Below are 72,089 nucleotides of genomic sequence, written 5' to 3'. Positions count from 1 at the left end.
AAAAGTCAGTTTACCAGATGGATGAGTCCTTTGGGTGGTGATGAATAATGGGTTTCTGTAAGGCTTGGCTGTAGTCACATGGGAGGCAGTGATGTCAGCCGTTTCCAGGTTCCTTCCAAACACGTATGCAGCGTGACCCCCCTTTAGAAGAAAGACACGCCCGCTGGCTTGCATGGGTTTTTTGACTGCTAGCCGGCTCCTCCCCTCCCGGCCTCTGGGAGTGGTCCACCACTCCTCTTCTGGGCTGACAACCAATGACCCACAAAGCCTATTAGGGCTCATAGCTCCAGACCAGAAGGTCACAGGGAGATGGTTCTGGGACCATTGGACCCGCCTGGGTTACGGCTACAAGTAGAGTCCAAACCTAGTACCATTATTTGGTTTCTGTGGGGAGATATGTATATCTTCCCTCCCTGGCATCCTATTACCAAACCAAGAGCAGGAGACTGGCCGTCTTGGCCACAGGATCGCAAATATATATCTGGTTTATGCCTCTGATGGACGGGCGATTCATAATTCCTTATGAATCGCCGGTTCCATGATGTCTGATCATTTGATTGAAATGGTGAATGGCTTAGATTCCCTGCAAAGAGGTTTTCCTGTACCATTAGCTGGGTTCCTGGCTGGCTGGAGTAGGTGCTATGTGTAAGCGAGTGGCTTGTTTGAAGCCAGGACCCCCTGCGGTGCTCCTCCCTCTGCTATCAGACAGCAGATGGCTGGTGTGAGAACATGGCTGACATTAAATAATAATCCCTATTCCTCACAGAGGGGTTCGGAATGGAGAATATAAGTTTATAAATCCAATAACTTCCCTGCCCTTTACAAATTATGTTTTTAACATGGACAACCCCTTTAAGAGGAACTGTCATCTGTTGGGGGGGTTTTTTGTCAGTCCCCAGCGTTTTTTTTTCAATCGGGCCCTCCATTCTACCACATTGCCCCGCACAACCACGACCGCGCCGAGTGGTCGCACCCTTTAAATCTGCATTACATGTCAAGTTATATATGTATATTGTTGTGGAATATTTTTCACAGCCTGTGGATGACGTTTGGGAAAGTCTCATCCACTTCGCTGCTGCTGTAAACGCTGTGGACTTTCCACACACAATTCCACTTTGGAAAATCCATAGCATTTATACTACGCATGGCCGTACCTTTATGGCTCATGCACACGACTGTTGGCTGTTTTGTGGTCTGCAAAACACAGATACCGGCTGTGTGCTTTCCGCATTTTGCTGAACGGAACATCCGGCCCGTAATAGAGCATTACTATCCTTGTCCGTAATGCGGACAATAATAGGACATGTTCTATTTTTTTGCAGCATGGCCATGCGGACATACCGACATGGAATGCACACAGAGTCATTTCTGTTTTTTTTTGCGGCCCCATTGAAGTGAATGGTTATGCACATGGGCCTAAAAAAAAAAACGCAATGGACACGGAAAAAAATACGTTCATGTGCATGAGCCCCTAGGCTGCCTTCACAGACGTCACATTTTTATGTTTCAAAAATATTTATTGGTGATTTTGTAAACCAATACACAACTATACCAAAGAATACAATAAAGAGTGATCTGTCGAATATTCCATACACTTCAAATTGAGGTAGTAAATCACTGCAAGGTCAACAGATCAAAAAACTGCTATATAATAAATACAACATAGAACAGAAAATATTATCGGCAGCCTAGAGGCCCCCACAGCAAAATAGGGATATGGAGAAAAGAGAGAGAAAAAAGAAAAGAAAACCACTTCTCTCCCAATTATAAGGACAAAGAGTTTGCTAGATTAGGGGACGTAGCAGAATTCATTCATGGATTCCATATTTTAGAGAGGGTCGCATTACGCTTCATTCAATTCGTTTAATTCCCTGGATAACTGCTGAGATGGATAAATAGGGGGGCCTCCATCTGGAAGCAACATGTATTCGAGTGGCCATCAGGATACATTGTAAAAGTTTATATCCGCATTAGTAAATGCTGGAGGTTTAAAGGGGTTGTCTGAGTTATTTTTTGTTCTTTGTATATTTCTAACTAGGCTGATGTAAGGACTTTACAATTCACTTACTTTATCTCCAGTTGCTGCTTTCTCAAATTTCATTGAGGGTCACATGACCTGTGATGTCAGCTTCTCTCCCTGCTCTGATGAGGTTTTGTGCACAAGCCTGAGAGACCTGATCTGTGTCTGTACACGTCACTGTGCAGGCTGCTGCCCTCTGCTCTCTCCCTGGATTTTTTAGAAAAAAACTTTAACACCTTCAGCAGCACAGATTCAGGGATGAAGGCTTTACTGAGTAGCTGCAGGCAGTGAGGAGACAAATGCTGGGCACAGGAGCTGACAGAGGAGTTCTGCAGAACATTGCACCAGAACAGGTAGGGGGAAGATCCTGTGTGTATTAGCAGTGTCATTGTACAGCTAGGACTTGTAGTCCTACACATACAACATGCTGCTGAGTCTCCCAGCAGGCAGACAGGTCACTCAGGGCAGCACTTGTATTCACTCCCTTAGCAAAGCAGGGTAAGGGGCACAAATATTCATGAGGAAAACTTCAAATTGTTGTTATTGCAGGTAAACAAAGGACTAGAAGAGAACCAGGGAAATGAGGAAATATATATATATATTTTTTTGCCTAAAACTTGCTTAGCTTAGTTTTATATTGCTGCCCATCAGATTTACAGTGCTATATATACAGTATATATATATATTTTTTTTTATAACTCGTACAACCCCTTTAAGACCTAATAGATAAACAGGTGCTGACAGAGCAATATCCGTATGAAAGACCTCAAAGAGTCCCTTCTGAATGCTGGCCCAGAACTGACGAACTACTGGGCAGGTCCACCATATGTGAGGGATGTTACCAGTCTCTTGGCCCCCCTAAAACATAAAGGAGAGACCGGCAGATGTCTAATATGTAATCTAAAAGTACCATATATACCTTATGCTGTACTTTCAGCTATGTCTCCATCAACGTCACCGTACAACTTTCATGCCACTGTTCCAGACTGGGTGTGTCCCCAAACCTGATTCCCTGCCATACATAAAAGCTAGATTATATCAGAGAGGGTGGAATTGAGCATATAATAAATGAAAGACAGAGATCATGAGATGTGCATACTGGGAGTTGTAGTTTCACAACACCTGGAGTGTCGGAGGTTGCCTACCCCTGCTCTATACTGACAAAACCTCTCAAAAGAGGTAAATTCTACAATTTTATCTCTTGGAATCAAGGAGGTTAGAAAATGGAGTACCTGAGTTCAGTGGGGGCACGAGAAAGAAAAGTCACTGGAAGCGAGTTTAGACTCCGCAATTTTAGGGGTTTGTACTAAAAAACCAAAACTAATTTTCTCGGCTTTTTTTTTACACACATTTTTCCTACCATTTTTGTTTTATTATATACCTGCTGTTGCCCAGTTTTATATCTATATAAATATTTCTAATGCTGTTCTTACCTAGAAATACTCATTGTTGTCTTTGGCCCAATTAGTGTGGTAAAGAAAACATCCACCATTTTCTAAATCATGTATGTTTTTTCTTTAAAGGCCCCTCTACACATTTGTGTACTGTTGGCCAAACTCACCGTTCTCGGCTGGTTTAGCCAACAGTTTAAAGGGGTTGTCCAGGTTCGGAGCTGAATCCGGACATTTTCCCCATATTCACCCCTCTGGCCCCCCTAATTATGAGCATTGGAGCATTTCATGCTCCGATGCTCTCCTTTGCTCTGGGCTGAATCGCGCAGAGAAAAGGCATTTTTTGGGGATGTACTGAGCTCTTCATAGGGACTGGTAGGCAGAGGTTCCTGCCTAGCAGTGAGCCCGGTGACGTCACCGCCACTAATGGACAGGTTTTAGCGCTAGCCTAGCCTGTAAAACAGCTTTGGTAGTGCTAAAGCCCGCCTATAAGAGCCGATGACATCACCAGGAACATTGCTGGGTGGAAGCGTCCATCTAGCAGTGTGCCATTGTAAACAAAAAGCTCCGATGCTCATATTAGGGGGGACCAAATGGGTGAAGATGAGGATATGTCTGGGTTCAGCTCTGAACCTGGACAACCCCTTTAATGCGTGTGGGGAGCCCCCGGCAGATGATGAAAGAGAAGAGAAGGATCGGGTGAAATAAATATTTTTGACTAATCCTTTTGTACTCCCAGGGGATGACCCGCTTCCAGAAGTATCTGACAGGAGCTTTCTCACCCCCCACTAAATACATACACATATACGTTCAGCCAAGTGAAAAGTGTATATGTATGGGGAAGCTGAGAGGGGAGACAGGTAGCTGATCATTTGGCCAACAGCTATTGAATGTGTATGGCCACCCTAACACTTTGGTCATGCCTACAAAATTAGCAAAACCTGCTACTGCCACAGGTGCCCATTAACGGAGGAAAAATCTTTGCACTTATTTTGGAATTAATATATCAAAGAAAGGGCTGGGCACTCTCAATATCTGGAGTGAGTGGTACTTTATTCCATAAAATCTTAAATTTTATTTTATTTAATAAGTGACAAGTCTGGCCAGACTAAAACGTGATAAACAATACCTTAAACAATACTATAATAATACAATCATAAATTAAGAACAAGGTGCTCCTATAAAACTTGTTGGTTTTTGATCCAATATCCAGAATTTCACATAAAAAATAGTGAAAATAATCGCATAGTTTATAGCGACATTATATTCGAAATATTAAATATTCGAGATTTGCATCGACCTTAAATATTCGAGATTGCTCCGAAGTAGTCTATACAGTTTATATTCTGTTAGTAGACAAATCAAGATAATGTCTTGCAGTATATTCGAATAGGACTGATGTGTCGATTATGCCCCCATCGCAAATTCTTATTCCATCTCTAATAATATTGTCTACTCACGAAACAGATCTACGAAGGCGGATACAATGGACAGTCCGCGGCGTCCCACGTGGTGGTTTAGGTCAGATCTTCCGCTGCTGCTTATTCACGTGAGTATCGATTTTAACAGAGAATAATAGTAGGCGATTTTGCTGAAATATCGGGGGCGTCTCGACTGAAAATGTCCTTTGCCGTTCACTTTAGCAGATTGAATTTTCACTTACTGGCGCCAGTAGCTCCTTTGCATATTTCCGGTTCCACAGGCTTGTGCGGTCTATTCGCGATATTTTCTTTTCAGAATGTTCAAGGCTGTGAATGCTGGTGGTCTTTGTGTTGAATAGGAGGGTCCAATACCAAACGCGTTTCGAGGCTCTAGGTGGCCCCTTCCTCAGTGGTTGACCTCTCCTCCATAATGCATGTCCTTATATAGGGGAGTTTGAGACATGCAAAATGTAAAATGGATCTGGTTTTCCTCAAAAACTGTAATGGATTTGCCCTGGATCGAGCATTACTCATTTTTTTTATATCAATTCCATATTTTACTTTTTCTTCATAAATTTTCCATCATGCATATTCAACAAGTTCTCTAGATTATATTGCACCAAAAAACACAAAATATCCAAAAAACGCATATGCGGTATTAATGCGTTTTCATTGCGTTTTCCATAAAAACATAAATTTCACCATTATCAATACATAAATAACATATATAAATCACTAAAATATGTATAAAAATATATATGAACATGTAAAAATATATAAAATCTCATAGAATTATTACCTTCATGTCGATACATTGTGGGTCTTATAATCTTATCCTATACGACGGTGAGGAGATATCACCGTTGAAATCTACTGTTAATTTCGAATGAGGTTTTTTTTGTTTTTTTTTTAAAGTTTTTATTTAAAACTGTTTACAACTTAAGACTTTTAAAATTGACCAAAATGGCTTCTTTGCTGGTTTGGAGCTTGGGTATTATTTTCATATTTTCTATATTTGTCAAAGATAGAATGTCGTATAATCAAGGTGTGTGCCACCGGCCAAGAGAGGACCGGCCACCTTTAATTATGGTGCGGTCCCAAATCGCCCGGTGGCACCCACCCCAGCTCCTCCTTACAGGAAGCCAAAGAGTTCAAATTCGGAGTTCAGCCCCATTGGCAGGAGTGTGTCAAATTAAAAAAAAATTTGTGTCTCCGCTCTCGACATCCTGCCAATGTGGTCCCCTCCTCTCCAATCCTTCTGTATCTTTTCAAGGGCCGCAAACTTGAGTCCTGAGGGATCCTGGTTGTGCACACTTTTAAAATGACTCGAAAGAGAGTGATTCTCAAAACCCTTTTTGATCTTAGAAATATGTTCCGCTATTCTTTTTTTCAATAGCCTCTTGGTTCTTCCAATATATTGTCGTCCACAAGGGCATTCAATGATATAAATTACGTCACTTGAGTCACAAGACAAAAATTCTTTGATCGTATGTTTGTGCCCATTTGAAGTAGATGTTATTACCATTGTTTTTTGGGGAAAAGTCGTGGACTTGCAATTGTTGCACTGTCCGCACCTGAAAAACCCTTTAATGTCTGCCCATTTTTGTATAGTTTGTGGTTTTTTCGTTCTAGATTTAATAGATGGGGCTACCTTGAGGCCTAGATTTGGGGCCTTCGTAAAAGAAATTAATGGGTTCTCTGGCATCATTGCCCCAATGATCTTATCCTTCTGGACCATGTGCCAGTGTTTTCTAATGATCTTTTAAATTTTCATATACTGTTCGTTATATGGTAGTATCATCCTAACTTGATCATCTATATTCTTTTTCTGAAGTACAGTAATGTCATCAAAAAAGGACTTCCTATCCATATTTCGGACCCTATCAAGGGTTTCATCCAGCATTTTCGAGGGATATTGTTTTTCTAAAAACAGTTTTTTCATATTCATCGCTTCCAATTCAAATTTTTGGTCCACTGTACAATTTCTTTTTATTCTTCTAAACTGTCCTTGAGGGATGTTTAGAAGCCATTTTGGAAGGTGACAGCTGCTATACAATATATAACTATTACACGCTGTTGGTTTAATAAAAGTGCTGCACTTTATTATATTTTCCTCAATTTGGATTTGTAAGTCGAAAAACTCAGGTTTGGTTTGGCTGGTCATGGAGGTGAACTTTAAGTTAAAATGATTAATATCACTTAAAAACTGGTCTAAATTTGATTGGCCTGATTGCCAAATAAAAAATACATCATCGATGTATCTCTGCCACAGCACCAGGTCTGTCCCCAGTTTGGGAGTTATGGTGGTTTCCTCCCAATTCGCCATAAAAAGATTTGCATAACTGGGGGCAAACCTGGTGCCCATGGCAGTACCCTTAGTTTGTAAATAAAACTGACCATTAAAATCAAAATAATTGTGTGTGAGAATAAAATCTATTCCTTCTATAATAAAATCCACTTGTGAATTGGGAAGAGTATTATCCTTTAAAAGTTCTTTTTTTATTGCATCTTTCCCCTGTTCATGATCGATTACTGTATATAATGACTGAACATCCAAGGTGCCCATTATCCAATTTGATTTAAAATCTAGATTTTCTATTATTTTGATAATTTGGGTCGTGACTTTTGTATATGACGGTATTAGTTTAACTTTGGGCTGAGATATATTGGGATAAATTCGCAGTTAGTGATCCAATGCCCGACACTATCGGTCTTCCTGGTGGGTTCTCTTTGTTTTTGTGAATTTTTGGCAAACAATAAAAAACTGGTGTTCTTGCTTGGTTATTCAGAATAAAAAGATGCTCATCATCTGTTAAAATGCCTTTTTCCAAACCTCTATTACATAATAAAATCTATTATTTTTGAAACATCTCAGTTGGGTTTCTTGTAATGGGTTTATATGTATTTGTATCTAATAATTGGCGTAGGCATTCTGCATCATATTTATCTTTATCTTGAATTACTATGGAGCCGCCTTTTTTTGGCTGGACGGATAATGATTTTATTTTCCTCTTGTAACTCTTTTACTGCCTTCACTTCACAATTAGTTAAATTACTTCTTCTAAATCTTGGATTTTCTTTTAATCCTCTTATATCATTCTCAACACATTTTTTGAAAGTGGTCAGTTTGGGACCCATCTCATTCCGTGGGTACTTTTTAGACTTTCTTTTCAAAGTGGTATGTATATATTCATCATTTGAAATTCCTTCTTCATTTCTTACGTTTCTAATGTGATATTTCTTGAGACACAATCGTCTTATATATTTCTCAACACCTATAAATGTTTCAAATTTGTTGAGTTTTTTCGTGGGGGCAAATTTTAGGCCTTTATTTAGTAAATTTTTTTGAGTGTTTGTGAGTTCAAGTGTGCTCAGGTTTAAAATGGAGTCACTGTCTACATTTGTCTTTTCTATCTGTGATAATCACGTGTTCTTCCTTCCCCCTCTTCTAATCTTCCTCCTCTTTCCCTGTTTCTCCTTATAGGTGATCGGTGTCTCTGAGTGTAGTGACTCTCCTGGTATGTGTCTAATTTTTGGGTCCTCTGTTGGTACCGTGATTTGTGTTCTTGTTGTGAGGTGTAGTGTTTGTTTCTCAAGTTGTATTTGTGATTCGGGGGGGAATTTGTATTGTGCGTGTGTGTCCTTAATTGAGGGGTCTTTTGTCGTGTTCGTGATCTGTGATGTGGTGGGGTTTGGTCTAAAAAATGCTCCCGTTCTTCTAGCGCCTCAAATCTATTATGGACCGGAATCTGAGCGATCACATCTCTCTGAGTAGGAGTATTGTTTAACTCCTCTCTATCATAATGAATATCTCTATTGGTTCTTGACTGATCGTTCCTGTCCATTGATTGGTTCTTATTTTTGTTTTTATTATTATTGTATCTCAATTTTTTTTTTTTTTATCCATTATATCATATTCTACTTTATCCAAGTTCTTACATAATCTCCCCTGCCACATATTGTACTCATCATTTTTGGGTAATTTGACAATAATGTCTTTTACTTCGTTAATTCTGCTGGATACTTCTTCCAGTATTACCTTTCTCCTTTTAATAATTAATTTGATGAGAGCTATGGATTGTTGATGTAATAATACCTCCCATTCACTATTGAATGAGGGTTCCCATAGATCTTGTGCTGTTTTTTTTTTTATCAATGTGAAACCTTTTGGAATTTTATCTAAAATGATATATTGTTCTAAAGTTTTAATTTCCCATCTTTGTTTAAAAGGACACTGACAGGGCCAAAAAGCATATTTAGGTATATATATGACAGTACAGGTCTTATAAAGTGTATTAGAATCATCTAAGTATCCCCCCTGTCCACCTTATAACTACAGTAAAATGAAGTTTTATAACCTGCTTGAATCGTGTTCAATCTGCCCAAGGGGCGGCGTTTCATCTCCACTTGCGCCCAGCCAGCCTCGCCCCAACTGCCGTTTGAAGCGCCGCCCAGCTCATCAATATTCACTTCGCTGGGCGGCTACTAATTTCCCCGACGCAAGATACGGCGCATGCCCAGTACAATACTATGGGCATCGTCCTCCGGCTCATCTTCAGCGCATGCGCCCGGCACCCTCACTGGCCGGGATCGCATCGCGCCTGCGAACAGTCTCATTCTCAGAGGCCGATGCAGCCTCTGCTTTATGCGCATGCGCCGGGCACAGATTTGGAGGTCGGCTGCACTAATTAACCCCTTTTGTGATGTAACAGAGCAGCACTCTGAAGCGCTGCTCTGAACTGTGCCCGGCGCATGCGCATAAAGCAGAGGCTGCATCGGCCTCTGAGAATGAGACTGTTCGCAGGCGCGATGCGATCCCGGCCAGTGAGGGTGCCGGGCGCATGCGCTGAAGATGAGCCGGAGGACGATGCCCATAGGATTGTACTGGGCATGCGCCGGATCTTGCGTCGGGGAAACTAGTAGCCGCCCAGGGAAGTGAATATTGATGAGCTGGGTGGCACTTCAAACGGCAGTTGTGGCGAGGCTGGCTGGGCGCAAGTGGAGATGAAATGCCGCCCCTTGGGCAGATTGAACACGATTCAAGCAGGTTATAAAACTTCATTTTACTGTATTTATAAGGTGGACAGGGGGGATACTTAAAGCGAACCTTTCACCTCATTTTCACTTTATAAACTAGCAACAGTACCTTATAGATTATCTTCAGTGTGTTCTTATACATGTTAGTGCCGCTTTCCTGCGCTGTTTATTCTTGAAAAAATCGTCTTACAAAGTTCACATTTCCTGCTCCAACAGTCACGCAACAAGTCAAGGGGGTATCCCTTCCCTCACCTCTGGCTGTACCTCCCCTGCCCTAACCCCGCCTCTATGCTCTGTAATTGACAGCCGGCTCAGTCGCCGGGACCGCGCTTGTGAATCCTGCGCATGCGCCGTCCTCCTCATTCGCCGCCCGTCTTTCTTGCAGACACAAGCGCGATCCTGTAACAGAATCGCGCATGCGCCGTACGCAATGCCTGCCTGTCTGCTCTCCCTCCCGTCCGCGCGCTCCCCTATCTACAGTAACGCCCATATAGGAAGTCCGCCTTCCACACCCCGCCCCCTTTCCTTCCCGATGCGCTCCACATTGGAACGCATCGGCACTACCTTCCCTGGTGCGCTCCACCCACCAGCTTACATGCTGGAACTAGCGCCTCCCAGTATACCCTGCCCTCTCATCAAACACGCCTCCTCTCCCTTGTCTGCCCAAACTCACCAGCACACAGCGGCCCCTCAAGAGTCCACACCTCCCCCTGCTTCAATCCACGGAACGCATAGTAACAATCCTATAATAGAGTTCTAATGTGGATGTGGAACGCATCACAGTCATTTCCTGTGGATTCACAAGCGCGGTCCCGGCGACTGAGCCGGCTGTCAATTACAGAGCATAGAGGCGGCATTAGGGCAGGGGAGGTACAGCCAGAGGTGAGGGAAGGGATACCCCCTTGACTTGTTGCGTGACTGTTGGAGCTGGAAATGTGAACTTTATAAGACGATTTTTTCAAGAATAAACATCGCAGGAAAGCGGCACTAACATGTATAAGAACACACTGAAGATAATCTATAAGGTACTGTTGCTAGTTTATAAAGTGAAAATGAGGTGAAAGGTTCGCTTTAAATGATTCTAATACACTTTATAAGACATGTACTGTCATATATATACCTAAATATGCTTTTTGGCCCTGTCAGTGTCCCTTTAAGTTCCCTGGTTAATAGTGATTCCAACTCTTTGAATGAGTCCCTTATAGAAACATCTCCATTTACCTCCATACCAATTTCTCCATCAAACATGAAGGATTCAATTTTCTGTCTCTTATTTTCCACATGACTCCAGATATATATTGTTTCTCAAGTTGTATTTGTGATTCGGGGGGGAATTTGTATTGTGCGTGTGTGTCCTTAATTGAGGGGTCTTTTGTCGTGTTCGTGATCTGTGATGTGGTGGGGTTTGGTCTAAAAAATGCTCCTGTTCTTCTAGCGCCTCAAATCTATTATGAACCGGAATCTATGCGATCATTTTCACGATTTTTTTATGTGAAATTCTGGATATTGGATCAAAAACCAACAATTTTATAGGAGCACCTTGTTCTTAATTTGTGATTGTATTATTATAGTATTTTTAAGGTATTGTTTATCACGTTTTAGTCTGGCCAGACTTGTCACTTATTTAATAGAATTTTTTTTTTTAGGAGTATAAATTTTAAGATTTTATGGAATAAAGTACCACTCACTCCAGATATTGAGAGTGCCCAGCCCTTTCTTTGATATATTGATTTAGCTTATAGATTGGGTGAATCTGTCGGCTGAGAGCACCCATCCGGGGAACCCCACGTAGCAGTGCGACCTAATTTAGATTTTTTTCAAATCCCACTTGCACATCACCCTTAAGGCCAGCACACTGCATGTAGGCTACCATGGATATCTGGAGTCATGTGGAAAATAAGAGACAGAAAATTGAATCCTTCATGTTTGATGGAGAAATTGGTATGGAGATAAAGGGAGATGTTTCCATAAGGGACTCATTCAAAGAGTTGGAATCACTATTAACCAGGGAACTTAAACAAAGATGGGAAATTAAAACTTTAGAACAATATATCATTTTAGATAAAATTCCAAAAGGTCTCACATTGATAAAAAAAAAAAACAGCACAAGATCTATGGGAACCCTCATTCAATAGTGAATGGGAGGTATTATTACATCAACAATCCATAGCTCTCATCAAATTAGGTAATACTGGAAGAAGTATCCAGCAGAATTAACGAAGTAAAAGACATTATTGTCATATATTTTTATACATATTTTAGTGATTTATATATGTTATTTATGTATTGATAATGGTGAAATTTATGTTTTTATGGAAAACGCAATGAAAACGCATTAATACCGCATATGCGTTTTTTGGATATTTTGCGTTTTTTGGTGCAATATAATCTAGAGAACTTGTTGAATATGCATGATGGAAAATTTATGAAGAAAAAGTAAAATATGGAATTGATATTAAAGAAATGAGTAATGCTCGATCCAGGGCAAATCCATTACAGTGTTTGAGGAAAACCAGATCCATTTTACATTTTGCATGTCTCAAACTCCCCTATATAAGGACATGCATTATGGAGGAGAGGTCAACCACTGAGGAAGGGGCCACCTAGAGCCTCGAAACGCGTTTGGTATTGGACCCTCCTATTCAACACAAAGACCACCAGCATTCACAGCCTTGAACATTCTGAAAATAAATTATTGCGAATAGACCGCACAAGCCTGTGGAACCGGAAATACGCAAAGGAGCTACTGGCGCCAGTAAGTGAAAATTCTATCTGCTAAAGTGAACGGCAAAGGACATTTTCAGTTGAGACGCCCCCGATAATTCAGCAAAATCGCCTACTATTATTCTCTGTTAAAATCGATACTCACGTGAATAAGCAGCAGCGGAAGATCTGACTTAAACCACCACGCGGGACGCCACGGACTGTCCATTGGATCCTACTATATCCAGTGTTTCATTAGTAGTATATCTTATAGGTAGGAACAAGGTCAGCGCGGGTTCTTTCTTCTTTTATGTCCATTGGATCCGCCTACATAGATCTGTTTCGTGAGTAGACAATATAATTAGAGATGGAATAAGAATTTGCGATGGGGGCATAATCGACACATCAGTCCTATTCGAATATACTGCAAGACATTATCTTGATTTGTCTACTAACAGACTATAAACTGTATAGACTAATTCGGAGCAATCTCGAATATTTAAGGTCGATGCAAATCTCGAATATTTAAGGTCGATGCAAATCTCGAATATTTAATATTTCGAATATAATGTCGCTAGAAACTATGCGATCATTTTCATGATTTTTTATGTGAAATTCTGGATATTGGATCAAAAACCAACAAGTTTTATAGGAGCACCTTGTTCTTAATTTATGATTGTATTATTATAGTATTGTTTAAGGTATTGTTTATCACGTTTTAGTCTGGTCAGACTTGTCACTTATTAAATTAAAAAAAAAAATTAGGAGTATAAATTTTAAGATTTTATGGAATAAAGTACCACTCACTCCAGATATTGAGAGTGCCCAGCCCTTTCTTTGATATACTGATTTAGCTTTTAGATTGGGTGAATCTGTCGGGTGAGAGCACCCATCCGGGGAACCCCACATAGCAGTGCGACCTAATTTTGATTATTTTGGAATTGCCCGTTGAATAGAGTCTGTTGGATCTTATATCGCCCCTGCATTTCAGCCTGCCTCTTATCTCCCTGCATTTCAGTCTGCCTCTCATCTCCCTGCATTTCAGCCTGCCTCTTAGCTCCCTGCATTTCAGCCTGCCTCTCTTCTCCCTGCATTTCAGTCTGCCTCTCATCTCCCTGCATTTCAGCCTGCCTCTTATCTCCCTGCATTTCAGTCTGCCTCTCATCTCCCTGCATTTCAGCCTGCCTCTCCCTGCATTTGCTGTCTAAAAGACAAACTTTGTTGCCCATAGCAACCAATCAGAACAGCGCTTTCATTTCTGCCCTGTGGGGATTCGCTCTGGTAGTTAGGACTAGCGGATGCAGTATAGAGGCAATGTACACAGTTCTTGAATCAAACAGCGGTGTTTATTCACACATTGGTGTATAACAAAATGTAGATAAGGTGTATCACAAAACGCAGGTGGCTTGGTGTTTGTTCACACACAAGGAAAGTCCATAAACAATAAAAGTCACATTTTCTCCTGGGTGTTAATACACAACCTGCTAGCCATTCAGTTCTCATCAAGTCCATAGGCGGCCTGTTCACCTTTAAAGGGGACTGAGTCCTTCAGCCTGGCTCAAACCTCAAATCCCAGCACAGCCCTCAGTTCACAGCACACAGACTCCTGAGCTACACTGTCAGAGGGAGGTAAATCCACACACCTGGCAGTGCTGGCTGGTTTTTATGCCTGGCAAAACCCGGCCTGGAACATGGGGAGTAGTCACCCACCCAGCACTTTGACTACTCCCAGTAAGAGCTGTCCCGGATCAGCCATGACAGCCATGCTAAATCTCAAGGGGTCAATTAGCAATAGCTGCTGCTGACACATAAAATACCGGCTCTTACTTCACCGAGGCCAGGAACCTCGATGATACATACCTTCCATCCACGATGATTCCAGGTACCTTCTTACAGCCCATATCAACCAATCACTGATCCTGAGTCAGTGGAAAAACGAGGGAGATATGCCCTCTTTTAGTCCGTGGGTTCATTTATCAAGACCGGCATTTATATTTCCTGCTCCAGCTGAGGGATGGGCTTAATTTAGGACAAGGCGCACACCTCATCATCAATTAAGTGCATCCTCTGCCAGTCTATGCGCCCAGAATGAATTATACACTAGCTCGTAGCTGACGTAGATTTCGGTCATCTTTTATGGCAGAAAAATTGGTGTAAATGAAGACATATGGCTCCGCCCACACCTCTTCACCTCAACTTTTCAGAAAGTGATGAGTGCGGCCTAGAGACGCCATTTGTGCCTCTATGTCGCAATTTTTGACTATGTCAGTATCTGGCACGGAGGGTAATAGTAAATGACCCCCAGTGGGTCTTACCACTAGTGTTTTCTCCATGACATTTTTCCCCTAGACAGAAGAAATGTAAAAAAATCTGAAAAACAGCCAAGAGCTCCAGCATGCGGCTTCCAGCCAGACCACACGCCAAGAAACGACGTCTCATCTTGGCGTCATGGGTGTAACTATAGCCATAGCACTTGCGGGGGGCCAATCAGGTGCAAGGACATTTTGTGGGGAATACAATATGGCGGCTTCTTGCTGTAATGTGGGTTTTCTGGGATATGGTGCTAATCTACATACTGTTAATTACTGCCACTTTTGCTGTTTTAGTTTTCTTACACTAGGTGGTCAGGGCCCCATCTTATTTGGGGCCCTATGAATGAGGCCTTATGCACACAATGGTATACGTTTTGCAGTCTGCAAAAAACGGATGCACAAAACATAGATCCCCGCTGTTTGCATCCCTTCATTTTCTTTACCCCTGTAGAAATGTCTTAAACTTGTCCTCAAAGCAGACAAGATTAGGACATGTTCTATCTCTTTGGTGGGCCGGCGGAACAGACAAACGTGGTGCCATGGAGGGAGGCGGAATCTGCGAGGATGCTTAGAGCAAAAATCAATGCTAAAAACGCTGGTGCAAAAAATGTGACAGAAAACACAAAAGTTCTGAAAAATACTATACTGGTAGATTTATTTTGTAAAGGAGAAACGGCTTAGTTGCCCATAGCAACCAGTAAGATTCCACCTTGCATTTGCTGAAGGAGCTCTGAAAAATAAAAGGTGGAATCTGATTGGTTGCTATGGGCAACTAAGCCAGTTCTTCTTTACACCAGTTTTGATAAATCTGAAAGCCACCACCTGGGTCATGCGCCAAAGGTGGAACTCATGGCAGTGGACAACCGGAGGGGGCATTAAGTTGGCACACTGTAGCTGAGTGCCCCTGTGACATCTACTGCCAGTGGGCACTGGGGGTCAATAAGAGCAGCCCCCTAGAAAACAGCGGTAACGGCGAGGACAATGGAGGAGGGCTCGGCTGACTGCACTGCCCTGGGAGGAGAGGCGGTGCTGGGCGGGATGGGGAGGCGGGCACGGCTGCAGCAGGGCCCAAGGAGGCCGAAGATTTGCCTGTAGACCAGGGGCTGCCGCTACGTAGTGGTGGGCATAGATGCCATGGCGCTGCGGGAGCTGAAGGTCTGCCTACTGGGGGTGAGTGTGAGGGGGACGGTGCCCATATGGAAATACATGCAAATACCCGGTACCCGCTCCCTGCCCCCCATGTAAGACATTACATCACGTCCTACATACATGTCTGCACTGCACCGTATGGCTGCTTCAGTGCAAGACTGCCCCCTGATACTGGCTGTGCCCCTTCTGCTGCCACCTGATACTGGCAGTGCCCCTTCTGCTGCCACCTGATACTGGCAGTGCCCCTTCTGCTGCCACCTGATACTGGCAGTGCCCCTTCTGCTGCCACCTGATACTGGCTGTGCCCCTTCTGCTGCCACCTGATACTGGCTGTGCCCTTTCTGCTGCCACCTGATACTGACAGTGCCCCTTCTGCGGCCACATGATACTGACAGTGCCCCTTCTGCTGCCACCTGATACTGGTTGTGTCCCTCCTGCTGCCACCTGATACTGGCTGTGCCCCTCCTGCTGCCACCTGATACTGGCTGTGCCCCTCCTGCTGCCACCTGATACTGGCTGTGCCCCTCCTGCTGCCACCTGATACTGGCTGTGCCCCTTTTGCTGCCACCTGATACTGGCTGTGCCCCTTTTGCTGCCACCTGATACTGGTTGTGTCCCTCCTGCTGCCACCTGATACTGGTTGTGTCCCTCCTGCTGCCACCTGATACTGGCTGTGCCCCTCCTGCTGCCACCTGATACTGGCTGTGCCCCTCCTGCTGCCACCTGATACTGGCTGTGCCCCTTTTGCTGCCACCTGATACTGGCTGTGCCCCTTTTGCTGCCACCTGATACTGGCTGTGCCCATTGTGCTGCCACCTGATACTGGTTGTGTCCCTCCTGCTGCCACCTGATACTGGCTGTGCCCCTCCTGCTGCCACCTGATACTGGCTGTGCCCCTCCTGCTGCCACCTGATACTGGCTGTGCTCATTGTGCTACCATCTGATACTCTAAGGACATCCTTTGGTTGGCTTTTATACTGTGATGATCTATGGAAAGTGCCCACCTGCCACCTTTCCACATTGTGGCCCCTGAAGACCCCCTGATGTATACTGTAGTGTTACATACAGAAGACTTCTGCCGCAGGTTCTGTATAATCGGCACCTTGTGACTCCATATGGAGGTTATTTGCACAGATGACACTGCAGGTTGTCAGCTGACGTGTGTCAGACTGTGTTCACATCTGCATTGGATACTCAGTCCAGACCCTCTTTTCCAGTGAAATGACGCACACCAAGATGGAAACGCAAAAGACCCCATTATGGGTCCAATGGGTTTGCTGTATTTCCGTTATGTTACAGATCCGTCAGAGTTTGAATTCCGTCTTTCTGCTCCTGTGACGGAACAGATAAATCAAATTCCTAATGCAGATATCAGTTACTATATATCTACTAATTATATGGTGTCGTACAGTGTGCTGGATAATTATACTGGACCCAAAATACTTTAAAGGGCATCTGTCAGAAGATTTGTACCTCTCAAGCTGGCTGACCAGTTACATGTGCGCTTGGCATCTGAAGGAATCCATGTTGGTCCCATGTTCATATGTGCTTGCATTACTGAGAGAAATGATGTTTAAATATATGCAAATGAGCCTCTAGGAGCAACGGGGGCGTTGCCATTACACCTAGAGGCTCTGCTCTCTCTACAACTCCCGCACCCTCTGCACTTTGATTGACAGGGCCCGGCAGTGAAAATGTCATCAATTCTCCTTGCCCTGTCAATCAAAGTGCAGAGGGTGCGGGACTTGTAGAGAGAGCAGGGCCTCTAGGTGTAATGGCAACGCCCCCATTGCTCCTGGAGGCTCATTTGCATATGTTAAAACATAATTTTTCTCAGCAATGGGGGCACATATGAACATGGGACCAGCACAGATGTCTTCAGCTGCCAAGCGCACATGTAACAGGTCAGCCAGTGTCATAGGGACAGATCTGCTGACAGATGCCCTATAAAGGGGTATTCCCACAACAGTTTTTTTATGGCATGTGTGAATGGTGCCTCCTCAGAATTGGGGGGCCTACAGTATGCATCAGCGCTATCTATTCAAGTCTGTAGGAGAAATAGAAACGCCCTTGTGTATGGTTACATTTGGTGTTATTTTCAGCCGTTTTCTAAGTAGAAATTGGAACAAAGCGGTGATAGATGAGCGGTGGCTACTGTTTCAGATACAGGATGTGTTGAAAAAAGTGGCACAGGGTCATCATGAATATGGCAGAATTCGTGCGATTGTGCATAGTTTTTTTTTAAAACTTTGATATTACCTGCGAGTTGCTGTCATGATGTCTCTGCGACTGATTGATATGAATAGTAGTCGTTTTCTGAAGGTTTCCATCAGAACAATCCGCTCTGCTGCATGCTTCCCTATGGCCTCCCGTAGCGATGCCTTCTTCAGACTTCCCATTGATGAGTCGGAATGTCTCATTATTATGGCGCTTGAGTCTTACTCACAGTACCCCCTGAGGCTGCACGCACGCGACATCCAATACACATTTCAATGGGGCGCAAAAGATGCAGACGGCACACCATGTGCCGTCTGCATCCGTATGTCCTTTTCGCAGCCCCCTTAAAAAAATAGAACATGTCCTGTTCGTGTCCATTTTGCGGACAAGAATAGGCATTTCTAACGTACCAATATGCAAAATGCAGAACGCACACAAAAAGTATCAGTGGTTTGCGGATTCACAATTTGTGGACTGCAAAAACAGATCCAGCCGTGTGCATGAGACCTTATTATAGATAGTGTAATGCAGCCTGCGTCCATCCCACTGTCATAGACGATGTCTGGACAAAAAAAAATGGGGTCATTTATCAAACTGGTGTAAAGTAGAACTGGCTTAGTTGCCCATAGCACCAATCAGATTCTATCTTTTTTGACAGTTTCTTTGGAAAATTAAAGGAGGAATCTGTGTCACAGACGTTCCTGCGACAGGTGGCAGGAGATCTGTGAGACTGGCAACACGTGGTTTGATCTGACATGTTTTCCGTTTGGATCAAATGACGTCTGTGTTGTTTCTGGTGCCTGCCATACCTTCTTTCCCCAGGTGTGGCTATTAGGTTCATTTAACCTTCTCTATTTATAGTTGCTTCTCCCACAATGCTGTGCGGTTTATAGCTTCTGTTTGGACCTTTGGATAGATTGTGGTTGGATCTCGGATGAGTTCCTGGTGCTTCCATTACTCCTTTGAAGTTAAGTCTTTCCGTTCACTTTTGTATTTGTTTGGGTTCTGTATGTTGCACTTCCCTATTGTTTGTATTAGGCCTGAAGGAGACTCCTGTTCGTCCTTCCTTTTGGTGGAACAGGTAGTCTCGTCCCTGCCATTAGTACCAGAGTCCTATAGGGCTAGGTAGGACTCTAGGTATTCCTGCGTATGAACTCACCTACCTTTGGGCTCTGTTCATACTGGTAGTCAGTCAGGATTTTGGTTAGGGTTTTCAATAGGAGGAGTCCATCTTCCCTCCCTAGTTCTCAGGCCTGATGCCCTGTTTCCCTCTTCCCTCCTATGCTCGGTGTGGTGTTTCCCTCCCACACCGAAGCGTGACAATCTGGTTGCTATGGGCAACTAAGCCAGTTCTACTTTACACAAGTTTGATAAATGACCTCAAACATTTTTACCTACACTGAAAAGTATAATTGATTTCCAAAAAGCCGAAATGACAACCCCTCCTGTCCTGTGCTCTGACAATTCAGCTCTGTCGTAGGATACAGTGTGTAAATATCATCCATCATTGACTTTTAATTCTCTGCCTTTTCTGCAGGATACAGGAGTTGGCAAATCAAGCATTGTTTGGCGGTTTGTAGAAGACAGCTTTGACCCTAACATTAATCCCACTATCGGGTAAGAGTTGGTTGAGAATGGATGACTGAGAGCCGATTGCTTTAACCACCTCCGGACCGCTGTACGCACAGACGCGTCCTGGAGGTGGTTGATTCATTCCTCCTGGACGCGCCGGCGCGTCATCTCGCGAGACGCGAGATTTCCTGTGAACGCGCGCACACAGGCGCGCGCGCTCACAGGAACGGAAGGTAAGAGAGTTGATCTCCAGCCTGCCAGCGGCGATCGTTCGCTGGCAGGCTGGAGATGTGTTTTTTTTTAACCCTAACAGGTATATTAGACGCTGTTTTGATAACAGCGTCTAATATACCTGCTACCTGGTCCTCTGGTGGTCCCCTTTGTTTGGATCGACCACCAGAGGACACAGGTAGCTCAGTAAAGTCCCACCAAGCACCACTACACTACACTACACCCCCCCCCCGTCACTTATTAACCCCTTATTAGCCCCTGATCACCCCATATAGACTCCCTGATCACCCCCCTGTCATTGATTACCCCCCTGTCATTGATCAACCCCCTGTAAAGCTCCATTCAGACGTCCGCATGATTTTTACGGATCCACTGATAGATGGATCGGATCCGCAAAACGCATCCGGACGTCTGAATGAAGCCTTACAGGGGCGTGATCAATGACTGTGGTTATCACCCCATATAGACTCCCTGATCACCCCCCTGTCATTGATTACACCCCTGTCATTGATTACCCCCCTGTAAAGCTCCATTCAGACGTCCGCATGATTTTTACGGATCCACTGATAGATGGATCCGATCCGCAAAACGCATCCGGACGTCTGAATGAAGCTTTACAGGGGCATGATCAATGACTGTGGTGATCACCCCATATAGACTCCCTGATCACCCCCCTGTAAAGCTCCATTCAGATGTCCGCATGATTTTTACGGATGCACTGATAGATGGATCCGATCCGCAAAACGCATCCGGACGTCTGAATGAAGCTTTACAGGGGCATGATCAATGACTGTGGTGATCACCCCATATAGACTCCCTGATCACCCCCCTGTAAAGCTCCATTCAGATGTCCGCATGATTTTTACGGATGCACTGATAGATGGATCCGATCCGCAAAACGCATCCGGACGTCTGAATGAAGCTTTACAGGGGCATGATCAATGACTGTGGTGATCACCCCATATAGACTCCCTGATCACCCCCCTGTAAAGCTCCATTCAGATGTCCGCATGATTTTTACGGATGCACTGATAGATGGATCCGATCCGCAAAACGCATCCGGACGTCTGAATGAAGCCTTACAGGGGCATGATCAATGACTGTGGTGATCACCCCATATAGACTCCCTGATCACCCCCCTGTAAAGCTCCATTCAGATGTCCGCATGATTTTTACGGATGCACTGATAGATGGATCCGATCCGCAAAACGCATCCGGACGTCTGAATGAAGCCTTACAGGGGCGTGATCAATGACTGTGGTTATCACCCCATATAGACTCCCTGATCACCCCCCTGTCATTGATTACCCCCCTGTCATTGATTACCCCCCTGTAAAGCTCCATTCAGACGTCCGCATGATTTTTACGGATCCACTGATAGATGGATCGGATCCGCAAAACGCATCCGGACGTCTGAATGAAGCCTTACAGGGGCATGATCAATGACTGTGGTGATCACCCCATATAGACTCCCTGATCACCCCCCTGTCATTGATTACCCCCCTGTAAAGCTCCATTCAGATGTCCGCATGATTTTTACGGATGCACTGATAGATGGATCGGATCCGCAAAACGCATACGGACGTCTGAATGAAGCCTTACAGGGGCGTGATCAATGACTGTGGTTATCACCCCATATAGACTCCCTGATCACCCCCCTGTCATTGATTACACCCCTGTCATTGATCACCCCCCTGTAAAGCTCCATTCAGATGTCCGCATGATTTTTACGGATGCACTGATAGATGGATCGGATCCGCAAAACGCATACGGACGTCTGAATGAAGCCTTACAGGGGCGTGATCAATGACTGTGGTTATCACCCCATATAGACTCCCTGATCACCCCCCTGTCATTGATTACACCCCTGTCATTGATCACCCCCCTGTAAAGCTCCATTCAGATGTCCGCATGATTTTTACGGATGCACTGATAGATGGATCGGATCCGCAAAACGCATCCGGACGTCTGAATGAAGCCTTACAGGGGCATGATCAATGACTGTGGTGATCACCCCATATAGACTCCCTGATCACCCCCCTGTCATTGATTACCCCCCTGTCATTGATTACCCCCCTGTAAAGCTCCATTCAGACGTCCGCATGATTTTTACGGATCCACTGATAGATGGATCGGATCCGCAAAACGCATCCGGACGTCTGAATGAAGCCTTACAGGGGCATGATCAATGACTGTGGTGATCACCCCATATAGACTCCCTGATCACCCCCCTGTCATTGATTACCCCCCTGTAAAGCTCCATTCAGATGTCCGCATGATTTTTACGGATGCACTGATAGATGGATCGGATCCGCAAAACGCATACGGACGTCTGAATGAAGCCTTACACGGGCGTGATCAATGACTGTGGTTATCACCCCATATAGACTCCCTGATCACCCCCCCTGTCATTGATCACCCCCCTGTCATTGATCACCCTCTGTAAGGCTCCATTCAGACATTTTTTTGGCCCAAGTTAGCGGAATTTTTATTTATTTTTCTTACAAAGTCTCATATTCCACTAACTTGTGTCAAAAAATAAAATCTCACATGAACTCACCATACCCCTCACGGAATCCAAATGCGTAAAATTTTTTAGACATGTATATTCCAGACTTCTTCTCACGCTTTAGGGCCCCTAGAATGCCAGGGCAGTATAAATACCCCACATGTGACCCCATTTCGGAAAGAAGACACCCCCAGGTATTCCGTGAGGGGCATATTGAGTCCATGAAAGATTGAAATTTTTGTCCCAAGTTAGCGGAACGGGAGACTTTGTGAGAAAAAAATAAAAAATATCAATTTCCGCTAACTTGTGCCAAAAAAAAAAAATTTCTATGAACTCGCCATGCCCCTCATTGAATACCTTGGGGTGTCTTCTTTCCAAAATGGGGTCACATGTGGGGTATTTATACTGCCCTGGCATTCTAGGGGCCCCAAAGCGTGAGAAGAAGTCTGGTATCCAAATGTCTAAAAATGCCCTCCTAAAAGGAATTTGGGCACCTTTGCGCATCTAGGCTGCAAAAAAGTGTCACACATCTGGTATCGCCGTACTCAGGAGAAGTTGGGGAATGTGTTTTGGGGTGTCATTTTACATATACCCATGCTGGGTGAGAGAAATATCTTGGTCAAATGCCAACTTTGTATAAAAAAATGGGAAAAGTTGTCTTTTGCCAAGATATTTCTCTCACCCAGCAAGGGTATATGTAAAATGACACCCCAAAACACATTCCCCAACTTCTCCTGAATACGGCGATACCAGATGTGTGACACTTTTTTGCAGCCTAGGTGGGCAAAGGGGCCCATATTCCAAAGAGCACCTTTAGGATTTCACAGGTCATTTACCTACCTAACACACATTAGGGCCCCTGGAAAATGCCAGGGCAGTATAACTACCACACAAGTGACCCCATTTTAGAAAGAAGACACCCCAAGGTATTCCGTGAGGGGCATGGCGAGTTCCTAGAATTTTTTATTTTTTGTCACAAGTTAGTGGAAAATGCTGATTTTTTTTTTTTTTTTTTTTTTCATACAAAGTCTCATATTCCACTAACTTGTGACAAAAAATAAAAACTTCCATGAACTCACTATGCCCATCAGCGAATACCTTGGGGTGTCTTCTTTCCAAAATGGGGTCACTTGTGGGGTAGTTATACTGCCCTGGCATTCTAGGGGCCCAAATGTGTGGTAAGGAGTTTGAAATCAAATTCTGTAAAAATTGACCTGTGAAATCCGAAAGGTGCTCTTTGGAATATGGGCCCCTTTGCCCACCTAGGCTGCAAAAAAGTGTCACACATCTGGTATTGCCGTACTCAGGAGAAGGTGGGGAATGTGTTTTGGGGTGTCATTTTACATATACCCATGCTGGGTGAGAGAAATATCTTGGCAAACGACAACTTTTCCCATTTTTTTATACAAAGTTGGCATTTGACCAAGATATTTATCTCACCCAGCATGGGTATATGTAAAATGACACCCCAAAACACATTCCTCAACTTCTCCTGAATACAGAGATACCAGATGTGTGACACTTTTTTGCAGCCTAGGTGGGCAAAGGGGCCCATATTCCAAAGAGCACCTTTAGGATTTCACAGGTCATTTACCTACCTAACACACATTAGGGCCCCTGGAAAATGCCAGGGCAGTATAACTACCACACAAGTGACCCCATTTTAGAAAGAAGACACCCCAAGGTATTCCGTGAGGGGCATGGCGAGTTCCTAGAATTTTTTATTTTTTGTCACAAGTTAGTGGAAAATGCTGATTTTTTTTTTTTTTTTTTTTTTCATACAAAGTCTCATATTCCACTAACTTGTGACAAAAAATAAAAACTTCCATGAACTCACTATGCCCATCAGCGAATACCTTGGGGTGTCTTCTTTCCAAAATGGGGTCACTTGTGGGGTAGTTATACTGCCCTGGCATTCTAGGGGCCCAAATGTGTGGTAAGGAGTTTGAAATCAAATTCTGTAAAAATTGACCTGTGAAATCCGAAAGGTGCTCTTTGGAATATGGGCCCCTTTGCCCACCTAGGCTGCAAAAAAGTGTCACACATCTGGTATTGCCGTACTCAGGAGAAGGTGGGGAATGTGTTTTGGGGTGTCATTTTACATATACCCATGCTGGGTGAGAGAAATATCTTGGCAAACGACAACTTTTCCCATTTTTTTATACAAAGTTGGCATTTGACCAAGATATTTATCTCACCCAGCATGGGTATATGTAAAATGACACCCCAAAACACATTCCTCAACTTCTCCTGAATACAGAGATACCAGATGTGTGACACTTTTTTGCAGCCTAGGTGGGCAAAGGGGCCCATATTCCAAAGAGCACCTTTCGGATTTCACAGGTCAATTTTTACAGAATTTGATTTCAAACTCCTTACCACACATTTGGGCCCCTAGAATGCCAGGGCAGTATAACTACCCCACAAGTGACCCCATTTTGGAAAGAAGAGACCCCAAGGTATTCGCTGATGGGCATAGTGAGTTCATGGAAGTTTTTATTTTTTGTCACAAGTTAGTGGAATATGAGACTTTGTATGAAAAAAAAAAAAAAAAAAAAAAATCATCATTTTCCACTAACTTGTGACAAAAAATAAAAAATTCTAGGAACTCGCCATGCCCCTCACGGAATACCTTGGGGTGTCTTCTTTCCAAAATGGGGTCACTTGTGGGGTAGATATACTGCCCTGGCATTCTAGGGGCCCAAATGTGTGGTAAGGAGTTTGAAATCAAATTCAGTAAAAAATGACGAGTGAAATCCGAAAGGTGCTCTTTGGAATATGGGCCCCTTTGCCCACCTAGGCTGCAAAAAAGTGTCACACATCTGGTATCTCCGTACTCAGGAGAAGGTGGGGAATGTGTTTTGGGGTGTCATTTTATATATACCCATGCTGGGTGAGAGAAATATCTTGGCAAAAGACAACTTTTCCCATTTTTTTATACAAAGTTGTCATTTGACCAAGATATTTATCTCACCCAGCATGGGTATATGTAAAAAGACACCCCAAAACACATTCCTCAACTTCTCCTGAGTACGGGGATACCAGATGTGTGACACTTTTTTGCAGCCTAGGTGGGCAAAGGGGCCCATATTCCAAAGAGCACCTTTCGGATTTCACAGGTCATTTTTTACTGAATTTGATTTCAAACTCCTTACCACACATTTGGGCCCCTAGAATGCCAGGGCAGTATAACTACCCCACAAGTGACCCCATTTTGGAAAGAAGAGACCCCAAGGTATTCGCTGATGGGCATAGTGAGTTCATGGAAGTTTTTATTTTTTGTCACAAGTTAGTGGAATATGAGACTTTGTAAGAAAAAAAAAAAAAAAAAAAAAAATCATCATTTTCCGCTAACTTGTGACAAAAAATAAAAAGTTCTATGAACTCACTGTGCCCATCAGCGAATACCTTAGGGTGTGTACTTTCAGAAATGGGGTCATTTGTGGGGTGTTTGTACTGTCTGGGCATTGTAGAACCTCAGGAAACATGACAGGTGCTCAGAAAGTCAGAGCTGCTTCAAAAAGCGGAAATTCACATTTTTGTACCATAGTTTGTAAACGCTATAACTTTTACCCAAACCATTTTTTTTCTACCCAAACATTTTTTTTTTATCAAAGACATGTAGAACTATAAATTTAGAGCAAAATTTCTATATGGATGTCGTTTTTTTTTGCAAAATTTTACAACTGAAAGTGAAAAATGTCATTTTTTTGCAAAAAAATCGTTAAATTTCGATTAATAACAAAAAAAGTAAAAATGTCAGCAGCAATGAAATACCACCAAATGAAAGCTCTATTAGTGAGAAGAAAAGGAGGTAAAATTCATTTGGGTGGTAAGTTGCATGACCGAGCAATAAACGGTGAAAGTAGTGTAGGTCAGAAGTGTAAAAAGTGGCCTGGTCTTTCAGGGTGTTTAAGCACTGGGGGCTGAGGTGGTTAAAGGGGCATCTGTCAGCAGATTTGTCCCTATGACACTGGCTGACCTGTTACATGTGCACTTGGCAGCTGCAGACATCTGTGTTGGCCCCATGTTTATATGTGCCCGCATTGCTGAGAAAAATGATGTTTTATTATATGCAAATAAGTCTCTAGGAGCAACAGGGGCGTTACTATTACTCCTAGAGGCTCTGCTCTCTCTGCAACTGCTACACCCTCTCCACTTTGATCGACAGGACCAGGCATGATTATGTTTCCACTGACTGGCCCTGTCAATCAAAGTGCAGAGAGAGCAGAGCCTCTAGCTGTAATGGCAACTCCCCCGATGCTCCTACAGTCTCATTTACATACATTAAAATATCATTATTCTTAGCAATGCGGCACATATGAACATGGGCCCAACACAGATGCCTTCAGCTGCCAAGTGCACATGTAACAGGTGAGCAAGGTTCATAACCACAAATCTGCTGACAGATGCTCTCTAACCACCTCCTTCTTCATCCTCCTTCTCTGGCTTAGATCTCGCCAGCGCACTGCTCTGCCCACTATGGGCAGTGGCACTGATGCTAACAGTGCGCATGCATGGCCCCAGCTGTGACCGGCGCTCATGTGAGATCTAAGCCAGAGGAGGATGAATAATGAGAGGAGGGCGGGCCAAAGGAATCCAAGGGGAGCGGTTATCTGGGCACATCAGAGAGGCGCCTGGGCACTTGCAAGCCCTAATTTGCATATCATTATAAAGTGTTTTTTTCCATTTGTGGACAAGTGAAAGAAATAATACAGGTATTATTTTTAGGGTGCATTCACACGACTGTAAGTGTTTTGCGGTCCGCAATATGCGAATCCACAAAACACGGATACCGGCTGTGTGCGTTTCGCATTTTGCGGACCGTACATTGTCGGCACTATATAGAAAATGCCTATTCTTGTCCGCAAGCGGACATGCTCCATATTTTTTGCGGGGCCGCGGAACGGAACAACAGATGAGGACAACACACGGTGTGCTGTCCGCAACTTTTGTGGCCCCATTGAAATTAATGGGTCCGCACCCGTTCAGCAAAATTGCGCAACGGATGCGGATCTATTTATATGATCGTGTGAATGCACCCTTATGTTGGGCAACTGTGCTAAATCATGATGAGTGGTGTAAAACGCTCAAAGTTGCCGACAGACTCCCTTTAACTGTTCTGCTTGAGCGGAAGTGGAGGGGGGGTAGGGTGCTGCTGATTTCTCCAGATTGGTAGCAGCTAGAAGCATGGGCCTGGTCTTGCTTGAAAGGTGGTGAAAATGACAGCATTGGTGCAAGCTAAACAGAAGATATCACTGTTAGAAATCGAGTTGGGAAAAATTGCGGGTAAAACCTGCTTTTACTTTCACTTTCAGCTGCATTCAAAGTTATGACTGCTAGGACACAAAGGGGGAAATATTATTGGTCCTTAAATTTAAAATTACTTATGTCACTATGGGGTTAAAAATGCAATTGTGTCCCCTGAGTTGTGCGCCAACAAGATTTTATGCAGACACATATTAAAATCTACAATAAATATGTGACATTTTTGGGAGGGTTTTTCCAATTTTAATGTGATTTTTAGGAGTATTCTGGTTGTAGTAAGTTATCCCCTATCCACAGCATAAGGGATAATTATTAGATCAGAGGGGGTCCTATTGTTGGGATGCCCATTGATCACAAAATGACCGAATGGCAAGTCGGACATGCACACTACTTTTCCATTCATCTCTATGGGAGTTCGGAAAATAGTCGAGCACTTTTCCCCGTTTTCGTGATCATGTGGATAGGGTATAACTTGCTACAACAGAATACCCCTTAAAGGAAAAGTGGACGGGGTTCTTAAGAGGTTAAAGTAATAACCCACCAAAAATGTTACTATAACTGGGACATTCATCAGAATATATTAACAGAGACAGTTGGGTTAAGAAATATATTTTTTCATGCTTTATAACTCAAAATAATATCTTTTTATCCCATTCCCTCCAGAGCATCCTTCATGACCAAGACTGTGCAGTACCAGAATGAACTGCATAAGTTTCTTATATGGGACACTGCTGGGCAGGAGCGGGTAAGTACTGCACTGTAAAGCACTGTTCTCTGCAGTAACCAATCCATTCACAGTTAGAACGTCATTTCTATTTCCCATTGTAAACAGTGGGTGATGTCACTTGTGTATAAATCTCCAGCAACTAAACTTCACTCATGAAATAATGAAATATAGCATATAAACCAGAGAAAGAAAATTGTGGATCTGTGTGTATATACACACACACCATATTTTTCGCCCTATGAGATGCACCTATGTTTTAGACACAGAAAATGAGAAAAAAATATTTTTCATCAGACCTCAGCTCAGAACCCTAATCAGACAACCAATGAGGCCTCTAATGTTTATATAAGACCCCCATTCAGACCTCAGATCAGAGCCCCATGTTAGGCTACTTTCCCATCTGTGTTTTCCCTTTTCACTATTAAGATCATAGGATCTCAATACCGGAGGGAAACTCTTCATTTTTGTCCCTATTCATTGTCAATGGGGACAAAACGAAACGGAATGCACCAGAATGTTCCGTTTCATTGCGTTCTCATGATGGACAGAAAAACCTCTGTAAGCAGTGTTTTTGAGTGCGTCATGGAATGCGGAGCAAAACAGATCGGACACAAAAGAAAACAGATTTGGCACCCATCAACAATGGTTTTAGTGCCGGATCCGTCGTGGGTATTTTAGAGATAATACAACCGGATCCGTTCATAACGGATGCAGCCAGTTGTATTATCCTAACGGAAGCGTTTTTGCTGATCCATGACGGATCCAGCAAAAACGCAAATGTGAAAGTAGCCTTAATAAAACCTCCTGCTCTGGACCCGCCGTTACTGTGATCCAACTCCTGCTTTTCCTGCGCTGTGACTCAACGCCCATGGCGTGAGGTAACAGAGTGCTCTGACATCCTCATGCTTTGCGCATGTCACAGCACAGCGTGCAACAGACAAAGGCCAGGAAGCGGTGAGTACAGAGCCAGCACAGGGAGCGCTGCATTCACTGCTCCCAGGTCCTCCTGTACCAATAAGGCTACTTTCACACTAGCGGCAGCCTTCCCAGGCAGGCTGTTCCGGCGGGTGAACAGCCTGCCGGATCCATGCTGGAACTAGTGCACCTGCCGGAGAAGGTTGCCGCTAGTGTGAAAGTAGCCTAAGCGCTTCCATTATTATTATTCGCCCCCTTAAGATGCACTGACATTTTCCTCCCTCTTTGGGGGAAAAAAGTATGTCTTATAGGGCGAAAAATATGGTATATATGTCTGTAAAGGAATATGTCAGCGCTATATAAGTAAATAAAAAAAATAAAAATATATATATATATATACACGATTTAATAACATACATATAACATATACATATAAACGTGCAAGGTATACGCCTGAAAAAGTGTTATTTGATGAGAGATGCAGTCCGGTCCCTTAAAATTACAGCAGAGGGGTCAATTATATTATAATATACAGGTCGAGTGCTCCATAGCCCTGTCCATCCTGTTGTGAAGAGAGCGATAGTCAGAGCAGGTCCGTGGTTCCAGGCGGCTGGGGGTCGCCCTTATCAGGGTGAGTGCTCTAACTACAGTCACGCTAGGGATTTCATTTACACATAGTTGAGGAATGAGGGCAAGTTACTCGAATGTGAGAGATAGGAATGTATGCTACAACTGAAATAGCAGAAGACCTCTCTGAGAGCAATTTGTGTAGGAGGACTCTGCTGAAAGCAGTGCTACATGAATTTATATACACAGTCAAGTCATATTATTATGACCACCCGGTAATATCCGGAGTAACCACAGTGTGCAGCACGGACAGCAGCCAGACGGGCTGGGGTGACACAGTAAGGTCCTGTTAGGTTGTCACAGGTATCTGGAGCCATGCTGACTGCAGTGCATCCAGGCTCAGACTGGCCCACAGGTGAATCCCTCAGTGGGCCTCTGAGCAAGGTGGGCTCCTAGTCTCACACGTGGCACATAACACAGTAGACTTGCTGCACTACATACATATATTCAATGTACAGCACCTTAACCAGCCTATGTTCATATAAAAACTTGTTAGATTATTTATTATATTTAAATGTATCTGTACGGTGGGCCCCCAAAATAAATTTTACTGGTGGGCCCTAGGCACCCCAGTCTGACACTGAGTTTATCCCACAGCTGCTGGAGGGTGTGTGGGGGAAGATCCATAGAGCGAATACGACGATCGAGGTGGTACCACAGATACTCAATTGGGTTTAAGTCTGGGGAATTAGTGGGCCAGGGTAGTACTTGGAAGTCTTGGTCATGTTCTTCCAACCAATGTCAGACATCCGTGTGACGTTGCATTGTCTTGCTGAAAGATCCCATCGACCCCAGGGAAGACAATCAGCATGTATGGGTGTATGTGATCTGCAAGGATGGACTCATACCCAAATTGGTTGAGAATGCCTCCACATGGATGAGTGAGCCCAGAGAATGCTCAAAAACATTTCCCTCGACCATAACACTGCCACCACCGGCTTGTGTTCTTCCAGCAATGGTGGCAAGGTGTTTGTTCTCTGATGTTTCTCACCTGACACACCTCATGCACCTTCAAAGCCGATATTCACCCCTCACATCAGTGGCACGTGGTGCTCCACAGTTTCCATGTCACGTATCCACAATGCTGCCATTTGTCCACTCGCCTAACACGTTGACCACAGCAGCAGAAGAACAGTTTACAAACTGCGCAGTTTCAGAAATGCCACCACCCTTGGCCCGAAAGTCAATAATCATCCTATTTTTCAACTCTGATAAATTGCCCCTTTTACCCATGACAATGATAAGGGATATGTGTGTAGACAGCCTATCACACACCTTATATACCCACCAAGCCAGCTCACCACACGTCACGTGTCGAAGGTAGGAAGTGGTCATAATAATGTGACTTAAAGAGGACCTTTCATTACGATAAAAAAATCTAAACTAAGTATACAGACATGGAGAGCGGCGCCCAGGGATCTCCCTGCACTTACTATTATCCCTGGGCGCCGCTCCGTTCTCCCGGTATAGGAGGAGCCTGCTCTAGTTCTCCTGTGCGTCTCTTTCTCCCCGGCTGTAGCGCTGGCCAATCGCAGCGCTCAGCTCATAGCCTGAGAAGGGAGAAGGAGACGCACAGGAGAACAAGGGCAGTCTCCGCCTACTATAACCAAGTCCCCGAACATACCGGAGGACATAACGGGAGAACGGAGCGGCGCCCAGGGATAATAGTGCAATGAGATCCCTGAGCGCCGCTGTACAGATCATGACACTTAGTTCACAATGTTTGGACCAATGAAAGGTCCTCTTTAAAGAGCATATTTTTTAACTACGACCTATGGGAATTATATGTATCTATCTATCTAATCTTGGACATAGCCTTGACATCCAAAATGAAAACCTCCATTCTACACTGCCAACTGCACTAGTGCATGATGCATGGCTTTAAAAGGGTTTTCCAAGATTTTTTTTTTACTCATGACCTATTCTGAGGATAGGTCATTAGTATCTACCGGTAATCAGTGGGGTCCAACACTCGGGACCCCCGCTGATCAGCTGTTTGAGGAGGCACCAGTGCTCCTGTGAGCGCTGCAGCCTTCTCTCTGCTCACTTAGCACAGCGCTGTACATTGTATAGCGGTTCTGCTAGGTATCGCACTCCGCCCCGATCACCTGAATGAGGTTGAGCTGCTCCTAGGCCACATGACCGATGAACATGTCCTTGGCCTAGGAAAAGCAGAGAGAAGGACGCAGTGCTCCCAGGAGCCCCACCGATCCAGAGGATAGGTAATCAGTAAACAATCTCGGAAAACCCGTGAGTTGCATGAGGTTTGGAGCTGCAAAGACACAAACCTGGCTACTGGCAATGGTTGGTACTGTAATAACATTTGGTCTTAATAATATATACCTCTCTATATGGTTGCAAGGATTTTGGGTAGATTTGTGATTATTTGGTTTATTCTGTTTTTGGGTGCAGTTTCGAGCCTTAGCGCCAATGTACTACAGGGGATCAGCCGCAGCCATCATAGTGTATGACATCACAAAAGAGGTAAGAAATCCTTGCGACTTGTACGGTGTTTCTGGTTGTTCAGCATTCAGGGTCACTGAAAATCTCTTGTCTGAGGGCTGACCTCAGGGGGAACAAGAATCCCACTGGATGAATTCCCTCTATCACTTATGTTTCCTTTGGGATAAGGGGCTCCAAATGTGTCTGGCAGCCACTTATCCCTAGGGCTCTACTTCAATGACATGCATATCTGGCCATTTGGGTTGAATAATTGTAAATTGGTCATTTGGCTGACTGTTATGCTGTGTCTCCGGGCATAGTGTAATCTCTCTCGACCATACAGCTGAGAGGGGCACACCATTCAGCGTGTAATGTGCACTCTCTTGCGCCACCCAATGGCTTGTTTAAAATGAGTGTATCACATATAAGTGGTCTTTGTGTGTGAGAGATCCTGTTTAAAAGGGGTTCTCTAGGCTACAGCTATTGATGACCTATCCTCAAGATAGATCATCAGTATCGGATTGGTGAGGGTCCCATGCCTGTTACCCCCACTATCAGCTGTTTGGGGCTGCTGCAGTGCCGTAAACTAATAGAAAGCTCTGTACACTGTGTAGTTTCTAGTGCCGACTTACTGAAGCTTAGCTCCCGTTCACTTGAATGGGAGCTCAGCTGCAGTACCCCGGCATGACCACTACACAGTGTATGGAGCTGTCTGCCTTCAGGTCCATACACTGTTAGTTTCCGATGCCGCAGCAGCCCTAAATAGCTGGTCGTGGGGGTGTCGGGAGTTGGACCTCCCTTGATGTGAAATTGATGACCTATCCTGCGGGGAATCTCTCTATGGTGGGATTCAGACGGCTGTATTAAAAGTCGTCCATGTTGTGGCTGAAACACACAAATGATTACAGTGGTCCCCAAGATACAATGGCCTCAAGATACAATATTTTCTGGGCCATCAGAATTTAAAACTAGACTCGACATACAATGCCTCAGACTGAGATGCAACCAATCAACATGGCCATTTCTCTGGTAAAACACATTTATTGTCTAGTAGCATCTCTGCGGCACTATATGTGCTGTACTGCCCCCTGTCTGCTCCTTTGGACAGGTGAGCGGCGACTTCATTTTATTTTTCTTGTACACTGTGTACTATGCTAGCTTCCGAAGAAGCACCTGCCCTCACCATAGAAAATGGCTTACAGTCTCTGTCTGTTTTACGTAAGGGCTTGTTTTATCTGTCTTGGTTATCTGCCTATTTTTCTTAAAACATCACTTTTTCTTTCTTACTTTGGTTGACATTTTTGGGCTTTGGAACTAATTACTGGTTTCCCATAGAGTTATGGACTCCAGTTACCATTGGTTTCCACTTACAATGGTCGTCCCGTAACCGATTAATATGGTAACTTACATGTCCGTGCAGGAAACGTAGCTGTTGACCCTACAAACACTTGTCTCCAATGGTTTCCTGGTCCATGTTCCATGAGAAATGAACCAAAGTAATGCTTCTCCGAATTCCTCCACATATGGTGCTTGGTTCATGTGCAAAAAAAGCTGTGTGAAGCTGTGTGAATCCGGCCTAAAATGTAGTTGTCACCGCCATTGTACCATCATTATGGATTTGCAATTTTTCATTTTACATTTTGCCAGAAAAAATAATAATCTGCCCAATATAACTGTATCTTTTCCAGGAGACTTTCTCAACATTAAAAAACTGGGTGAAAGAACTGCGTCAGCACGGACCCCCTAACATAGTGGTGGCAATAACTGGAAACAAGTGTGACCTGAATGATGCCAGGTAACTGAGTGAGGAATACAGGACAGAGTAATGGAAGTAATAATCTGTTAGATCAGTGCGAACATTTTCTAGAGAAGTGACGGCTGATATATTACTTAACTGGATGCTTGATTGGCTGAAAGCTATTCCTCCCTCCTCCCCCATACAAGCATGCATGTGTGTCCCGTGCTATGAACCGCAAATTGAATGGGTCCGCAATCCCTCCGTTCCGCAAAAAGATAGAGCATGTTCTATCTTTTTGCGGTGCGGAGGCACGGAATGGAACCCCAGAAAGCACTCCGTAGTGCTTCTGTAGTGTTCCGTTCTGTGCTTCCGTTACGCATCTCCGGATTTGCGGACCCATTGAAATGAATGGGTCCGCATCCGTGATGCGAAATGACAACGGAACAGTGCCTGTGTATTGCGGATCCGCAAATGCGGTCCGCAATACGGGAACGGGACACCAACGGTCGTGTGAACAAGCCCTAAGGGGGAGCTTTTCTAGTGAGAACAAAAGGATTGATCATGTTGGAATCCAACTGCCTAATCCTTCTCTCCCCTGACATCATTAAAGGGGTTGTTCGGTTTCAGAGCTGAACCCGGACATAACCCCTTCTTCACTCATTCGGCATGAATGAGTGGCGCATTGAAGCATTTCATGCACAGATGCTCCCCCTTCCCCTGCGCTGCAATGCACATGGCAAGGGCTATTTTGTTCACATTGTCACACTGCTAGGCAGAGGCTTCTGCCTAGCAGTGGTCACAGTGATGTCACCGGCACTAATGAGCGGTCTATAGCGATGCCCTGGCCTGTTTCACAGGCTTGGGCAGCGCTAAAGACTGCCCTTTGGTGCCGGTGACGTCACTGGGATCACTGCTAGGCGGAAGCCTCTGCCTAGCATACCCATGAAAATCCAGGAAAGTCACTGGAGGTAAAGAAAAAGCCCTTGGCCTGCGCGATGCTGCACATCATGCCGAATGAGTGAAGAAGGGGTTATGTCTGGGTTCAGCTGTGAACCCAGACAACCCCTTTAAATAACTGATATCAAACACAGTGATGTCTATGTCCATCTGTCTGTATCCAGTACCACAGCACAGCTCCATACAAATTAAGGGTATATTCACGCGATTTGCAGTCTGCAAATTGCAGAACTGCAAGACACGAATGCAGTCCGTGTGCATCCCACACTTTCTGCTGGCCTCAACTAAAAAATGCCTATTCTTGTCCGCAAAATAGACAAGAATAAGACATGTCATATAATTTGCGGCTCAGCGGTATGGATGACATCGATATGCTGTCCGTATTTTTTGCGGTCCTGTAGAAATTAATGGGTCCGCATGCAGGGGTGCACCACCAATGAGGCCAGGTGAGGCAATTGCCTCAGGCAGCACCAGGTAGGGGCAAGAGGGGGGCAGCGGAAGGGCCATGGGCAATGAGTGCTTTCATTGTGGCAAAGGGATTAGGTTAAGAAATTGGCATGAAGGGCGCTATTTCAGTTTTCGCCTCAGGCAGCAGAAAGGCTAGGTGCACCCCTGTCCACAAGCAATCCACAAAAAATGCGGATCGGGTGTGGACCGCAAATACAGTCGTGTGACTACACCCTAAACAACATGGAGATTGGCACTGTGTTGGATACATATCCTTAGAGTAAACCATGGCAGTGACCAAATGTATTTTTCCCAATTTTTTTATTTTTTTTTAGAGAAGTGCTGGAAAAAGATGCCAAGGATTACGCTGACTCCATTAATGCTGTGTTTGTGGAGACAAGTGCCAAGAATGCCATCAACATCAATGAGCTCTTCTTAGAAATTAGTAAGTAGCTAAGTGAGTAGGGCTCTCAGGATAGTTGTGAATATTCCTCTACATAGTGGTGCTATGCTGGGAATCTTCTTACCCGTATTTTCAGAGGTGGGCGTTCCCTGTGAAGCATGCCCTCTGTGCCAGTCTAGCCTGTGTGCCCTTGTCTCCTCCCCATCTGTCATTTTGACTATGCATGCTATGAATTCTGGGAGGAAAGTCAGCTCACAGGTCTAATCTGGGATATAAATCATGATGCCAAGCTGCTCTGACCACAGCTGTTTTTAAAGAGCTCATAAGTTGATTACAGAAAATCAGAGGAGTAATATACGATTGCAGGATCATATCATTTATTAGCAGTAACCGACAACAGCAGTTAAAAGGTTAATTGGTTTCTAAAAATATTTTTTAAAAATTAAATGAGCTGTAAAACTAAAAATAATTTGGCATGTGACCACTGATTGGCTGCAGTGGTCATGTCCCAGCCAATTGTAAATAAAGAAAGGGGGGACTGCTGGAGTGTCTACACTGGATCGGAGATGGATTGTGTAGTTGGGTAGTGTTATTTCTTTTATTTTATAGTGTTTCTAGGTTTTTTGGGGGTTTTTATTAAAAATTTTGGGGTACTTATCCTTTTTAAGTGTGCTTCTAACCACCACTACGTAATGGCCTATTTCAAGTTTTTTTCTGGGAGTAAAATATTGATGAACTATCCTCAGATTGGTGGAGGTCCGACTCTCTGCCCCACCACCGTCTGCTGTTTGAAGAAGCCGCCATGTTCTGGTGAGCCCCACAGCCTCCTAGGCCACTGAGGTCAGGATCATAGGTGACATGGCCTGTGTGCAGCTCAGTCCCAATCAAGTGAATGAGCCTGGGCTGCAATACCAAGAACAGCCACTATACAGTGTACAGCGCTGTGCTTGGTATTCTGTGCAGAGTCCGCAGCGCTCATCCCAGTGCTGCATCCCATTCAAACAGCTGATTGTGGGGGTGCTGGTAGTCTGATTGTTTGTACTCCGAGAAAACCCCTTTAATAAAAGGGAAGTGGATAGGAACTGATGATTTCCATCTATTAGAGTCAAAGTAGTTGCCAACCTTGACAGTTAAGATGTTGTAAAACTACGACTCTGCTGTCAGGGCATGACTGGAGTTGTAGTTTCTCCAAAGCTGTAGAACCACAGGTTGGGGAGCACTTTCATAGCACTTACTCACTGCAGCTCTCCTGCAGTGAAGAAATCAGATGCGGTGCAGCAGTAATGAACCTTTGTTTTCCCCTTTTAGGTAGACGGATACCCTCCAGTAATGCCAATGCTGGTGCCGGGAAGGGATTCAAGCTTCGAAGACAATCATCAGAGGCTGATCACAGGTGCTGTTGACCAGACGCATATGGAGCGGTAGACACTATATGGCACCCAAGCCTCCACCGAACTGATCACCACTATGCACACAGTGTGTACGCTTCCTCCGCTACAAGCTTTGCACAGACTCTATCTACTTTAAAGGGAAAATGTTGTGTGTACACCGTCCATATTATTTTTTTGCTAGGTGCATTAACAGAATCTATGTTCTCACCCTCTTCCCCTACTTTGCAGTATAACGCATAGTTTTCACGTATGTCCTCTAGGAGGACATTGATCGCCAACAGAATAGGAGGCAATTGCCGTCCGGTAGTTGATCTGAATCTCATAAGCCAATTTTTTCTGAAAATCATCATTGATTTTCCTTGTAACTGTTTTTTACAGAGGGACCTTGTAGACCCTTTAAGTTCCCCGTATCCTCTGTACCCTTATTGTTACACCCCTGATAATGAAACTTTTGTAGCTTTCAAGATCACTCGTTGCTGTAGGTGAATGGAAACATTCCCTGAGGCAAAATCTGCATGTCCTAAATCCAGATTCTGCCATGGATTTTTCCTTTTGCTTTGCAAGAGCTACAAAGCTGCAATATATAGGGCATGCTCTGGATTTGGAAGTCTGCAGCATGCCCTAAAATCCATGCAGGCATCTCCCACTGCATGTGAATATGGTTCTGTGAACCCTTTTCACTTGCAATGTAGGATACAACTAAGGCTACTTTCACACTAGCGTTTTTAATTCCGCTTTTGAGATCCGTCATACATAGGATCTTAATAGCGGAAGAAAACGCTTCAGTTTTGTCCCCATTCATTGTCAATGGAGACAAAACTGAACGAAACAGAATGCACCAAAATGCTTTCTGTTCCATTTGGTTGCGCTCCCATCGCGGACAGAATAACGCTGCACGCTGCATTTTTCTGTCCTACGATGTTGTGCGGAGCAAGACACAATGTAAGTCAATGGGGACGGATCTGTTTTCTCTGACACAATAGAAAACGGATCCGGCCCCCATTGACTTTCAATGGTGTTCATGACGGATCCGTCATGGCTATATAAGACATAATACAACCGGATCCGTTCATGACGGATGCATGCGGTTGTATTATTGTAACGGAAGTGTTTTTGCAGATCCATGACGGACCCGCAAAAAAGGCTAGTGTGAAAGTAGCCTTACTCTGCAGCATCTGAACATACCATGTCTTCTAACAAGCCACAGGCTTGTGAACTAGTACACCATGATTATGGCTCTGATCACACTAGCAGCACACTTGTGTAACAGATCAAAATGGAAAGCATTTCCAGTAGATAATCTTATAGTGTAGAAGGACGTTTAGTTACTACCTAAACTATCACTCCTATTTTGGGATTAAAGGCTATGGACACCTTTGGGACTGTTTTTTTTTTCATTCTGGCATTCTACTCATATTGGGCAAAAAAAAAAATCACAATTAGTCTTTATTAACATTCATATCCATTTTCCTAGTATGGCATTTAGCTTCTGAGTAATTGCAGAGTAGCAAGCTTTCTGTTTGTCCCATCAGGGAAATGATCTGATGGCTCATGTGAAGCCTTTATTTCTGAACTCCTGACAGCTCATAATCACTTACTATAGCTCAATTCTTATTACACTGATAAGAATATGACTTAAATAAGTGTTTATGAGTAGTGTTGAGCGAACTTCTGTTTTAAGTTCGGCGTCTAAAGTTCGGCTTCCGGTTAGCGGAGAATCCAGATATGGATTCCGAATTCCGTTGTGGTCCGTGGTAGCGGAATCAATAATCGCCAACAGAAGTTCGCTCAACACTATTTATGAGCTGTCAGGAGTTCGGAGATAAGAGCTTCACATGAGCCATCAGATCAGTTCCTTGACTAAAGACAAAGCCTGCTACTCTGCAGTTACTCAGAAGGAATAATGGGAAAATAGCTGAAAAAATGTAATAAAGTTTAAAGTAAGTAGAATGCAAAAATAAGAAAATTGCCTCCAAATGTGTCCTTAGCCTTTAAGCTGTACTAGTGTTAAAGGGATTGTTCGCTTTTTTTTTATATTGATGATCTATCCTGACCCATCTTTGACAGTGAGCAGGTAAACATTGAGAAGAACACAGGGCTCGTACAATCGACAGATGATTGGCGTGGGTGTCGGCAGTCGGCTGCCCGCTGATCTGATATTGATGACCTATCCTATAGGTATATATAACAAAAGCAGACATCCCCTTTAACTGTTTTACTTTATATATTTTTTAATTAACACGTTAAGGGGTCTGACAGCCACTTTTTGTTAGAAGGATCCCCCAACGATAATCTGATCACAGGGTGTCCAGCTACAGGGTTACTAGTGATCAGCTGTAATCTACAGAGGAATCTGCAGGTATTCTGTTTCCCTGCAGTGCCACAGCAGGTGAAATGAAGAATTACATCGTTTCCCCTGAAATCCATGTGCTGTATGTATAATGCATGGATATGCCAGGTCCTTCAGAGAGAAACGCTTCTTGTAGCTGCTCTGAGTCGTGGACAATAGACGTGGGACCTGAATCAGAGACCGCTCCCTTTCCCAAATTCGCCATTTGAAAGTTGTGTTTCCAAACCTGACAATCCCTTAACTTATTTTTATAGGAAAAATATTTAATCACCAGTAAAATGTACGTTCTTCAGTTTCCTGAGTGATAACCTATATGAGTACCATTCCAGCTCTGCTGGAGGCTGAAATATTTTGCCCCAACATTTTAAGGAAAACTGACCATACGCATGAGTTAGCTGTTGGACGGATTCATCATCATCAACAAGCATGCTCTGCTCAACTGACCCTGTTTATTTCAGAAACCTCTGACAGCAGCTTATCTTATTTGGGAGCAAAAAATTAGGCATGTTCAAATTCCAGACATCTGCAGCCATTGGATGTCGGAAGGCCCCCATACACATTAGATCGCCAGCCGATCACGTCGACATTGGCCAACTTTTATTCAAAGTGGTTGTCTCACTTTTAACACAAGGCACTTACTAATGTATTGGGATCGTCCATATTGCATCTTTTGATGGCTTCATTCATTTTTCCATCCCATTACACACTGCTTGTTTCCATGGTTACGACCACCCTGCACTCCAGCAGCGGTGGTCGTGCTTGCATACTGTAAGAAAAGGCGCTGGCCTCTGCGGTGGCCAGGACCATGAAAGTGCACATAGGTCGGAGCTTTTTCTATAGTGTGCAAGCACGACCACCGCTGGATTACATGGTGGTCGTAACCACTGGAAACAAACAGTGAATTCATGCAAATAAAATAATGACTATCTTTTAAAAATGTTATAGGTCAAATGCTCCAATTTCCCGTACACTATAATTAAGGAAGAATGTGTGCTGCTTATAACTTTGCTTTGAATCCAATGGCGTAGTCCGAGGGTATAAGCGGTTTGGCCAATTCTGCTGAATTTTGCACATTGCATTAATCTAGTGTTCTTTGTAGACACTGAGTGCAGTTAGTGAGACCCACATAGGTAACAGCCGGCCTGTTCTCTCCGTGTGGATGCCACAAACACGGGAAAATAACACTTGTTTAGCTGATATTTTGCATTTTGTCAGATCTCCTTGTCATTTCCAGCCAGTCGGTAGGTACTGAGCCTTGCTGTGTAAATGCCAGGGAAATCAATAATTGTCATTGTACCCTTAGTAATGTTTAACACGAGGGTTATTTGCACAAGACGTGTGATAGTTACTATAGCAGTCATAGACCAGATGGGCACTGCAGTTACACAGAAGGCCACCATGGTGAAGCTTGGAGACAGTGGTGCAGATTTGTCTTCTGTAAACTCCCAGCAATCAGATCTAATCTTAGGAGAATCTGGTAAATTTCCCTGCAGTGCCACCACTGGGGAAATAAAGCATTACACAGTACTCTGGGGGTTGTTCATGTGATACTCCTATGGGCTGGGTCCTCCAAAGAGAGAGATGCTCATTGTAGTTGCAGTAGATGAGGTTATCTAAACTAGAGACCGTAATTAATACACGTTGTATGTTAGAAAAAGAGGTGCGGGAATGAAGCTGAAATCAGTAGGCCATCCATGTGATGTGCAGACATGCAGGTCCTCCGCACAGGGAGGAGGCCCTCTTTGTAGCAGCTCCATTCTTTAGTCAACTCATAACCTCCTTTTATGACACATAAAAAAATGGGTAGGCAGTAATTGTTTTACCTACAGCGCCACCACAGGGGAAGGTACATTCACACAAGAGTGAGTGGGGGGAAAAAACTGATAAACTGACAGTTTTTCATGGCCATTTTGCACCAATGTGTGTATCTATTTTCTGTCCACCTATCCATTTTTTACATCCATTTTACATGCATTTTTAAGAGCTGTGAGAAACCGATTTTTTTTAAAATATTATTCTCCCCACCCCTATATATATATATATATATATATATATATATATATATATATATATATATATATAGCCTCACCACAGGCATGCGAGGGAACACTTGCTCTGCACTGGAGAGAGCAGGACCTGAAGCTCCCAGCGTGGTCATGTGACATGACAATGCTGAGTGTGTCAGGTCCTGCTGCCTCCAGTGTGGAATAAGTGTCCCCGCGTGTGCCTGTGGTGAGGTGTGTGGCCATTAGATGGGTTAAAAACTGGCCCATTGATTTCAGTGGGATCTGTCTGGCCATGAAAACAAGCAAAAATAGGGCTATTAAAAAAGCCTGCAGTGGTTCTGAAAACGGCCGTATTGACTTTCTTGTGAATGTACCCTCACGCAGTGCGCATTCAATTGTTATGGGCATCACCTACACATTGTGTCTGCACTAACTTAAAGGGTTATTCCACTTGGAATTTTCAGTTGAAATATCTTTCAAAATAGCTCTGCTTGGTGTCAATAAATATAAATACTCCCCTCACTGCCCCCTCCTGTTCTTCAGCTGCAGCAATGACGTCCTGACACAGGGACATGTGACTGCTGCACCCAGCGATTGGCTGCAGTGGTCGCATGTCCCTGTGTCAGGACGTCATCACTACAGCAGAATGTAGAGAGGTCTCGGAACAGGAGCAGTGGGGAGATCAGGGAGGTATTCCTCTTTTTATGCATTTACATCATGCTCAGTGTTTTTACAGATCTCTTTTCCTATGGACAACTCTTTCACATTTACAAAAAGTTAAGTAGCTTTGTAAATGTTTTTCTTTACTTGTTATGTAGTTTTGAGTAACTTAGTTTTTTATTTCTATTCCATATTCCTGGCTGATTTTAAAATTCAACTGGTTCCCCTAGAAACAGACAGCGGTTTAGTGCCACTGTGCTGCCAATTCTATGACCTAATGGATGACCCCCTATGTGTATAACTATCCTCGAAGCCCCCATAATGCACTGCTCTCTGGGATCAAAGAATCAGCAGAATTTTGAATTTAGATTTGAAAGGGTGGGAAATAACTCTTCTGTACATCTTTGTTCTGTTCACGTAGTTTTCATTTATAATGGAACCCATGATGCAGCGCCTGTCCTGTCGTATAACATAACCGCCGGAGCCCGACTCCCCTCCTTCATTTAGGCTAGGGCTACATGGCAACATGTGTGACTGCAACACAAGTCACAGCTAATCTGGTCACAAAGAAGTCGCAATCGCACGTGACCTGCATTGCTGTCTATACTGGCAATGTCACCCGCGACAGATTTCTTTGTGACAGTTGTGCTTGGGTCACAAACCGTTAGCTGTGATATCACAATGCGACATCGGGATCTTCAGGTCATATGTCATGTTGTCCAAGCCTTAGGGCTCATTCACACGACCGTATGAATGGGTCTGCATCCTTTTTTTCCCAGAAATTTTATGGAACCGGTGCGGACCCATTCGTTTAAAAAAAAGATTAGAAGAATAAATATTTCTATCATAGTGCCGGCCATGTGCGGTCCGCAAACTGTGGAACGCACACAGGCCGGTATCCATGTTTTGCGGACTGCAAAATACTACGGCCATCTGAATGAGCCCTTATAGTGGGGCCTGTAAGATTTGTCATGGACTGGAAGAAAAGCAGTGCATCACTTTATGATTATGGGGCTGACCTCAGGAACCCCTATAATCCTGAGAATGATGGGGCCTGCTCAACAGCCCTTCTGCCCACCCGGCTGTGCCAGGAACTGCTTCTGGAGATAGAGATGTGCTGCAATTCCCTGCACAGCACCACTGTGCAGGAAATCAGTGAAGGGCAAGCAGTGCTACACCAGCACTGTGGGCCCTTCATTCTCAGGATTGGTGGGGGTTCCAGAGGTGGGACCCCCCCAATGGTCATTAAGTGATATACCATCACTTTATAGGATAGGAATAACACTTTAAATGGGTTATCCAGGATTTAAAAGTTGAAGACCTATCAATAGGATAGTCATTATCAATAGGATAGTCAATATCTCACATCGATCAGCTGTTATATAACCAGTTTTTCTTTTTTTCTGGACAACTTATCCCAAAATCAGCGAATATTTTTTATGGACAAATAGGAAAACCATAATGAATGATACAGATTATGAGTAATCCATGTCTATAGCTCCATATACTGATAGGAACTCATTAGGCCTCATGCACACGACCGTTGTTTGGGTCCGCATCCGAGCCGCAGTTTTGGCGGCTCGGATGCAGACCCATTCACTTCAATGTGCTGTCCGCATCCGTGGCTCTGTTCTGTGGCCCCGTTAAAAAAATATAACATGTCCTATTCTTGTCCGCGCTTCACGGATACGGCTTTTTCTTTTCATAGGCACAAGAAAAAAAGTTGTCTATTTTTACGGACTGTCTCGGCATGTGGGGTGTTAGACACACGATGGTCTGATTTTTCATAACCTATCCTAAAGATGGGTCAACAATTGTAAATCCTGGAGAATCCCTTTAAGAACAGTCTTTGTATTCCTAAATATACCACGAAATGATAGCATACACCAACTGAAGTCCTGTCAAGATGTCGGAACTTTTCCATATATATATATGAATACGGCTAATAGTTCTCAGCAGCCATCTTACATACAGTATTAGACAGATAGAAGGTCTCATTGTACTGAATCCATCCTTACATGGGACAACACTAATATTCACCGACATGTAGGCGACAGTACTGGTCATGAAGAAAGATGCATTTTTTATGGATTATCATTATATTTTTTGATAGATCTAACTAAGATGAATTAGTATTTACCTTATTCGGGTCAGTTCGCACATTGCTGTCCTATCCAAGTTTTTGTCATGTGTATAAGGCCTTTATGTAGATAACACATTGATCAATTTTCACGTCCTTCTATTTAATTAACTTCTAATTAATCTGTCATTTACCCAGTATCCTGCCTGACCAGCAGCTTAATATTTAGTTTTTAATATTAAACAGCAAAGCTAAAAATAATATGTAATTTTTGTACGTCAGACTTGGGCTGGTCCCAAGAGAAAATGTAACCATTGTATTGTGTTTTGTGCTAATATTATTTTTCTTAATTTTGTGTATTTAGCAATGTGTTTATTATAAAGGGAAAAATGAAGCTTTTTGACCGCAAACTATTTTAGTCGTCTCTCGTCTTTGCTGAAAACAGTAAAATCATTTCTAAATAAAAAAAAGCTCTTGTGTTTTGTGATCCGTAATTTGCTTCTTAATACTTGTGACAACCAAAAAAATAATCATTTTACAAGCCTTCCTGTTGCATATAGTGGAATTCCCTGCAAGGTCTATGGCCAATCCGCGCCTGCACCCCTGATTTGGACATTCTGGAAAAAATATTCCTATGCTGGATTAGGCTACTTTCACATCTGCACTTTCCCTTTCCGCTATTTAGATCCGTCATAGGGTCTCAATACCGGAGGAAAATGCTTCAGTTTTGTCCCCATTTATTGTCAATGGGGACAAAACTGAACTGAAGGGAACGGAGCGCACCAGAATGCATTCCGTTCTGTTTCATTGCATTCCCATGACGCACACAAAAAAACCTGAATGCAGCGTTTTTGAGTGCGTCCTGGGATGTGGAGCAAGACGGATCAGTCATAACTCACAATGTAAGTTAGGAGAGTCGGAGACCGATCCGTTTTCTCTGACACAAAAGAAAATGGATCCGTCTCCCATTGACTTACAATGATTTGCTATGTTAAAGATAGTACAGCCGGATCCGTTTATAAAGGATGCAGACGGTTGTATTATCATGACGGAAGCGTTTTTGCTGATCCATGACGGATTCAGCAAAAACGCTGGTGTGAAAATAGCCTTCGCTGGACATGACTTAATACTTCATGGTCCAGCAGGGGGTCGAAGGCCAATAATCTGACACCCAGCCATACCAGATTATTGCAATTTTACCCCGTTAATGTTGTTGATTGCTCATACAGTACAAGGTTTTATAAAGTGTCGTCTCTCTTGACACCACAAGCTATTCGGTGCATACATCTGGCGTATGTAGCATATAGTTGCATACGTCGACCATTGCACAAAACATGATGTTTATTTGCGAATTCCCTTGTATTGGAAACAGAAATGGACTACTCTTCATTAGAATGAAATAAAATCCATGCTGACTGGAGACTGCACTTTAAAAAAGAAAGCAAACGCAAAAAAAAGCCTTTTGGGGCTTATTTGTGCAAAAACTTAGCATTTTAACACCACACAAAGTTTTGAAAAGTGGATAGTGGTTAGTCTGCTGAGCTGATCTATGCCAGGTTCATCAACTTCATCTTTTAAGAAAGTTGAAGTCTTACTCTAGTAATGGAGTGGCATAGAAAGTGAAAGTGCAGCAACATCACAAGAGAGTAGTGTTAGACCAAAAGATGTACCATATGTATCGAACACGGTGTGACATTTAATAAATTTGGCACAATTTACAGCAGTGTAGACTCTTGCAAAATTGACTTGAATCCCTTCTGCAGCATGCTGAAATTGTACAGCATGGCAAGTAGCATGCCCCTCCCCATGCTGTACATTTTTAAGGCATAGCTTATAGCGCCAGTTCAGGCACTAAGCTAGCATCATCAGCTGCAACACCCGAGATCGGAACTAGCTCCAATCCCAGCTGTTTAAATCTAAGTGGTTTGGGAGGCGCATGCGCGCGGCTTGCAGGGCAGACATGTCTTTGTGAGCTCCGCTCTGACCGCTGGCAATTTCCCTTCATTAGCGCCGTTCATTCGGCTCCACAAGCACTGAACGCTCATGCAGAGGTCACAGAAGACTGCCCGAGGCAAAAGGGGAACGAAAATCCCAGGAACGCCGACCGCTTCACAGACAATACCAGAGATCTTCCGGAACACGAGGCACTCCATCATGGCCGACAAAGCAGCTTCCCCAGCAAGCCCGGCCTCATCTATTGAAAGTGAACTCCGTGTGGAAGCGGTACCACCGCAAGCAGGTCAGGCAGAACTATATACCAATATTGCAGCCCTTTTCAAATCAGAGCTGTCACAGGCGGTCGCAGAATTCTCCCACCAGATTAACGAGCTGGGGAACAGAGTATCTGACCTGGAGACCAGGACAGATGAATTGGCTGACGCCATTGGGACTGACAGGGAGGACATCGACGCACACTCCCTTCAGCTACAAGCTCTAGAGACGAAAATTGAGGACCTGGAGAACAGGTCTAGAAGAGGGAACCTGCGCATAAAGGGCTTACCTGAATCCTTCCAAGACCTCTCAGGCACAATTGGCGCGCTGTTTAGTGCCTTGCTCCCACAGGCCCAACTGTCTCAATTAAAGATGGACAGAATCCACAGAGCCCTGGGGAAACCGCGCATCCCTGATACTCCTAGGGATGTAGTCCTTAAATTACATTACCCAGAGATGAGAGACTTGATCCTCAACGCCGCGCGAAATTTGACGGCCATGCCGGATCTTCCACCTGAGGTACACATCTACGCGGACCTGGCTCCCACGACGCTCCGGAAGCGTAGGGAGATGAAGCCTGTGACTCAGGCATTACAGCAAGCTCAGGTACGCTACAGATGGGGATTCCCCTTCGTCCTATCGTTCCAGCTTAATTCGCGCCTGTATACGGTTCACACACCTGATGAGGGGATTGAAAAACTGCGACAAGCCGACTTAAAGGTGGACCGCTTAGAGAAATCTGCTGCGCCTCCTAGGCCTCAACGCCCTGCCAGAGTCTGGTCTCAGGTACCAACTACCTCCAAGTCCCCGGGACATTGAAAACACAGTCCTGTTTTGCACATCCACGGAAGGTGATGTTCAGAAAAGTTTCCTAAAGAGTCCTCAGGAATGTTTACTTTTTATTTCCGGGATGCAGTTTGATGTTGGGGCTGGTTACATGTGACTATCTGTGCGGGTCCAGTTCAGGACTTTCGCTAGGGATACAGCGAATCGAATATCATTGTTGCCCTTCTCTAACGGGTTACCAATTGTGGATCCAGGGATGATTATTGCGTCCTTGATTTCCACACTAGACCCACTAATTACTGCGGGCCATGTTAGGCCTAGCCAGTTATGCTATCTAACAGTAATGTTGGATTTGTTTATGTTATTCAGTTTTATCGTCTATATGGAGATCTATGTTTTCACTACTATCTATGCTAGGCGGTCTAGACATACTGCCATACTAAGCTCTACCTTATATTGCTGGGATAATGTGTAAGATATTGTCACACAATGTACGTGGCCTGAACTCACCAGGCAAACGTAAAACAGCATTCACATCTTACGTTAGACATGACCCAGATGTAATATGTATTCAGGAGTCACATTTCACGCCTTCTTCCCACCCCAAATATTTCCATCCCCGATATTCCAGATTCTTTTCCTCCACCTTCCGCACTAAATCCAGGGGGGTCATTACTCTCCTACGGAACTCATTCCCATTTCAGGTTACTGACCAAATCACTGACCAAGAGGGACGTTATGTTATATTAATGGGGGAACATAAAGGGAAGGTTCTGTGTATTGTGAACGTGTATGCCCCAACCGAGGATCCAATTGTCTTCTTCACTTATATGTATCAGAAGCTTGAGGCATTACGATATGATGAAATAGCTTGGGCAGGTGACTTCAATTTTGTAATGAACCCTTTGCTAGACGGCTCCTCACAGCCTAATACGCCACGTTCAGCCGCCTTAGGACATCAAATTTTGAGGGTTATGAAGTCACTCTCTCTAGCTGATTCTTGGAGGGAATATAATGGTACTCAGAGGGGATACACCTACTACTCCCCAGCCCACGGTCTGTACACGCGCATTGATAGGATTTTAGTCTCCACATCCCTTCTACCACATCTAGCCTATTGTAGACACCAAATTGCGTCATGGTCGGATATTACCCCAGCCACCCCCACCAGCCGACTATTTACATGGAGGCATAACGAGTCATTATTGACCAGACCTATAATTCGCGACCGACTTCAGGACGAATTAAAACAATTCTTTCTGGATAACTCTGACCCAGATGTAGATCCTGTGGTAGTATGGCTCTCTCACAAGGCCTACATGAGAGGTCAAATTATCAGAGAGGCCTCACGTCTAAAAAAAGAGAGACATGCTACTCTACTGGATCTTGAATCTAAACTTAGCAGATTGGTCAAAGTTCATCAAAGATCACCCTCGCTATACCTCCTTAAAGAGATTAAAACCGCCAAACTTCGAATTAACATGATTCTCTCGAATCAAACAGAAAAAGCACTGCGCTGGACTGTGTCCTATTACTATAAATATGCTAACAAACCCGATAAGATGCTGGCTCGTCAGCTTAAAGCTAAGCAAAAAATTAATCAGGTGTTCCAGATTCGAACTAGCGCAGGCCAAGTTACCTCAAACCCTGAAACCATATACCAGACCTTTCATACATTCGATCAAAAACTTTATTCTAAAGTGTCAGGTAATCAGGAACAAGTACATAGCAGTTTTATGGCCTCTATAAGATTGCCACAAGCCTCTCACGAAGAGGTGTGTGATCTTGGTAAAGCTATCGTAGGCGAGGAGGTGGAGCAGTCCATTAAAACATTAAAATTAGGCAAAGCGCCGGGTCCAGATGGTCTGACAGCCCTGTACTATAAAAAATTTGCCCCCCTGTTAACTCCTCATATCACCAAATTTTGTAATCACATAATGCAAGGCAATACTCCCCACTCTGACTTTTTTGAGGCCAACATAACCGTCATTCCCAAACCCAAAAAGGATCATTTATCCCCATCCAACTATAGACCAATTTCACTATTGAACCTGGATACGAAAATTCTCACGTCCATTCTTGCACGTCAGTTAAACATTCTACTTCCCACCCTTATTGGCAAGGATCAAGTAGGGTTCATTCCGGGTAGGGAAGCTCCGGACAACATACGTAAAATTCTTAATCTGATCCAGGTTGCAAATGCTAAGAACACACCGTTAGCTGTCCTAGCTCTTGACATAGAGAAAGCTTTTGACTCTGTCACATGGGATTATCTGCACCGGGTCCTTCAGTCTATGGGTATTAAGGGTCCATTTGTACAGGCCATCAAGGCTCTTTACTCTTCTCCTGTTGCATATCTTAAGCTCCCGTCCATGAACCCTGCCCCCATCCACATCCTTAGGGGTACTCGTCAAGGATGTCCTCTATCGCCGGCGCTTTTTGCCCTGGCGATGGAACCTCTGGCCATTGCTATCAGAAATAACCTAAATATCTCAGGAGTCAAAGTAGGCGACACTGAGCATAAGCTAAGCTTATTTGCAGATGACCTCCTCCTTTCACTTACTAATCCCCTTATTTCCCTGCCGAACCTCCTTAAGTTACTAAAGTCCTTTACAGAGATTTCTGGGCTTCGTGTTAACCATCAAAAATCTGAGCTCATGTTATGTAACACTCCCCCCGCTTTGCAGTCACTCTTAAAGCAGGATTTTCAGTTTCACCACTTGCCTAATCACATTCCATACTTGGGTACAGTAGTCCCCACACACCTTCATATGATGTACAGGCTGAACTATGCCCCCTTATATCGGGCTATCAGAGAGGACCTTAAGACCTGGAGTTCATTACCCATATCATGGATAGGTCGGATACATGTTATTAGAATGGTAGTTTTGCCCATGCTGTTATACTTATTTCGTACAATACCATTACCGGTCCCGGGTGGGGATCTCCGCGACCTGCAGAGAGATGTACTGAAGTTTATCTGGGGCAATAAACGTCCCCGCATAGCTCGGACTACCATGTGTCGACATAAAACACAAGGGGGTCTCTCTGTTCCTGATTTCATAAAGTATTATAAAGCTGCTAGACTGGCCCAGCTTTTTCTGACGCATACTAAGTCGGAGACACACCCCCTATGGGTTTCAATAGAACAGTCCCTCCTCTCACCTTGGTCGTGGAGAGCCCTACTATGGACCTCACTATCCCTACCGATTAGGGTACGCTCCAATTCACCACTGTCCTATCAGGCCCTATTATTGTGGAGATCTGTTAGGTTTAAGCTGGCCCTACAATCGAAAATCTCTCCCCTCCTTCACCTTATAGGTAATCCCGCCTTCCCCCCGGGAATGAAAGCCTCCGATTTTAGCTGGTGGATTGACAACAAGTATGTGACTCTACACAGATTCTTGGTCAGAGGGAAATTGATTGCCTTGAGTGATTTTAAAGATAAATCTGTCCTCCCTAGGAGCGAATCATTCAGGGCTAATCAAATATTCTCATTCTTCCACTCTTTAAGGGTCAACAATGTGAATCTAGACTTCACCCCCTTTGAACGTTATGCTAACTTTTCTTTGTGTAGGCAAGGACTATTGTCTAGATTATACAGAATGCTATATCCCTCGCCAGATGGGGTTCGTCTCCCGTATATGGTGGAGTGGGAGAAGGATACACAGGTAGAATACCCTCTTTCAGATTGGTTCTTCCGTTCCCAAACTATAACCAAAAGTTCTTGGCAAATCACACTGGCAGAAACCTCTGTGAAAGTTCTTCATAGAACCCATTTAGTTCCTTACAGGTTACATCACATTTATCCAGAGGTATCACCACTCTGCTTTAGGGGATGTGCTGAGAACGGAACAGTCTATCATATCTGGTGGACGTGCCCTCATGTCCAGTTATTATGGTCTAAAGTATGTAAATTGCTTTCATCAGTTCTAGATTGTAATTACCAACCAACCCCCATTTATTGTCTCTTAGGAGATAAGCCCCCTTGGTTGACATTTGCCAAGTTCAAGCTGTCTCAATATATCTTAATGGCCGCCAGAATCCATATAGCGTTCAAATGGAAGACTAGTATATTAAGCTATCAAGCAGTCTTGGATAGAATTAATAGGATTCTGTTGTACGAGAAGCTTTCAGCCATTCGTATGGATACTTTTGAAGCATTTGAAAAACTTTGGGAACCCTGGGTTTCATCCTCCTACTCCGCCAACATACAACGAAGTCTGTCATTATAATGATGGCAATATTGTATAAGGATATTCTAGACATGTTGACTATATGTGTTCGTATGTCAAACGCTTTTGACTTGATCTTTATTTTCTAGCTATAATTGCTATTGGATCTCCATTTGACGATTGATATTGTTCTTATTGTTTTATTTTTCTACATTTTATGTATGTTTAAAATGTATACCACATTGCTATGTCAAGATGCTTTTACTCGATGGTATTTTACTTTTCAATAAAGCATTTGAAACATAAATCTAAGTGGTTTACAGAGGCGGAGGCCTGGTCTGTCAAGTTCAGCAGCCTATAGGTGACATCTCAGTGGTGACATCTCAGTGTAAGGCCAAATGCACACGGCCGTGTTCCATAGCAACCAATGACGCCGTGCGCTCCTGCTCTGAACAGGAATCCAGCCCGGCATACCACGGACGGCTCTCGGCCGCGGAACACGGCCGCGTGCATTCGGCCTAAAACAGGTAAATTGCACTGCAGTAGATAATTATGGCAGTGTATTTTACCAGTTATTAGACCACTTCAAGTGCCCTAGTTTATATTTTTTTTAAAAAGTTAAAAAAGAATCGAAATTTCTTTTTTTTTTTTATATACAGGGAGTGCAGAATTATTAGGCAAGTTGTATTTTTGAGGATTAATTTTATTATTGAACAACAACCATGTTCTCAATGAACCCAAAAAACTCATTAATATCAGAGCTGAATATTTTTGGAAGTAGTTTTTAGTTTGTTTTTAGTTTTAGCTATTTTAGGGGGATATCTGTGTGTGCAGGTGACTATTACTGTGCATAATTATTAGGCAACTTAACAAAAAACAAATATATACCCATTTCAATTATTTATTTTTACCAGTGAAACCAATATAACATCTCAACATTCACAAATATACATTTCTGACATTCAAAAACAAAAAAAAAAAAAAACAGTGACCAATATAGCCACCTTTCTTTGCAAGGACACTCAAAAGCCTGCCATCCATGGATTCTGTCAGTTTTTTGATCTGTTCACCATCAACATTGCGTGCAGCAGCAACCACAGCCTCCCAGACACTGTTCAGAGAGGTGTACTGTTTTCCCTCCTTGTAAATCTCACATTTGATGATGGACCACAGGTTCTCAATGGGGTTCAGATCAGGTGAACAAGGAGGCCATGTCATTAGATTTTCTTCTTTTATACCCTTTCTTGCCAGCCACGCTGTGGAGTACTTGGACGCGTGTGATGGAGCATTGTCCTGCATGAAAATCATGTTTTTCTTGAAGGATGCAGACTTCTTCCTGTACCACTGCTTGAAGAAGGTGTCTTCCAGAAACTGGCAGTAGGACTGGGAGTTGAGCTCGACTCCATCCTCAACCCGAAAAGGCCCCACAAGCTCATCTTTGATGATACCAGCCCAAACCAGTACTCCACCTCCACCTTGCTGGCGTCTGAGTCGGACTGGAGCTCTCTGCCCTTTACCAATCCAGCCACGGGCCCATCCATCTGGCCCATCAAGACTCACTCTCATTTCATCAGTCCATAAAACCTTAGAAAAATCAGTCTTGAGATATTTCTTGGCCCAGTCTTGACGTTTCAGCTTGTGTGTCTTGTTCAGTGGTGGTCGTCTTTCAGCCTTTCTTACCTTGGCCATGTCTCTGAGTATTGCACACCTTGTGCTTTTGGGCACTCCAGTGATGTTGCAAATATGGCCAAACTGGTGGCAAGTGGCATCTTGGCAGCTGCACGCTTGACTTTTCTCAGTTCATGGGCAGTTATTTTGCGCCTTGGTTTTTCCACACGCTTCTTGCGACCCTGTTGACTATTTTGAATGAAACGCTTGATTGTTCGATGATCACGCTTCAGAAGCTTTGCAATTTTAAGAGTGCTGCATCCCTCTGCAAGATATCTCACTATTTTTGACTTTTCTGAGCCTGTCAAGTCCTTCTTTTGACCCATTTTGCCAAAGGAAAGGAAGTTGCCTAATAATTATGCACACCTAATATAGGGTGTTGATGTCATTAGACCACACCCCTTCTCATTACAGAGATGCACATCACCAAATATGCTTAATAGGTAGTAGGCTTTCGAGCCTATACAGCTTGGAGTAAGACAACATGCATAAAGAGGATGATGTGGTCAAAATACTCATTTGCCTAATAATTCTGCACGCAGTGTAATTGTATTTTTGAGGTACAACAAAACAATTCAGTTTCAACAATATGCACAATTGTACAGGATAAAGTGAGCCAAGCAATAACCATGATGTAAGTAACAGATGGACATGTACTATGACTGCATTTTATGTGCAATGTAAACCAGACAAGATTCCATAAAGGCTACATGAGAAACCTGCGTCTTGTCATAATCATTTCTCAGATAAGTATAGATGTGAAGAAACAAAAAGGACGAAAAAGAAAATAAATTATCAGTGGTATTCTAGCATATGAGGGACTCTCATGAAAGAGTAGCTATGGTGATCTAATCTTGAGGAACTCATGGTCTAATCTAGGACCTATATAATTATCAAAACAAAGAAAGACGTGACAGTACAGACAATGACACATAAGGGGAGAGGGAGGGGGGTATTCCATTACCTCAGATTCCTCTAAGGTTTGCCTATTAGCCCAATAGTTGTCCCAGCCATCCCAAATAGCGTGAAATAGGTCTACTTTGTCCTGAAACATTGCAGTCGTGTATTCCAAGGTTTAGATTTCGGACACTTTGGAATATATAGATCAGAGATCTTTGGAGGGTCGGAGCGTTTCCAGAATCGGGGAATAAGGCAGCGGGCAGCAGTAAGCACTTGTACTAAGAGTTTAAGTGAGTGTTTCCTTATGTGCGTATGGGTGACATTGAGTAAGAAGGATATGGGGTCAGGTGGAATGCTGCAGGCAAAAATGTCACTAAGAAGAATACTGACTCTAGTCCAGAAGGGGCGTATGAGAGGGCAATCCGAGAAGATATGATGCAACGTACCCCCATGTATCCCACATCGCCAACAGACCCGCGCCACTGCTGGGTTCAGTCTATGGAGAAGATCAGGAATGTGATACCAATACATCAGGATCTTATACTGGTTCTCTTGACAAAGAACCAACATTGAGGATTTTTCTGCTCTCCTCCATATAATGCGCCACAGTGTATCTGGGAGAACTCTCCCAAAGTATTCCTCCCATCTGACCATGTAAGACTGTCTCTGAATCCATTCTGGGAAGGGGGTCAATAAGATAAAGTATAATTCAGATATCAGCCCTTTCATGTGTACTCCTCTTCTACAAAGGCGTTCAAATGCCGTCGGGAGAGACACGTTAAACCCTGAGAAGGTGGATTGGGCAAAATGTCTAAGTTGAATGTAGAAATAATTAGTCGATGAGGGATGGTCATATTTTTTCTGAATATCCGAGAAGGATAGGAGGTGCCTAGTGAAACGGTCAACAATGTCCGCATAGCGGAAGATGCTACATTGAAACCATAGTCTCGTCACTGACGTGGTGAGGTTCGCTGGGAGTAGGGGATGGTATAAAAAGGAGGTCATGGAAGAATGACGAGAGACCAGGGGAAACCTACTACTACAGGTCCGCCAAATGGATTTAGTGGAAGCCATGGGTCCTATCAGATCTCTAGTTGATGGTGTATTATATGGGTTAGTCCATAGCAAAGAGTTAGGGTGTATAGGAGCCAGCCAGAGTCTCTCTATCTGCATCCAGATAGAATATGGGTGCAAAGATGCCCAAGCTGTAATGCAGCGTAACTGAGCTGCCCAATAATATTTGGTCAGGTCTGGTACTCCCAGACCACCCTGAGACTTGCTAGATAGAAGTACCGACCTAGAGATCCTATGGCGCTTCTCAGCCCATATAAATCTGAGGAGCTGGGACTGGACGGATCTCAAATCTTTGAGAAGGACTGGAACAGGTAAAGTCTCGAAGAGATACATGAGCTTAGGTAAGATAGTCATTTTTACTGCCACAATACGGCCTAAAAATGTCATATATCTTCTATATAAAAAAAATCTTCATATAAAAGAGAGGATCAAGAAAAAAATATGTATCAAAAAAATGATATGATCCTTCGGGCGGACATAAATACGCCTCTAAGTTCTTTTGTATGCCATTTGGTAAGAAGATCACTAATTTCTTCATACTTATGTGGAAAATTAGCCCTGTAGAGGTCTGCATAATGGGGGGTAAGATCCACGCCCAAGTATCGCAAGGAGTCCTTCCATCGGAACGGAAAGTTTGCCCGGAGGATATCAAGAGTCGACTGAGGTATATTAAGGGGGAGGGCTTCAGTTTTATGGGTGTTGACCTTATACCCTGAAAGACGTCCAAATTCTTGCAAAATGGAGTGGAGGTTTGGGAGGGAGACATGAAGATTAGTCAGGGTAAGGAGAACATCGTCCGCATATAGTGACAGCTTAAACTCCTTATCCCTGACCATAATTCCCCTAATATCTGGGCAGGTCCTAATTTTGGCCGCAAGGGGTTCAATACACATTGCAAATAGTAAAGGGGATAAGGGACATCCCTGCCTTGTCCCATTGGTTATGCGTATTGGGCGAGACTCAGCGTGCGAGAGCTTGATTGTCGCTGTGGGGGATGAGTATAAGCCTCGAATAGCCTGAACAAAAGGGCCAGAGAAACCCTATGCTCTCAAGGTCGCAAACAAAAACGGCCAGCTTAATCGATCAAACGCTTTTTCAGCGTCTAAGCTAAGGAGCAATGCCTCCTTTCCCGAGCAAATAACCACCTCCAACAAGTTGATGTTTCGTCTCGTGTTCTCACTGCCCTGACGACATGGGACAAATCCTACCTGGTCTTTATGGATCAGGGACGGGACAAAGGCGTTTAGATGAGAGGCCAGTATTTTAGTATAAATCTTGAGGTCCGAATTAAGTAGAGCAATGGGCCTATAGTTTTGACAGTCAAGATGATCCTTCCCAGGCTTTGGAATCAGCGTGAGGTATGAGTGGGACATGGGGGTAGGTACTGTGTCTCCCGCCAGGAATCCATTAAAGAGAGTTGCCATATGGGAAATCAGATCGGTCTTAAAAATGTTATAGTATTTATAGGAGAAGCCGTCAGGGCCCAGGGACTTACCCTCCGGTAATTGGTCAATGACCTCTCCTATCTCTTCCTGAGTCACAGGTCTATTAAGAGCAGAGATATCAGCAGTTGAGAGGCTAGGGAGGTTACACGAGGCCAAGTATGATTGCAATAGATGCTCTCTGGTTCCTAAGTTTATGGGGAGGTCACTGGGCAGATTGTAGAGGGAGGCATAATAAGTCGAGAACTGCTCTGCCACTTCCCTGGGATCATAATGAACTGTCCCATCCGTGCGCTTAATTGCACAGGGACCAGAGTGCTGAGGGCGATTTCTAAGTTGTCTGGCCAGCATTGTATGGGGTTTGTTCCCCAACACATAATACCGTTGCCGAGTATATAACAATAACTTGTCAACCCTGCCTTGGGCTATCCTATGCAAGTGAGCTCTGACATCTACTATACGCTTTAGCGTACAGCGGGTAGGATGAGCAGACATTATCTCCTCCAGAGCACGCAAACGGGATTTCAGGGATCGCACTGTGGCTATCGAGTCCTTCTTTAACCTTTAACCTTGAACCCATGGCGATACAGGGCCCCCTCATTACCGCCTTGTGAGCCTCCCATAAGGAACGTATATCCCCTACCGACCCTTCAATAAATTCAAAATAGGATTTTAAGTAACCGCGTAGTTTGTCCCGTAGGGGTGGTGTCTTAAGGAGGGTGTCATTGAGACGCCAATGACATTGGCGGGTGTGACCAGACCCAAGGTCTATTACTGGTGCATGGTCGGACCAGGTGATCTGGCCCATGTGAGCCCACTTCAACACCCGGAGGGTGGAGATGGTTCCAAAAAAGAAATCAATTCGGGTGTGGGTGCCATGTGGGACAGAGTAAAAAGAGAAGGACCAGTCAGTGGGAGGGTTAAGTCGTATAGGGAGTATCGTCGTATTAATTTATGAAAGTTCCTGGCTAATCTCTGTTGTGTTGGGTGTAAGGACCTGCCCGGTAAAGCCAGCCTATCCATGGAATCCTAGAAAATAGTGTTGAAGTCCCCTCCCAGTAGGACCAGTGAATCAGGGACTCCGAAGACCTTATGGAACACTCTACTAAGAAAATGTATCTGTGATGTGTTCGGGGCGTACAAATTGCAAAGCGTGATTGCCTGGCCTGCGAGTTTACCTCTCAAGAAGATGTAGCGCCCCTGGGGGTCTAGTGTTGTAATGGGGCATTGGACTGAAATGAGAATGGCAACTCCCGCCTTACGATGAGAGTGGGTGGCCGAGTATACTATGGGATATAAATGAGATGCAAAACAGAAGGAGGAATTTCGTCAAAAAGTGAGTTTCCTGAGGAAACACAATGTCCGCTTTGAGGGATTTCAACTCCAAGAGCAAAAGTCTCCTCTTGGCATTGGAGTTGAGTCCCTTGACATTTAAGGTCACATACTGTACCATGTTAGAGTAGAGGGGAGTGATGTTCAAGGAGGATACAGCTCACCAATGTCCGCAGGAAATAAGTTTGTGTGTTTCTTGTCCGTTAGTCGTGGAGGTCCACTCCCGATGGATTCTCAAGCTGAGGACTGAGTCCGTGGGGAGTTTGATCGAGGACTGTGAGGTAGCTAGAAAAGGATATGGGACCAAGAGGGAGGGAAGACAAGACAAGACAAAGCTTCAGAAAAAAAGAAGAAGATATAACCAACAATAAATGACAATTCCCAGGGGGTTATTTCCTTGCTAGAAGCTGTTATCAGGGCCTCTTCTGGGGTAGTAGTGTCAAAGGTCAACTGACCGAGGCTCCCTATGGAGCAGATACTAATTAGTAAGAACTTCTAAAGTTAACCAGTGCTCAGGGGTGCCTGCACCATAGAAGTAGTAATCAGAATAACAAAATGTAAGTAACTGGCTAACTAGCAAAAAGTGGTAACAATGAGGAGCAGAAAGGGGCGAGGGAAGTTGGTATTTGGGCAAACAGCCCAGGGGAGAAATGGAGACTATCACTCTCCACTTAAAGCAGGGGGATCAATCTGGCGGTCTAAGTCCCGGAGATGGTGGATTCCGTGTGGACGAGGATGGACCCGCATTTAGACCCACTCTTCTCTTCCTTGCCGCCTGGGACCAAACACGGGGCGGTGGTGGCACAGGAGGTTCACTCTCCCAGTCAGTGAGGGCAGGTACGGGAAGTCCCAATGTCTCGCAGAAGAGGTGTAGGTCTGAGAAGGAACGAAGGGTTGCTGTCTTTCCCTGCTGACGTGCTGACAAAGCAAACGGAAATCCCAAGCGGTATGGTATTTTTTTTTTGTATTAAGTAATTTTTAATAGCATTTTAATAATACAAACATAAGTCCCCGACACCCACATACCCTCCCCCCACAAACCATCATTATGATGCCCTCCATCTTTCATAACTTCAAACATTTGGCTACACCATCACACCCGCATAATAAATACAAAGGCACATGCCCTTTCCCTACAGCATTCCCCACAGAACAATGATAGCAGAACTGCGAACTTATGAAGGAATATACATTTGTTATCAGCCAGAACTTCCCCACATTACATTACATAGAGTAGAAACATTACATATATCCTGCAAGAAATCGCCAACCACGGAGCCAGATATGCACAGCAAGCAATAGTACCCTCACACTAATTCCAGACGGTATCTCTGAAGTTCCCTGGACGCCAGCCCAGGGGCATCAATCCAAGGAGTCCAGAGCTTTTCAAATTTGGCCATAGCACCCCTCTTCCTATAAACCCCTCGTTTCAAATTAAGTAACCAATTAATCTTGGCTATAAATTCGGTTTTACTAGGACTACCCTCATCCAGCCAATGTTGAGCAATCAGCTTACGAGCCATATACAACATTCTGGCCACTGCTATCTTCCTGGGGTCAGTGATTGGCAAGTCCTTCACATACCCCAATATACAGACAAATGGGGTCACATCCAGTGTAACTTCATACAGAGAATCAATGAGATGCAGCACTGTGCGCCAAAAACCCTCCAGTGCCGAGCATGACCACAGCATGTGCAACATACCCGCATCTTCCTCCCCACATCGCGGGCATTTGGAATCCAACCGGAGTCCAATATTAAACAGAAATTGAGGAGTTCTATAAACCCTATGAATTTGATATAGGTGCGACAGCCTATGGGCCTCGCTGAGGGAGAGCTGCAGAATCCTCTCCAATATCTCCTGCCACTGAGTTTCCTCCAACGGCCCCATCTCCGCTTCCCATTTTGTCCTACTATTCACCGGATGGTCTTGCAGAAATAGATCCAGCAAGGTCTGATAGAGCAGAGAAAAAACTCCAGAGGAGGAATGCCTCTTCTCTATAAGTGCAATAATCTTGTTTTGAAGTACCGTGCTCAACATACCGCCGTCATGGTCAGCCCGAAAGGCATTGCGCAGCTGCAAATACCTATAAAAATTGGAGGACGGTAATCCAGTTTCCGTCTGAAGTTGCTCATAGGATTTGAGACCAGTATCATCAATAAGTTGGTGGACTCTAATAATGCCCCTGTTGCGCCAACCCCCCATTCCCTGCAAAGAGCCCAAATGAGGCAACCACGGAGTGTCCCATATAGAAGTATACGCCTTTGATGCCCTGCATGTCCCTCAATTTCCACCAAGTCCTATGTAAGAGACGCAACGTAGGTAACGCCACACCCACAGTTTTAGCTTATCTGCCTCTAACGCTTCATAGAGATTTGGTACCGCCAAAAAGACTCTCAGTAGCCTATGTTGGGTATCTCCCTCTCCCCTTTCCGAGTCCCTCATATGCTGAAGTTGGGCAGCTAGGAAGTACACCCACGGGTTTGGAAGAGCCAATCCCCCCTCAGTTTTACCTCTCTGCAGTGTCTCCAGCTGCAATCGTGCTGAGCCCCCCCTCCATATAAGCTCCCTAAACAGCCTATTAATTGAGTGAAAAAGCCTGAGCGGTAACCATATGGGGGAATTATGTAGTAAATAAAAGCGGTATGGTATTTGACAGTCTCGTAGAACTGTGAGGAGAGGCTGCAGGTGTCTCCTTTTTTGTAGGGTAATCCAAGAAAGGTCTGGGAAGAGCTGTATGAGGGCCCCATCGAATTCAAGATTACGCAATGTCCAAGCCTTTCGTCATTAAAGACTCTTTGAGAGTGTAGTCTTGTACACAGCAGATTATGTCCCTTGGGCGAGATGAGGCGTTCTTTGGTTTAAGCGCCCTATGGGCCCTGTCCAGCTTGATGTTATGTGAGGGTGGCTCTCAGGATGATATTAAATATAGCCTCTAATGTGATAAAAAGGTCTTCATCGCCCGTTGCTTCCGGAAGACCCCTGACTCTAATATTAGAATCAAAATTTCAAGAAAAATAATTGTCCTTTCCCTCAGTCAATTATTATTGCTAAAAAATAAAATATAAAATAAAGCAAGCTGCGCATAATTGGCACTGCTGTGTCTGTAAAGACCTGATCTATAAAAGGCTATTATTACTCTGCAATGTTAATGCTGTAAAAAAAAAAAAAACTGTGACAGCATTGCTGTTTGTTTTTGACCTTAATCCCAGAAAAAAAAAAATGGTTTAAGAAGTAAACAAAAGTTATATATACCCTAATTGTGTCAATACAAACTACAGCTTGTCCTGCAAACACAAGAAAAATAAAAAGTTATGGGTGGTAGAATATGGTGAAGCAAAGAAAAAAGATTTTTAATAAAAAAAAATATTAAAACATAAAAAAAAACTATGTAAATGTGGAATCATATCAACCCACGGAATACATTTATTATGTTATTCACTCCACAAGGTGAACCCAATAAAAAATGTAAAACATTGGCAGAATTTATTTGGCCAACTCACCTTCCAAAAAATGGAATAAAAAGTGATCAAAATTACATTTGTATCCTAAAATGGCACCAATGGAAACAACTCATCATGGACTAAAAAGAAGCACTCGTGCAGCTCTATCAACATTAAGATAAACAAATTATCGCTCCTAGAATAAAGTGACACATTAAAAATGAGTTTTATAGTTGAAAAGTAATAAAACAAAAAAAAACTATATACATTTGATATTGTTTTAAGAAGTTCAATTAGCTGAATTGTATCATGCTATCTACCCCACCTGAATAAAAAATAAAAATACACTGACAAAATTGCTATTATTTGGCAAAAAGTGATTGAAAAGCCATATGTAGCTCAAAATCATACCAATAAAAACTACAGCCTGTCCCACAAAAAAAACAAGCCCTCATATAGCTGCCTCAATGAAAAAAAATAAAAATATTATGTACTGTATTTTCCACTTTTTATCAAGAAAAGACACACTTTTTATCAAGAAAAAATATTGCTAAAAAGTGCCTGCATCTTTGGATGGAGGAGGTCCACCACATTTGCCTTATGGAAGAGTTAGTGGGGTGGAACTTAGGAAAAAGGGAGATGTTCCTTAAGATTTGGAAACCCTGGCTAAATTTCCACGCAAGGAGGATACGGATTACTAACCCCTGACAACACACACTTAATTTGCCTCCAATAGAAGCAGCATGCACGGGCCCATACCCGACCTAAAAGGGGTGACTAACTCTCAGGGGCATCTAGCCCTGTTCACAGAACCCATACATCATACTGATCTTTAAATCATACAAAGTAGACAATTTGTCTTTTGCCGAATCTGCATTGTCCCTCGCCGGGGTGGTTTATAGTTAATGTTATGTATTAAATACTTAATTTAATAATCTATCTTATTTTAATGTATTTCTGGTCATTAATCAGAAATAGTGTCTTATGCTGTCAATTGCGAGATTGTATTTGCATTGGAGTATGTATACACTCAACACCTTTTGTAATTGTACGATACGATATTTGGATTGGTGATACTGTAACATTTAAAAGTGCGTTTCCATGTAAATGCTCTCTTGCATAAAGCAATGGATATTATTCATAAATAAAGAATTGTTAAAAAAAAAAAAGAAAAGTGCCTGCATCTTATAAAAGGCAGTCAGGGAGATCCAGCAGGGCCAGGCCGCCTGACCGCGTCCGTAATAATCTGGCAGAGTGCAAATACAGAGCTTTACCTGATCAGTGAGAGACACATCTGCACACACCTCTCTTTCCCTGCCGACACTGATCTGTATGCTCAGCAGCAGGCAGGAGAGCACATGGGGAGGAAGGCCCTACAGCTCTACTGAAAGGAAAGCTTAAGGACCTTTGATGATGTCATCAATGAGAGGAGCCAGACGAAAAGAACTACACAGCTGGCACTAGTGCAGAGAAATGTGAGTTTTGCATGCTTACCAACCGTCCTGGATCCAACGGGACAGTCCCAGATTTCAGTGGCTGTTCCGGTACGAGGAAGTTATGTCTCGCTTTCAGACAGCTGTCCCTGCTTCCATAGGAAGTAGAGACAGTAGCCTGTAATGATGAAGCAGAGAGCCGTCCGTCGGCTCCCTGCTCCATCATTCCTCCCCCCTGCCGGCGCTCCTCACTGCTGGTCTGTACAGGGGGAGGGGCTGGCCGGCAGCTCCATGTATCCTGCTGCTGCTGGGGAACGAGGTGAGTATGTGGACTGCATGCGCAGTAGTTAAAGCGATGCCGTGCCAACAATGGGCATCGCAGTGCGCATGCTCCGTCCCGGCGAGGCAGTGCACAGTCGCGGGATCTCGGCCGGACCCTAGGATGACGCAAGGGAATAGGAGGGCGGGCAAAGGCAGAGGCTGGGGAACAATGAAAAAAGGCAGGGCAGCCTGGGCACCAACACAGTGAACGCCGCCCCTGGGCACTTGCGAGTGCTCATTTGCATATAAATTAAAGTTCGTTTTTCCAGCTTCTGCAAGTGTAAAGACAAAGACAAAGGTACCATTACATTCATGTATAGGTGTGCTATAGGGCAATGTAAGCGCTGTATATGGCCATAGGGAGGTGACAGACTCCCTTTAAAATTCACCACATAAACTCACCAAACTTTATTCATAATATCAACAAACTTGAATAAATAATAAAAATAACCATCAAGTATCAATAACTTCAGATATATAAATAAATAAGCACAGCCATAAGCTTGAGCTTTATCACAATTCACTTATCACTAAGCAATATTATCCCGGTTAACCAAAAAGGCCCTGACAAACAACGGAAAAGGGGGGGGGGGGGGGGGGGGGGAGGGGCGGGTGTGCCCCCGAAGTTCCAGTATAGGTAAGGCAAATTCCCCTCACCTACACCAGAATTTAGACATGAACATACAACACATGACAACTCTGTTCTGACCCAGTCACGATTGGTCCAAAACAATAACCAGTAAAAAGCTGTTACCGTCCTGGGAAGATTCTACCCAAACCCGACAACAACTCTCACCTAATCCCTGACCGTTACCATCCCAGAAAACCTTGCCCAGCGATGACCTCCCCGTAACCCATCTGACAAAAGTTCCCTCCAAAAGCCAAAAGAATAAAACCCCATGACTGACTATAATCCCATGGTGACCTCTCCTAAAAGTCCGGGCTCCTGTCATGTCAAACTGCTCACTGTACCACTTAGATGTATTTCTTGAGGTTGTGGTTTCCAAAATGGGGTCTTTCTTATGTTTTAGCACCTTAAGGCACCTGCAAACATGAAATTGTACCTATCCTCCTCACAAAATGGAGTCTGCAAAATCCTAGCAGTGTTCCCGGTGACGTCACCGGCACTAATGGGCGGGCTTTAGCGCTGCCCTAGCCGTTTTACAAGCTAGGGCAGCGCTAAAGCCCGCCCATTAGTGGTGGTGACGTCACTATGCTCCCTGCTACGCAGAAGCCTCCGCCTAGGGTTGCCCTGAACCCCTTTAATTTGGTTGTTCTTTTTTGGGTTTCTAATGTTTTTTGGACAATGTTGAATCTTTTGCCATTTTTTTTCCTAGAGTTTTGATATAATTTCTATAAGGATTTAAAACGTAAGGAAAAAACATGGTTCACACAGTTGTTTAGACAGAAAAGTCCTTAAAAAAATAAAATAAAACTCCATAGAAACCGTATATGGTATGGAAGAAACCGCAAGCAGTTTTCATGGAGTTTTTTATTGAGCAAAAAACGCCGGACCAAAATCATGTGTGTAGGAAGCCTAAGAGTAGATTCACACGGCAGATTCTGTGGCAAAATTCCACCAACGGCAGCCAGTGGTTTAAAGCTGCCACCATGCCTAGAAAGGACATGTCCTTTCTTGGCACGACATCCAGTCAGACGGCGCTGGAAGCCGCAGCAGGTGTCCGTTCGCAGTTTAGCTCCATTCAGAGGGGCTAAATGGCTAGCGGATCCGCTGCATGGTTCGTGCCGCAGAAAATGCAGTGGATATTGCAGAAGCAAAATCCGCAGTGTGAACATACCTCAATAACTAAGCCCTCCTAATTATCACTGCTTCTTTCATAACCCGAGTCGCTGTGTCAGACCCCCACAATCAGATATCGAATATCAATATCAAACACTCGAAAAATGACGAAATAATAAAAAATTATACGATATTAATTATATATATTCCAGATTTCTATCCTGAAGCCATAGCTGGTACATTTCCACTAACTCCACAGTCCTGGACTTTTTGTGGCAGCCTCGATTTTCTTATTTGTGAAAAAACGGTTGCATTTTTTATTAATTTTTTTTACAAAATTGCACCGTTTTGTTGCTATTTTGAACTTCAGTGGACAAAAACACTTCAGAAACACAGAATTGCCACAAGAACGACTTTTGCACATGTTTTTTACCGCAGTCATTATAAATGAATCCACTCTAACAATAACTGGGGTGTTTACATGGGGGCTTGGTCTCCACAGCGTGTTGGAGAAGGCTGATCAGAAGGCGTTAGTTCTTGATCATAGTGACTTGTTAAAAAGAAACACAGCACTAAGAAGGACAATACAGTCACGTGTTCAAATTACATCCATAACCTCATAAATACCTCCAATTGTTAGCGCAAGATGACGTGGTACAAGAATTGATTGGACCGTTTGCCAGGAGAGCGCCTACTCTGGCTTCAGCTTTATCTCCCTGTCTATTTCCCACAAGATCTAGCCAGCACAAACCTTGGCTTTCTACAGTCGGGTGTTTTAGATGTGGCAGCTCTCGATGCGAACTGTGTAATGTGATCCAAACTAGTAATGAGTGTACGTCTTAGGCTACTGCATAGTCAATGGGGATGGAGCGGCAGTCCGGCGGCACGGCGAAATAGCGTCAGGAGCGTCAGGACGGATCCGACAGTGTGAAAGTATATAACTGATCAGTTCTTTTCCGGTAAAGAAACACAGAATGTGTCGGCAGATAAGAACCATTTGGCCCATCTAGTCTGCCCAATATACTGAATACTATGGATATCCCCATGCCCTATCTTATATGAAGGATGGCCTTATGCCTATCCCATGCATGCTTAAACCCCTTCACTGTATTTGCAGCTACCACTTCTGCAGGAAGGCTATTCCATGCATCCACTACTCTCTCAGTAAAGTAATACTTCATGATATTACTTTTAAACCTTTGCCCCTCTAATTTAAAACTATGTCTTCTTGTAGCAGTTTTTCTTCTTTTAAATATTCTCTCCTCTTTTACCTTGTTGATTCCCTTTATGTATTTAGCAGTTTCTATCATATCCCCTCATCTCTCGTCTTTCTTCCAAGCTATACATGTTAAGGTCCATTAATCTTTCCTGGTAAGTTTTATCCTGCAATCCATGTACTAGTTTAGTAGCTCTTCTCTGAACTCTCTCCAAAGTATCAATAGCCTTCTGGAGATATGGCCTCCAGTACTGCGCACAATACTCCAAATGAGGTCTCACTAGTGCTCTGTAGAGCGGCATGAGCACCTCCCTCTTTCTACTGGTAATGCCTCTCCCTATACAACCAAGCATTCTGCTGGCATTTCCTGCTGCTCTATGACATTGTCTGCCTACCTTTAAGTCTTCTGAAATAATGACCCCTAAACAGGGCCGTAGTGTGGGGGAGGGATGGGGGGGCGTTGCCCCGGGCGCCACACTGCAGGGGGGGCGCTGTTCTCTGCAACAACAAAATCTTAAATTGCTGACGCTGTGTTTTTTTTTTTCACACAGCGCCGCAGAGCGGCAGTGCAGTGCGATCACACTGATAGGCTCCGCCCACCTTCCAGGCGGAAAAGACAGTGCGGAGCCAGGAGCCGGAGCAAGAAGACGCAGAAGATGGCTGCCGCACTGTCCCTGCTTCAGTACTAGTAGCGGTCAGAGAGTTTATCCAGACAGGCAGCCTGAAAGCGACCCTGACAGAGTACGTGACACTGCAGTCAGTGTCATTCCCAGTCCCACCCTGAGTGTATTAGGTCAGTCAGGCACAGTGTGTTTGTTGGCATCGGCTGGGGGCAGGCATTAGGGTTAGGGGTAATATATGAGTGAACTAGTGAAGTGCCACTGTGCCAGTGCCATGAGAGCCAGGCCAAGGATGCCAACTAGATGGCATCATGGCAGTCAGGGTGACCAGCCCAGGGACATTGACTGAGAGAGACAGCATGCCTCTCTGGGATGCCATCTGTATTTTCTGCCCATCTCTGCTGCCCATATACCAGGCCTACCCTGGTATATGGAGTGGACAGCAGAGATGGGCAGATGGCATCCCAGAGGCAGTACTGTCTCTGGTCATCCTTCACCAGCACCGCCTGACTGCCATGGTCCTGCTTGGACTGGCTCTCATGGCACTTCAGCTTCCTCTTGGTCTTTTATATCCTGCTTTGGAATCCGGTTTTGATCTGGGTCCCTGGAAGCTTCAGGGCTGCAGCCAGGTCTGCCCTCCTCTCAGTCTCAGGTCCAGACAAGTATCTCTGCAGAGTCCAGACAGTCACTGACCAAGTTTAAGTCCCTCTGAGGCTCAGCCTAAGGCTCCATTCACACGTCCGCAACGTGTTTTGCGGATCCACGGACAAGAATAGGACATGTTCTATTTTTTGGAGGAACGCAAGTGCGGACCCGGAAGTGCGGATCCACAATTCCGTGTCCGGGCAGCACATCGTGCTGCCCCATAGGAATGAATGGGCCGCAATTCCGTTCCGCAAAGTGCGGAACGAAATTGCGGACGTGTGAATGGAGCCTAAGGCTACTTTCACCCTAGCGGCAGGACGGATCCGACAGGCTGTTCACCCTGTCGGATGCGTCCTGCCGCTATTTCGCCGGACCGCCGCTCTGTCCCCATTGACTATAATGGGGACAGGGGCGGAGCTCCGGCGCAGCACGGCAGTTCGCGGTGAGAGGCCGCCAGACTAAAAGTACTGCATGTCCGACTTTTTAGTCAGGCGGCCTCTCACCGCGAGCGGCGGCACGGCGAAATAGCGGCAGGATGGATCTGACAGGGTGAACAGCCTGTCGGATCCGTCCTGTCACTAGTGTAAATGTACCCTAAGCTACTGAGCTGAGGCACAAATTTATAAACTAAACAGTGCCTGGCCTGCTGCACCACTCAGACCAGTCAGTAGAGGGCAGCAGTAGTTGTATTTCTTCAGTTTAACGATTGCTTGCTGCCCAGAGAGGTAATTTTTGTGGGGAAAACGTGTCTCAGCCCAGGCTCAGGAGAAGTCATACTGGACCAGTATTAATAATGGAGGATTATTATTGTGGGGGCCTAGGTGGAATATGCACAGTGAGTAGTACTAGTAATATTCTTTCCCATAGGCCTATTGTGCAGCAGATTCCACAGTAATAATCCTTTGTATTAATCCATTGTTAGTCCTCATTAGGCCCCATGCCCCAGCCAGGCCTCACTGAGAATCTCAAATGGCAATTTACATTAATAATACACCAGGAAGGAGAGGATGATAGTAAAGTGAGGAACCGAAAAAAAATTCGGTGACACTCTGCAGAGACGAGAAGCGGCTGAAAGAAGGTGTCATGGCGGTCTCAGGGGCGGACACAGACAGCAGAGGGCCCCTGTGCAAAGAATGTGCCTGGGCCATCCCTCCCCCAAGCCAAATTTGCAACCTAACCTATTCCTTCCTAACATTACTTAGAGCAATACAAAACATACAGGGTAAGGCTACTTTCACACCTGCGGCACTACGCTCCGGCCACCTGATCCGGCTGAAAATGCAAGGAATCGGCCGGACACAAACCGCAGCATGCAGTCCCGCTGATTCTCTGCATTTTTGCCAGATTGTGGCCGGATCTCTGCCGTACCCCATTATAGTCAATGGGGCCGGCGGGCATTCTGTCTGCATCCAGCAGTGCCGGATCCAGTGAATTCCAGCAGTCTGTTCTCTGCTGGAACAGCCTACCAGAATCACTAACACAGATGTGAAAGTAGCCTAATACAGCGCCCCATACCTCTTACATCTAGTGACGTCTCCTCTGATGTAGATGTTCTCTGTCCTCATCTTCTCCTTTCAGACCAGACCGCCATGATGATTTTTCAGCCATCTCTTCTCTCTGCAGAGTTTGAAAGACAGACATCTTAGTTTCCTACTTTTCCATCATCCTCCCACCTTCTGAACACCCCATCGTGCCACCCCCAATACAGTGCCCACTGTGCTCCCTATACAGGTTACACACAGATAGTTCCCCTTCAATAATTATTGGCACACAGTGTCCTAAAAAATAACTGTGCCCAGGAAACAGAGTCCCTGACACTATTAGTGTAAACATAATGTTCCCCAAAAATAATTGTGCTAAGCTGATACCGTGCCAGGGTGCCCCCACAGTAATACTGCTCCCCACCACCAACAGAAATAATTATCTACCAGACAGCACATAGTAATAATAGTGCCCCTACAGTAATAAAATCCCACTGTGTTCCAGAAGTAATAATTCTCCCATAGTGCTCATACTAGTATTCAAGTTCCTCATAGTCCCTCAACTGTAATAAAGTCAACCATAATGCCCCCGGTAGTAATAATTCTCTTTATAATGTGTTACAGTAAAAATAAAAGTGCCCTGTTGTGTGGCAGTATAAAAAATACCTCCTCTTAGTGCCCCCTGTAGAGCCAATGTCCCCATAGTACCCTCATAATGTGTGCCAATGCCCCTTACTGTGTGCCAAAAAAACTTTTAGTGCCCCCAGTTGAGACAAGGTCCCCATAGTGCCCTATAATTTGCGCCAGTATAAAATACTCCTATATCGTGCCCCAATTGTGCGCCTCCCCTTATCCCCATGGTGCCAGGGCCGTCTTTTCGAATGGGCACGCTGGGCAGTTGCCCGGGGGCCCCACTTGCCTGGGGGCCCGCCTGCCCAGTGAACCCACCAGCCAACTTCCCAACCGTCATTTAGCAGCGTTGCCGCAGGCCAGCGGCAGCCTCCCGCGAGCCCGCGGGAACGGCCGCCTAACACACACAGGCATGGGCATGGATCACACTCGCGGCTCTCTCTCAGCCTCTGACCTGTACCCGCCAGCCTGAGCCAATAGACATCACCGCCGTCGCTGCCACCGTACCGCCCACGACTTCCCTCCCCCTGAGGTGTGACGTCACTCACGAGAGCTGCCTGTCTGCTGCAACGAAGAGGAGCCGCGCTAGAGCCGCCGAGGAGGAACAATTGAGACAGGAGTACAGTCAGTGTCAGACTGTATCTCAATTTTGCAAGTAAGAAAGCAGCGCTGCAGTAAATGTGTTCTTCTAAGAGTTGCCACTCGTTCGAGGAAGTGTAAAAAAGGTGAGGAAAAATAAAGTTTATTACGTGTTGGTGAAAATAACCTTTAGTGCAGAAATGAAACGTAATGTTTTGAGTGGAGCACAGAAGAGGAAAAAGGCTGCAGAGGAGAAAGAGAAAATGTGCAAACTTCCAAAACTAACATCTTGGCTCAATCCAGGTGCAACGTCAGCCAGTAGTTCTGCTCCTCCAGATGTAGCATCCACATCTACATGCACTCCAATTCCAGCAGAAATACCAATGGTATCATTACCTGATCCTACTGCTGGGGAAAATCCACAAGAGGAAATGCCCACATCTGTATCAGTAAGGGAGTTTGCAACCCAAGACACAGATCCGGGGCTATGGGATATTAGCAATACTAGTACAGTGGATTACTGGATTCGTAGTGGGCCGACAGCATGCCAGAATCATGACTGCAACCTTTTAAACTCAGGCAGAGTGTATAAGGGAACTGGAAGAGAAAATACACAGACAAGGTATTTGTCAAAGAATCTGTTTAAACGTGAATTGCGGAATGGCGAGTGTGTAAAGCGTGAATGGCTACTCTATTCGCCATCCCAAGGTCGTTTGTACTGCTTTGCATGTCGCCTATTTTCCAAGACAGAATCTCCCTTTGCTACATCAGGATATAATGACTGGAAACACAGCAATGTTATTGGTGAACATGAAAATGGAGAAGAACATCGCAAGTGCATGACGGCATATTTTATTCGCCATAAAGAAACTGGAAATGTTGATACACTATTACTTCAACAACTTCGCTCAGAGCAGGAGTATTGGCATAAAGTGTTGACACGAGTGGTTTCTGTAATTCGCTTTCTTGCCTCCAGAGGTTTGCCATTTCGTGGAGAAAACCAAATAATTGGGTCTGCTAAAAATGGAAACTATTTGGGTATTCTTGAGCTGTTAAGTGAATTTGACCCTTTTTTGGAAGAACATCTCAAATTGTATGGGAATCCAGGAAAGGGGAACCCATCATATTTATCAGCAAACATTTGTGAGGAATTCATTGAAATAATGGGACAACATGTTCTTTCTGCTATTCTTGAAGAAATAAAAGAATCAAAATATTATTCAATAAGTGTAGATTCCACTCCAGACATCTCACACACCGATCAACTGACATTTACTGTCCGGTACATTCGAGGATGTGAACCCGTGGAACGTTTTCTTAAGTTCATCCCCATCTTTTCTCATGGAGCAAAGAATCTTGCCGACACTGTTGTGGGATTCCTTAAGGAGAACAAAATTCCACTATCCAACTGCCGTGGTCAGTCATATGACAATGCCTCAAATATGTCTGGACGCTATACTGGATTGCAAGCACGGATTCTTCAGTTGAATGAGTTTGCCATGTATGTCCCCTGTGCTGGACACAGCTTGAACCTGGTGGGAGTAAAAGCAGCAGAGTGTTGTCTACAGTGTGTAAAATTCTTCGACTTTGTTCAGCGTCTTTATTCATTCTTCTCTGCTTCCACACATCGATGGAATATTCTTGCAACATCTCTTGGGAAAAACATTGTGGTCAAGCGTCTGTCTGACACAAGATGGTCGGCACATTTTGATGCTGTTCATGCTTTACATGAGGGTTTTGAGAAAATTAAAAATGCACTAGATTCTGTATCAGCTGACACTGAACAGGAAGTAAATACAAGGCGAGAGGCAAAAGGA

General features: G+C 44.2%; 1 protein-coding gene across 1 annotated transcript; it reads left to right on the top strand.

Annotated features, from left to right (window-relative positions):
- Nucleotides 1-15,929: 15,929 nt before the first annotated feature.
- RAB22A (RAB22A, member RAS oncogene family) lies at nt 15,930-38,279 on the top strand. Its single transcript, XM_040436486.1, has 7 exons — nt 15,930-16,054; nt 19,788-19,867; nt 28,494-28,575; nt 32,512-32,583; nt 34,230-34,336; nt 36,019-36,128; nt 37,395-38,279. Exons 1-7 carry the CDS (start codon nt 16,019-16,021, stop codon nt 37,487-37,489), a joined length of 582 nt encoding a protein of 193 aa, XP_040292420.1. The 5' UTR covers nt 15,930-16,018; the 3' UTR covers nt 37,490-38,279.
- The last annotated feature ends 33,810 nt before the right edge of the window (nt 38,280-72,089 follow it).

Source organism: Bufo bufo, chromosome 6 (genome assembly GCF_905171765.1).
Source record: "Bufo bufo chromosome 6, aBufBuf1.1, whole genome shotgun sequence".
NCBI classification, from domain to species: domain Eukaryota; kingdom Metazoa; phylum Chordata; class Amphibia; order Anura; family Bufonidae; genus Bufo; species Bufo bufo.
This window is presented reverse-complemented; position numbering and strand designations above follow the sequence as displayed.

Excerpts from the sequence above, each read along its gene's own strand:
- RAB22A (XM_040436486.1), top strand. The coding sequence starts at position 16,019 with ATGGCGCTGCGGGAGCTGAAGGTCTGCCTACTGGGG. Across the intron at positions 32,584-34,229 it reads TGTATGACATCACAAAAGAG|GAGACTTTCTCAACATTAAA; the intron begins GTAAGAAATCCT and ends TATCTTTTCCAG. Across the intron at positions 34,337-36,018 it reads TGTGACCTGAATGATGCCAG|AGAAGTGCTGGAAAAAGATG; the intron begins GTAACTGAGTGA and ends ATTTTTTTTTAG.